Source organism: Phragmites australis, chromosome 24, assembly GCF_958298935.1.
Source record: "Phragmites australis chromosome 24, lpPhrAust1.1, whole genome shotgun sequence".
In the NCBI taxonomy this organism is placed as follows: Eukaryota; Viridiplantae; Streptophyta; class Magnoliopsida; order Poales; family Poaceae; genus Phragmites; species Phragmites australis.
The window spans coordinates 18528720-18593052 of NC_084944.1; the positions used below are offsets into that span (position 1 = coordinate 18528720).

Below are 64333 nucleotides of genomic sequence, written 5' to 3' on the forward strand. Positions count from 1 at the left end.
AAGTCAAGTTGAGCGCTCGCCCGTGGGACGGTGGTAAATCCAGATGGGTGACCCCAGCTTTATATCCGGGCCAAGCAGCCTTGTACGCCTGGGAGGTGAACCGAAACCAACGTGGTGTCACTCCATGGCATCCCTCATTAATCTCTGGGGTCCGGTGGCCCTATCCCGGTTGTTCCACCGACACATGGCAATATCCCATGGCAACACCTCATTTTCTTGCACGAACGTCTTGTCATGTTAATGACCTAGACTCCTTTAGGCGCATGCCAGTGGCGTGGGAACAAGACCCTAAACGAACCCACGCATTATCTAGTCAGAACGCGCCAGTGACACATCCACCGTCCTCAAACTTGCGAACGTGGGGATTCCCCGATCCCACACGTAATCCCCCATTCTGATAAACTCAAATGGCAAGAAGACCCATCACCAAAAAAGTCCAAAGAATCTAAATCGGCCTTGGCACGGACCCCAAAGCGCATCACCTCCACCGACGCCCCTCCGGCCTCGGGTCCCGATACCGCATACACCAACTCCAACAGGTTTCGGAGCGTGCATCCTCCACTAATACGTCTTTAGTCTTCAACTTCGGCTTTGACACCGGTTGCACCTCCGACCTCAGCATAACCCCAGGGCGTGTCACCACCACCAATGCATAATCAGCCTTGCGCTTCCCCATCAACGCCCACAGTTCCCATCGACAAACTCCTCAGGGACAGGAAATGGCATTCGGGCATTCTTGTTACAAACCCAGGTTGGAGTTGGTTTTCCTCTACATCCTCTCACCCCTCCGAACATCGAGGCCAGAGAATGAGGGGGTACTGTTGGGGGAAAATAAACCAGCCTGAGGATAATGATTGATGATCGCTATCAAAGGTCCCTCTGGAGCCTTCGGTCTCCGGACCCTCAACGGGGGACTGGCCCTCGGAGGTCGTGAACCCCTTCGGGCCACCTCTCCGGCACGTACGTGGCCCTCCGAAGACTTGAAGCTACAGCCAGTCCCTCCAAAGCCTTCGGCCTCCGGACTCTTAGCCGGAGGCCTTATCCACGGAGGCTGCGGACCCCTTCGGGCCACCCCTCTGGTGCCCATGCGGCCTTCCGAAGCCTAAAGATGCAGCCAGCCTCCGGAGATAAAATTAGGGAAGAAAGGACACCCCCTGCATCCAACCTAACGCGAGGTGATGGACAATTAATGCCGGTGCAAGTGGTGCATATCCTGACACCCCAGCACGATGAAAGTTGTCCTGACACCCCCGGCAAAGCGGCGCCGGGCCGTAATTGGCAACCAGCTCACACCTCAGGGGCAGGCACCACAATAGTTACCACGGTAGATATTTATCTTCTATGTAGGGTAAAAAGTAGTTATCCAGGATAAAGTCCAGTAATTTGGTCAGGTCCTAGATATTTGTACATCATGATAACTTATACACTAAGCTACATACCACCCTATAAATAGGGGGTTGTGGTCATCTGGGGAGGGAGAGGTCACAAGGAGAATGTTCAAGGCAACACACAGGACACAGAGGTGCCCAAGCGCTAAACCATCACACTGTGATACCCCCCAGACCAATCCATTTTTCTACCATCAATTCATTTGTTGTGTTCCTTCCTCTCGAACTTCGTCTCCAAGCTTGAGTTTCCTCCATAGAAGAAATTCTCATCGTACTTGCTGGGGCACGATGAACTCTTGCTCCAACAAAGGCAGGAGCTAGCAACTGCATATATCCGTATGCTTTTGCCTCCACTAACGGGATCACGGGAGCTTAGTGGCGACTGCCAAATGCCAAGAAACCTACAAGAAGAGGGCCAGCTCAGCTGCCTCTACTTAAAGATAGTCACTGAATGGAAAGTGAAACCTCAGCTGATCTGGTGGTGGCGATGTGGAGCGATGATGCTAACAAAAGAACAAATTAAAGAGGGAAAAGGTCTGTCACATTGGTCCTACTGCTTTCATAATAATACGGGTCAGCATATCTTGCGATGCTGTATGGGAAAAAGCCTACCGCAATCATCACAGCATGGTGCTCAGGAACATTGAGCTACAACACCTCGGCAAGGGCATGTGCCTGCATGCATGGCTTCGGGCATACAAGGCCGCAACTCCTAATGAGGCGCGGCTCCAGCTGAGCAAAAGGGATACCGCGGGGTTCTATCCCCAGCTCTAGAGACCATGCGGAGGTGGAGCAGCCACCCAGCTCCAGAGACCCGCGCGACTCCAATTTGCCTCGCCAACGTAGCCAGGCAGAGGGTTCCCACACGACTACGAAGGACCAAGCATCATTATAGCTCTGGAGCCTGTGCAAAGGTGGAGCAACCGCCCAGCCTCAGATCGCCTCGAGCTGCTCCAGAGTCTTTCTCTTGGACCGTAGATGCAAGGCCAGTTGTCTCCTCTCCAGATGCAACAAAATTAAAAGCCCACGATAATGACATAAATAAGCCCATCACAGTGGCACTAGCTCCGCACCTCATAGGCTATAGGCCTCGGTCGCGTGACGTACTGCCTTGATGGCCACGAGCCTTGACAAAAGCCCACGATGATGGCATAAATAAGCCCATTACAATGGCACTAGCTCTGCACCTCGTAGGTTACAGGCATCAGTCACATGGCGCACTACCTCGACGACCACGAGCCTTGACAAAATCCCACGACGATGGCATAAATAAGACCATCACAGTGGCACTAGCTTCGCACCTCATAGGCTACAGGCATTGGTCGCACGATGCACTGCCTCGACGGACATGAGCCTCAGCAAAAGCTCATGACGATGGAATAAATAAGCCCATCACAGTGGCATTAGCTCCGCACCTCGTAGGGTATAGGCCTCGATCGCGCGATGCACTTCCTCGGTGGCCACAAGCCTCAACAAAATCCCACAATGATGGTAAAAGTCCATTACAGTGGCACTAGCTCTGCACCTATAGCCTCAATCGAGCAAAGCCCACATCGATGGCATTAATAAGCCCATCACCATGGCACCACTCTGCCACCGTTAAGGTTGTATGCCTCCAATCCGTTGAGTGTAAATTCCTCTACCACCTCAAATGTAAGGTTGTATGCCTCCATCACGTCGAGTGTAAATTCTTCCACCACCTTGAAGGATGTATGCCATGGTAGCATTGAGGTTCAATCCCCACACCACAAAGGTCGCAGGCTTCGGTCGGGTTGAGTCGTAGTTCCAAGGGCCGTAGCCCTTGGACCAAGAGCCTCACAATGAAATCATTAGGGTGTTGTGTCATCGCTCCAGTCACCTCCAAGGGTCCCTACAGTCACGCCCTCCGCTCGCTCGTGACTGTAAGACACAAGGGGGTTTAGGGAATAATGATCTGCGTGATGCACACTGTGCGCAAGATGCGAAATGTGCCCTTTGCTCACTCACGGATGAAAAGCACGAGGGGGGCTAGAGAGTCAGGGAGTCAAAAGGCCTGGATGATCCCACACAAGTTGTAGGATCTCGCAAACTCTGTCAAAATACATTATTTTAAAAGCAATTATAGGACCAGTGTAGGAATCAAGATCCATCGGCAAGGCTTCGGACGGCCCTACCTCCATCGAGCATCACCGTGGCTAACGGCTGAGGGGGTCGCGGACTGCCTCCCTCAACCTACATCATCACCTTTGCCTTTAGCCTCTGTTGTGAGGCTCTGGAAGGCCCTGCCTCCATTGAGCCTCGCCACAACTAACCACTAAGAGGGTCGCAAACTGCCTCCCTCTGCCTCGCCACCGACTTTGGCTTCAGACAACCTGCCTCCATTGAGCCTCACCGTGACTACGTGCTGAGGGGGTTGCAAACTGCCTCCCTTAGCCTCGCCACTGACTTCAGCTCTGGATGGCTTGCCTCCATTCAGCCTCGCTATGACTACGTGCTGAGGGGGTTGCAAACTGCCACCCTCGGCCTCACCACCGAAGTCAGCTCCAGACGGCCCACCTCCGTCGAGCCTTGCCGCGTCTATATGCTGAGGAGGTCACGGCTGCCTCCCTCAGCCCCACCATAGACATCACCTTTGGCCTCTGCTGCGAGGCTGCGAATAGCCCTACCTCTGTCGAGCCTCACTGTAGATAACTATTGAGGGGGTCACAGATTGCCTCCCTCAGCCTGTGTTGTCACCACCACCACCACCATGGTGTTGCCTCCATCGAGCCTCAGCATGGCTAACCACTAAGGGGTCGTAGACTGCCTCCCTTAGCCTTCGTCGTTGCCTTCTCCTCTGGCCTCAGCCACGAGGCTTCGAATAGCCTTGCCTCCATTAAGACCCACCACGGCTAACCACTGAGGGGGTCGGGGATTGCCTCCGTCAGCCTACGTCATTGTCTTCGCCTCCAGCCTCTACCGCGAGGCTCCAAATGGCCTTGCCTCTGTTGAGCTTCACCGTGGCTAACCACTGAGAGGGTCACAGACTGCCTTCCTCAGCCTTCATCATCGCCTTCACCTCCGACCTCCATCATGAGGCTCTGGAAGGCCCTACCTCTGTTGAGCCTCACCGTGGCTAACCACTGAGGGGGTTGCAAACTATCTCCCTCAGCCTTGCCATCGAGTTTTCTCTAGACGGCCTGTCTCTGTCGAGCCTCGCTGCAACTATGTGTTAAGGGGATCGCAAATTTCCTCCCTCAACCTCACCGCCGACATCAACTCTGGACAACCCGCCTCTGTCGAGCCTCGCCACGTCTACGTGCTGAGGGGGTCACGGGCTACCTCCCTCAGCTCCGCCGTAGACATCACCTCTGGCCTATCTCTGTTGAGCCTCACCACAGCTAACTATTGAGGGGGTCGTAGACTGCCTCCCTCAGCCTACGTTGTTGCCTCCACCACTGCCACGGCACTGCCTCCATCGAGTCTCACCATGGCTAACTGAGAAACCAAGTTGAAATGTGTCTTGGTTCATATATGATGAGTGATTGACAATGGTGTTGATGTGGTTTGATGATTTTGAGATTGCATTGGTATGGTTATGTGTTGTAATTATGATCATGGCTAACAAAAGTTGCAGAGAAAATTTTAGTTGGCGTGTTTATCACTAGGCCAGGAAAATTGTACACGTCAGATGATCCGGCACTGACAAAAATGAACTTGCTGAATGATCCGGCGTTCATATGCAGTACACGCCGGAGCATTTCATTGAATAATCAAAAATTGAAGTACACATTGGATGGTCTGGCATTGGGCATCAGTGAACGCCGAAGCTTTTCTAGCATAGAGATTAAAAACTGGCTCTATCAGACTTGTACATGCCTGATGGTCCATCAATCGAGAGGATTTTAGGCTGCCTAGTCTGCTGAGTTTAACACGCTGGATGGTCCGGCGTTCAGGAGGAGTGCAATTTTTCAAAGATGTGTCATTTCTATATGGATTGTGATTTTGACTAACTTGTGATGAAGTTAAATGGTGTTAGAAATAAATGTTTGCATATTTCATGATGTGCAGGTGGTGGATACAATTTGATGGTCGATGGCGGAAAGATCAGGGATAAGTAGGGAGCTTGGTGCCAGACGATCGTAGGAGCCAGGTAGAGTCAAGGATGATCCTAGTTGTACATGTAGAGCTCAAGAAAAGCATGATATGGAGGATGAAGATGGTGTGTTGATAAAGTCAAGCGAAAGGGATGCTGGTGCAAGTTACAAGGCGGCCCGAGGGATCAGGAGCGGGAAAGACTTGCCGGGCGTCAAGATCACAAGACGGAGTATATGTTCTGTCATCGAGATGCTTACATAAGATTTATGCAAGTGGCTGTGAGTCATGCTTTGAGAAGTGTACAAGACGGTTTTTCAGTTTGGCCACAAAAATAGCGGGAGGATGGAGTGCACGTGGCATCATCACATAGCTTGCATTAAGGCGAAGCTAAGTTATGAAGGTGCCACGGCCATCCAATGGATGGAGAAAAATTTGAACAAAACTATCCTCGGTGGTAGGTGGGAGTGCATTGTAAGGGAATGACAGTTTAGGGACAGTATTGCTTAAGGTTTAAGCAAGCTCCCTAAATCTATAAATAGAGGGGTACAATTGTGTAGGAGGTTTGCCAGCCATTTGAGCCTTTAGAGATGAGTTTTAGAGGAGAGGAAAGGAGAGCTTAGCCTTTATAATAGGTGAGTTTTTTGTGAGAAAACATCTTGTAATCTGCCGAAAAGAGGGTTGTCCTCTGTAAAAAATGAAGAGATTATTTCTTTTGATACTTGTGTTCATCTCCTTCTAGTCTCCTTCTATTGGCACCCTTGTTTTGTTGCGAGTTTTTCTCTTTTTGGTTGTGTTTTTGTTTCGGTTGTTGAGTTGAAAATTTTCCACCTTGGAAAGCTGTTCTTCTTGTTATTAGAGGCATAAAATTTATATACATATGTATACAATTGGGTCTTGAATTCCCTTGCAGCTAAATCATCAACTTGGAGTCTTCTATCGGTGATCTTGTCTTAGTTTTGAAGGTTTCTTTCCTCAAGTTGCAATCTTTTTATGATGATGACTCTTGGATTGAGTTTCATTGGAACCTAAGGTTCATATGCAACCATGAGAGCTATGATTTCCTTTGTGTTCTTGATTGCAACTTATTTCTTTCTAGATTTTACTTCCATTTGAGTTTTTGAGGTGCATTGGGTGAAACAAAGGAGAAAGCCATCCGATTCGACAAAATTTGGTAAGACGCCTATTCAATCCCCCCCCCCTCTTGTTATCATTCTCGGTCCTACACTAACCGTTGAGGGGGTCATGGACTGCCTTGCTCAGCCTGCGCCGTCACCTTTGCCTCTGGCCTCCGCCGTGAGGTTCCAGACGGGCCTGCCTCTATCAAGCATCACCGCGGCTAACCGTTGAGGGGTTCACATACTGCCAACCTCAGCCTTGCTGTTGACTTCAACTCCAAACAGCCCGCCTCCATCGAGCCTTGCTACGTCTACATGCTGAGGGGGTCACGAGCTGCCTCCCTCAGCCCCGCCATCGACATCGACTCCGGCCACCACCGCAAGCTGCCTCCGTCGAACCTTGCCGCATCTACGTGCTGAGGGGGTCATGGACTGCCTCCCTCAGCCTACACCAACACCTTCATCTCCGGCCCTCACTGCAGCGCTTCAGACGGCTCTGCCTCCGTCGACCCTTGCCACGCCTACCTGCTGAGGGGGGTCAGGACATCGTCATCGTCACCTCCAACACGGACCCTCGGCGTGCGACCCCTGTGAGATTTGGAGCCTTCGCTCCTTGCCAAAGACGTCCGCGTTACAACGACAGGGAATGATCCAGGGTAGCCTGACTTCAAAAAAGGTTGAAGCTAGTTCTCTGTACATCCGCTCGCCCTTCGCGACCTCACAACTGGCGGACGAGGGGATACGTACTGTTGGTGAAAACGCTCTAGCCTTGAATTATGTAGATGATGCACAGTATCCTAGTCACCATGTCATATATAAATGGATGAAAGACTCAAAATATCTTCTTAGGCATATGATTGTAACATAATATCTTAGGAGCAAGGTGATACTTTTAATTTTCTCTTCCTATTCTTCCTATAAAATAAGTTCTCAAAAGGCAGGAGAGGAAGAGACAAAGGTCTCCGCCCATTACACCAACTCTGTTCTCTCACTCTCTTTAGCGAGCTCTCGGTTCATCCCTAAGCTGAGGAGGGTGCCGCCGTGTTCTGTTTTCGTGCCCCAACAGTTAGTGAAATCTACATATAGTTTTTGTGCTGCAAATATACCGTTAAATATATAATTTCATAGTTACACTGTTTTTCTAAGTACTTGGTGTTACACATCATATCTCACATGATTACTTTCCTTTTATGTTGTTAAAGACTTGATACACAAAACTACATTGCTGTGTAGCCTATTTTGTATTCTTCTAGTCCTGACCTTTGTAACACGGTAAGCACATCCACGAGAGATCCAGTACATTAAAGCGGAAAAGAAGGAGAAGTTAGCTACAGGGCACAAGAAATATAATGCCCGTCCCTCAGATGCTAGCGGTAGCGGATTCCTAACACCATGTAATGCTAGCTACTATCTTCAGACAATCTTAGTACTTAACAGAGTAATAAAAGGACGAGACGGTCTGATATGCCAGACAAGTACACTTGTACTCCATACATAGGAGGAAAATAAAGTGATGCAAAATTTGTTTCTTTTTTATGCCCATTCCAAAGCAACGAACCTGCTCTGCATCACCGCCTTCCTGGTTCAGGCAATTCGTCGAATTGAACACCTCACCTCTGCATGGTTTCATATATGGCCACCCACCCCCTGCACCTTTTGCTTCGTCGGCTGCCGCGGCTTGACGAAACCCGCACAGCCATCACCCGATGCTTCGGTGGCCTCCTAATTAGTGTATATTAGAAATGATGAAAGCCAAAGAAAAGGCACACCTGAACTTTGCAGTGCAACCAGGAAACAAAGGTAATTAGCTTTGTATATGATGACGGAAGGATATAAAATGGTACGTAGCTTCACGGAAACACATGCCATTTCTAGTAGCCCAAATTGCAGGTTGTTAGTCGTTCGAAAACAAATCACTGATTATGCTCCAATTAAACTCTGATATTAGACCGTGGAAGAACAAATGACTGATACTTCTGCACCTATAACAGCGTTCAGTCCCATGGTGACCACCCTTCAGCAGGTTATTCAACGTCAAAATAGTACACTTACTAATCAGCCAAAGATACACATTATGCTGCAATTGTATCTTCGATTCCATAGTTTGCGTATCTTTGGTGTTTTCCTTATCAGGTCTTGGAGGCAGAATGTTTCCAGGGTACGTCATCGGCATCCATTTTTTTTCTTAACCACGGGAGGAGACTTTCCCGGGCTATGATTTTTTTAGGTAGAGGTATCTAACTAGGCTGGCTAGATCACATTGAAATCAGATTCCTCAGGAAGGTATCCACTAGGAGCATATAGGTCCAAACCTAGGTGGGTGACTTTCTCGATAGAAGGCTCTACTAATTTAGTGTAGGAATGAGAATTGTGATTAGAAGGGTAAATAGGTGTCTCAATAAATTTCTTTCAAAATAGATAGTATTTTTTTATTTCTCACCCAATACATCTCAAAATGCTCAAGCGGAAGCAAAAGAATTAGAGAGACAAAGCAAGAAGACTAGTTCCATGACAACATAACTCCACGGATGAAATATGAACCACGTTCTATTCAAGACCATTCCATGTGTCTTTGCGCACAAAAACTCGCAACTTTCAAAAAACTAAAGAAGATGGACACCGGACAAGGTTATCCTCCAAGATGATAGTCTAGTGACAAGGGGACTCAAGACCCGCTCAAATACATGAGTATGTGAGTGTTTAAACCACCAGCATCAAGAAAAACAACTCTGCAAAGGTGAAAAATTGTAGCTTAAAGAAAAGATCGCCGGCAAGGAAACTCTTCAAATTGATGATCTAGAGGCAAGGGTACTCAAAACCCATGAGCATACACTCGTATGTGAGTTTTTATGCCTCTAGCAACAAGAAGAATGATCTCACAAGGTGCTAAAATTTCAGCCCAAAAACCAAAACGAAAATCAAAACCGAAAACCAAAAAACTTGCAAACTTGCATGGGAACCAATAGAGGGAAATTAGGAGGATAATTCAAGTATATGCAAAAATATAAACTTAATTACTCAAAGAGGTCAGCCCTATTTTAGACGGATTACAAAAATTTATCTCTCAGAACTCTCACATATTACATAGGCTAAGCACTCATCCATCTCTCCTCTAAAACCCTAGCTCTAATGCTCTCAAATGGGTGGCACAAGGGGGCTCAAGTGGCTGATTTAAAGCTCTCCTTAGCCCTACCCCTCTATTTATAGACCTAAAAAACTTGGCCCTTAAGTTTTCTAGCTTTTTCCCAAAATACTCCTCTCTTGTAGTGCACTCCTACCTACCACCGAGGGTATTTTGGTCCATTTTCTTCTCCATTCATTGGACGGCTGCGATGCCTTCACGACTTAGCTTTGCCTTGACGTAAGCTTCGCGATGGTGCCACATACTCCTCCAGTCTTTCCACGGTTTTGTGGCCAAACCGCGAAACCGCCTGCACGCTTCTCAAAGTGTGACTCACAGCCTTACTTACATGTTAAGTAAGTTCTTCGATGTCAACGCGTGTACTCCGTCATGCGATCCTAACCGCCGGCAAGTCTCTCCCGCTCCCGATTCTTTGGGCCGCCTTGTCACTTGCACCAGTATTCCCTTCGCTTGACTTTGTCAACACGCTGCCTCCATCCACCTTCAATGCTTTGCTTGACCTCCACGTGTTCAGCTAGGATCACCCTTGACTCCGCCCGACCTCCTTGATCGTCTGGCATCAAGCACTCTGCTTGGCCCCAATCATCCTATAGTGGACCGCCAAGTTGCATCCATCACCTGCACACCATGAAACAAGCAAACACATATCTCCAACTTCAATTACAATTAGTCCATAATCAATATGCTCAAATGAAATCTCAAATCAATTCAAATCACATCAAAGCTCATGCAAAACCGAAGATCATCAAACCAAATAAATGACAATGTCAATCACTCATCACAAGAAAACCAAGACATATTTCAACTTGGTTTCTCACTTAGCTATCACTCAGTTCTCACCACTATCCATGATTGGCATCTGTCCAGCACATTACTCTCTTACTTGATTCAACATGTGCAACTATGCATCGGTGAGGTATCTCTTTTTTTAGGAAAATTAGTGAGTTATCTTCCAAAAGAAAAGGTACTTTGTGTTTGGGAACGTGTATGCAAAATAAAAGTTTTACCATGTTCATCTAGGAAACTATATAAATAGAGAATCATGGATCGTTACCACTAGACACATATTGCAGTAAAATAAGAGTTGGAGAAGGTCGGTCCAACATCATGTGTGTCGGTGTAGAGAAAGTTGTTAATCTCATCATGAACTGAAAGTCTCCTCACGTCCTTATCACTGATTAGCACTGTAGCAATAGTAGCAGCGCCTCTACGATATCCATACGTCTAGGGGTGGAACGTCATGCACCGGTGTACTAGCACCGTACGCCTGACTAGGTATTTATGTGGAGGTCGCGTGGAGGTGGCGGCTTGGGTTTCAAGGTGGTGGAAAATTGGTGTCGCACACAACCCCCACGCCTCCACTTATATAGACCTCGCTAATGGGCTGCCATGTTGGAAGCCCATTAGTGTTCTAATCACCTACATATCCTTATCCGCAAAGCCCACATACAAATCCAATATGAATTAGTGATTGCCTCTAGTGTATATCACCAACAATATTCCATTGCACTAGACTCAATCATGCAAGTATCTTAATGTTCTGACCCGTTAACTATGTAACCCGTTAGGTTTATTGTAAGGGGTCATTACATGAAAACCCTTTTTCTAAACCTCGAGTCAAAATAGTGGTACCTAGTAGGATATATTAACTCCCGAATACACATAAAGATCATATCGACAGAACATTGATACACACATACACTGATCCCTTTGCCGCACAATACCAGTCAAGCTTAAGGTGATATTCGTGTCACTATTGTGATAGCTCAATCACTCATTCGTTCTTGTAGTGGATTATTAATTTGTGATTAAATCTTTAATTATATTGTCATGGTCATGTACTTTCCTAATCCAATCACATCGAGGGGCCTAGAGATATCTCTCTCATTATATAGGAGGGGCAAATTCACAAACGGATGGCACATAGAAACATAACGATCCCATCAATGTCTCGAGGTGGGTCAATCCAACACCATATTCTCTAACATATGTCCACATTATTGATTTGATATCTCCGTATCTATGATCCATGAAACATGATCATCAATCAATATATGTGCTAATCTATGAGTCAGTATTGTCCCACATAATGATATAAGACTAGGGATCATTTAGAATAATATCATAATAGAATAAAGAGTTTCACAAACAAGTCACATACTTGCTAATCAATATAAATGATAATTATCGAATGAACTGAATAACATATTATTCAAAAGTATATAAACTTAGATGTGATAAAATCCTACACTTGCATTAGAGTCAATCATGCAAGTATCTAATATCCATAGCTCTTGTGTGCCTCTCATGATTGGGCTGTGGGAGAGGCTTCGTCAGCGGATCAGTGAAATTTAGATCTATGTGCACCTTGCAAATCTTGACATCACCTTTATCAAAAATCTCTTAGGTGAGGTGATAGCACTAAAGTATGTGTTTGGACTTTTGGTGCGACCTAGGCTCCTTGGCTTGTATAATAGCTCCACTATTATCACAATAGAGATCCAATAGAAAGGATGCACAAGAGATCACACCTAACTCAAAAATAAACTTTTTGATCCAAATAGTCTCCTTTGAAACTTCAAAAGCTACAATGTACTCGGCCTCCATTGTGGAATGGGTAACCATCTCTTGCTTGGAATTTTTCTAGCTTACTGCCCCTTCATTGAGACAAAGCACAAAACCGTATTGTGAAATTTAATCATCTTTGCCAGTTTGGAGGCAAGCGTTAGTGTAACAACTTACAATGAGCTCTTCCTCAACTCCAAAGACCAGGAACATATCATTAGTCCTTCTAAAATGCTTGAGAAAACTCTTAACTACTACCCAGTGAGCTTCACTTGGGTTTGATTCGTACCTACTCGTAACACATAGAGTGTAGGAGACATCTAGGCATGTACAGATCATAGCATACATGATAGATCCAATAGCCGAAGCATATTAGATCACACTCATCTTGTCTTTCTTATTAGGTGTTGAGGGACACTAAGTCTTGCTAAGACTAATACCATATAATATTGGTAAGAAACCTTTCTTGGAATCCTGCATATTGAACTATTTAAATACCTTTTCAATATGTGTACTTTGGCTTAATCCAATTAGCCTTTTTATCTATCTCTATAGATCTTAATGCCTAGAATATAAGCTACCTCTCCTAGATCTTTCATTGAGAATTTTTTTTTAATGAAGACTTGACATCTTATAGAATTGGAATATCATTCTCAATCAATAATATAGCATCCACATATAAGAATAGAAATACAAGTACGCTCCTACTAGCCTTTTGTAAACACAAAACTCCTAGATGAAGCCAAACCATTTGATCACTTCATCAAAACGAAAGTTCCAACTCTGAGATGCTTGTTTTAATCCATAGATGGACTTCTGAAGCTTTCATATCTTCCTAGCATTTTTTGGATCGATAAAACTTTCATGTTGTGTCATGTAAACTTTTGCACTTAGGTTTCCATGAAGGAAAGCAATTTTAACATCCATCCGTCATATCTCATATTAGAAATATGAAGAAATTGCTAGAATGATCCAAATATAGTTTAGCATTATGACAGGCAAAAATGTTTCATCATAATAAATACCTTGAATTCGTTTCAAATCTTTCACCACCAATCTTGCCTTATAGATATAAATATTTCCATCCATATCTATATTTTTCTTGAAAACCCATTTACACACAATAGTTTTATACCATTGGGTGGATCAACCAAGTTCCAAACTTGAGTATCATATATTGATTCTATTTTGAATCTCATGGCTCTAAGCCATTTCTCAGAGTCTAGTCCCACCATTGCTTCTATATAGTTATTGGTCTCATCATTGTCCAATAATAATATGTCATGTTTCCCTATGGTTAGGAGCGTGAACCTTTCAATTGAATGACGCGCCCTTTCAGATCTATGTGGGGTTGGTGCCTCCATAACAGGTTCTACAACATCTTGTACATCCTATCGAGGTTTATAGGAGCTGAAACAGTTTTGGGTGTTTCCCAAATTTATTCGAGTTGCACCTTGCTCCCACTAACTTTCTTTGAGAGAAACTCTTTCTCTAGAAAACACAATTTCAGGCGACAAACACTTTGCCTTCTTCATGGTTATAGAAATGATATCTTTTGGTTTCCATAGGATACCCCCACACAAAAGCACTTATCAGATTTACGGGTGTGCTTATCAAACATCAAACATTTTACATAAGCCCCATAGACCCATATCTTAAGAAAAGACATTCTGGTATGCTTTCCAGTCCATATCTCATATGGCGTCTTCTCTGTAGCTTTAGATGGAACCCTGTTTAATGTGAACACAATAGTTTCTAGAATGTATCCACAGAAGGACAATGGAAGATCATATTGGCTCATTATAGACCGAACAATGTCTAACAAAGTACGGTTCCTCTGTTTGGATATCCCATTCTATTGAGGTATTCCAGGCGGAGTCAATTGTGAAACAATTCCACATTGCTTCAAATGATCGTCAAACTCATGGCTCAAATATTCACCTCCACGATCTGATAGCAGAAATTTGATTGTCTTGCCCTTTGATTTTGTACTTCATTCTAAAATTTCTTGAACTTTTGGAAGGATCCAGACTTATGCCTCATTAAGTAGATGTAACCATAACTACTAAAGTCATCAGAAAAAGTAATGAAGTACGGAAAACCACCTCTGTCTATAGAGCTCATTGGTCCATATACATCTATATATACAAGAGCCAACAAGTTATTAGCCATCTCACTATGACCAGTGAAAGATGTTTTAGTCATCTTGCCAAGTAAACAAGATTTACATATGTAAAATGATTCAGAATAAAATGAATCTAGAAGTCCATTTTTATTGAGCTTGTTCATGCACTTCTCATTTATATGACCTGAGCGACAATACCAAATAAAAGTAGGATTCAAATCATTAGGCCGAAGCCTCTTCACATTAATGTTATAGATTGGCTCATTTTCAAGATCTAGAATGTATAATCCATTCACTAATGGACAACGACCATAGCGAATGTCATTTAAATAAATTGAACAACACTTGTTCTTCATTATGACTTCAAAACAACCATCTACTTCCAAACATAAAGAAGAAATAATGTTTTTGCCCAAGGCAGGAACACGATAACAATTATTTAATTTGAAAACTAATCCTGAGAGTAATGACAAGGGGTAACTACCAACAGCCATCACAACAATCTTTGCTCCATTGCCGACACGAATATCCACATCGCCTCTTGCAAAATGTCTAGTCCTTATTAGTCCTTGTAATGATTTGCAATATGAATCATTAGGAGTATGAATCACTTTCCTTCTTTCTTTTTCTTGAGTTCTTTCAAATACAGCTTGTAGTTCCTCCACCAATGACTAGTCTTATGGTAGTGGTGACATGCATCAGCAGCAGCAGGACCAGCCTTAGACTTTTTTATAGGCTTAGGCTTTAAGCTTGAGATCTCATCTGAAGTTGTAGCATTGGCCTTGCGCTTTCTCCTCTTACTATCTTTTCAACCATCATCACATGATTGCCACTCTTTTTAATGCTCTCCTCTGTTGTTTTAAGCATCTCATGCAATTCAGTCATGCTTTTCTTCATGATATTCATATGAAAGTTCATGATGAATGGCTCAAAGCTTGTAGGGAACAATTGGAGAACCAAGCTTCTCCAGAATCTCAGTTTAATCAATCATCTTGATCACATGATGACTGACCAGACTACCTTCTGCTAGCCTATATACAAATAAGGACTTTGAGGTGTTAGAACTTTTAGCCCTAGCTTGGTTTTTAAACACGCCATAAGTCTCACAATCATATCATTAGCATTCGTATTCTCATATTACTTATGAAGCTCAGAGGTCATAGTGGCAAGCATGCGACCGTTAACATCAAGAGAGTCATTATAGTGCTCTCATAATCTCTGGTCAGCAGCGGTGGTAGTAGGAGGTAGATCATCAAGATAGGAAACCTCTAGAACATACTATTTTTTCTATTGCTTGAGAAAAGTTCTCATATTATGGTATTGATCAATAAAGTTCGTTCCACTAAGCTTTTCTTTCTCAAGAATCACTCGCAAGTTAAAACCGGAATTAGTGGTGAGTGCCATGATCTACAAGAAATAAATATGCAAAGTTCAACAGTATATTTATGTGAATCTCTCATTAAACAATTGAATAAAAGACACTCTCACAACATATAGTGGTTCAAGATTTATATTCATCTACGTCTTAGTGAGCTTTGACATCACTGCTAGATACCTAGTGACATAATTAAGACAATTTGCTAATCACATATATATGTGACTATTGTTTGTTGGGTGATATCCAATGCCCCGGCTCCTAACACTACGAGCCATACTATTCACATCATTCTCTACAAAAACAAGTTAAGCATTAAACTGATCCTACCGTGTCATATGAATATATTTATCATAACAATCTATGTGTGTATGCTATGCATCTGATTAATTGTATTAAGCTGATTTCATGCCATTCACAATGACTAAGTTTTCATAAGTTTACTTGAGGAGAATGTGACACACAACCTCGATCTATTGACTCCAAACTACTAGCGATGTGTGCTGTGAGCCCCAAATATAATTCTAGCCGGTAGGGATAAGTTGCGGTGCGTCCAAGAAGGACCATGAACTAATCTTGTGGCCATGTGACGCTATCAACTCATACATGTTCTAACCCCTATGACCGAATGATATAGTCAATCTGTGCACAAACCAATCTAAAAGTATGAATCGATCACAAGAATAATAATAGATCTAATCTACTACTACAACATATCACTATGCACATATGGTCCAGATCACTAAGTACACCTGAAGGCTTTGGTACCATTATTGGGGAACAGGTACACTATGCTAGCATAAAACAAAAGTTATATCACGTTCATCCAGGAAACCATGTGAGTAGAGGACCATGGATCGTTACCACTAGACGCGTAGTGTAGTGAAAGAAAAGTGGGAGAAGGTCGGTCCAACATCGTGCGTGTTGGTGTAGAGAACATAGTTGATCTTGTCACAACCTGAACATCTCATCCTTGTGTCCTTGTCATCGATCAACATCACAGCAACAGCAGCAACGCCTCTACGATATCCACACATCCATGGGTGGAACGTCGTACGCTGGTGTACTAGCACCGCTGAAAGGATCGGTGACATTCTAAGATGGGGTGATTTAAGACACTTAAAACTTAACCGGTTCCAAAAACTTCACAAGATAAACATATATCAATTTCTATCTAAATGTACTCTAGGGTCATCCAGTGTGTCTACTCTAACAAAAAGGTTTGCAATCTAGAGCCAATCCTAGCAAACTACTCTAGGAAGGTAAATATGCAAAGGATAGATTGCAAGAAGTAAATGCAGAAACATAAATAAGGTATAAAGAGCAAACTCGGCACAAGAGATTTTATCTCGTGATATTGATGGCATAAACTCCACCCCTAGTCCACGTTGGAGCAGCCACCTAGGTTATAGCTCCCAGACGGTGGTCACGGCCCTTGAGCCACTTAGACCTCAAGTATGTTGAGCCACCAAGCTACCAAGACAAGGTCTTACCACAAGCTTCTCTTCCGGTCACTTGTCGCTGTCTTCACATCAGAGCTTGAGCCACCAAAGGTAAGGGTCTCTACATCCCTAGACAAGAATCTTGTCGCCGCATCACATCAAGTCAGAGGGTTAACAAGCATGAGTCACCAAGACTCATGGTGCCAACGAGTCACCAAGACTCCAAGGCGTCAACGTACCACGTGGTATAAGCTAGGATCACTCCTTGATCCTCTCTATAGGCAGCAACAACTCTCTTTAAGCCTATTAGCACTAATCACTCTCTTTATAATTAATTACCTTAGATGATCACTTTAAACACTTTGGTAGCTTGGATATCTTCTCAAGTGTCTATGAGCTTCCCTGGACTCTAGGACACACATGACCGAGTAGGGTATTTATAGCCTCAAACCTGTGCACTAGCTGTTGCCCCAACGGTCACAAAAGACTGTGAACACTAGATGATCCGGCGTTAACAATAGTACAAACACCAGACCATCCAATGTGTATAGTAGTAGAAAACTAGCCGTTGGGACCCCACTCAAACACATTGTTAACACGGGGTATTTTGGTGTTAATTTGAACTCCATCACCGGATTATCCAGTATGTATACTTAAGCCGACCGAGCCATTTCTTCTACACTGTTCATTTTTCGATGTGTAGATCTTTAGGACACCGAACCATCTGTCGTGTACAACCACGCCAAACTAGCCGTTGAGACATTCTCCTGGAAAATGCTCCGCTGCAACCATTCGACGTGTACACCTCTAAGCACCAGACCATCTGACATGGAGATCTTCAGTCTTCAATAGGTCTATAGAGAAATGCTCCAATGTGTATATCCTCTTTGAGCACCAGACCATCCAATATGTACAAATCTTCTGCACCAAAATATTCCTCCTAAAAAATTCTCCGGTGTGAACATCTTGCTGAGCACTGACCATCCGATGTAGTCTTTATTTTCTCCTCTAAGGTGATAAATACTTTGGTTTGTATAACTTTCAGAGCTCCGAACCATCCGGTAAACTATCTTTTGTAATAACCGGATCATCCGGTGAGTATAATCTTATCTGAACTCATCCAATTTAATTTTTCTTGAGTTCGACTTCAATAACTTCTTCGTGTATAGCATCTATGAGACCTACTAAAATATATACTTGACAAATATATTAGTCCTATTGACTATGTTGTCATTAATCACCAAAATCACATACATACCCTAAAAGGGTCATGTTCGCTACAACCGCACGCCCAACTAGGGATTCGTGGGGAGGTCACGTGTAGGTGGCGGCTAGGGTTTCAGGGTGGTGGAAATTGGTGTTATCAAAACAAATAGGATAAATCTATGATACGCTATCGAATAACTGCCTAATCTATGATATATCATTCATTATGAGGATGACATATGGGATCTAGATCCACGTATCATTGACACAATAATAACATATAAAGAATATGACAAATTATTCAGTGGTAAATAGTGAAATCTCCCCAAACAAATAATGTTTCACCTCTCCATGAAAGCGTTTTTCCAGTCCACACGAATCAGGAAATAAATCGAACACTGCACTAACGAATAAATAAGTGTTACGCAACGTTTAAGAATTCATTATCCTAGATGCAAGCTTCCAACAGATGAGACATCACCGTGGGCATACATAAGTAACTAGGTAGGAATTTTGGTTTTCTTCAAAAAAAGGTTGGAATTTTAGCAGCCTGAAGACCCCTTGGCAGGTGATGTAGAAGTTTGTGCTTTCAAAAGAGAAATTGATGTAGATGTTTTTATCCTCCAACTCCAAGTCAACATAACTTAATTTATTCATGGAAACTGACATTTGTTTCCACAGGTTAGATCAGAAAACAAATTATGTCATATTGGCTCAATGATTGATTCCAATTTCCATGTCAAAGTCGTCCGTGATGGGGAGATCAATCTGACTAGGAAGCTCTTTTGTTCTGCACAGAACAACTGAGGACAAGTTGCATTGCCATGGGCATATATAACTAGATTGGAACATTAGCAGAACAGAGATCACATGGAAGGCCAACTTGTGCAGAAAGTGATGTAGAAGCTTTAGCCGCCAACTTTGAAACAACACTACTTGTGACTGGATCGTATCCATGGACACTGACCTTTTAGCTGCCAACCTTGAAACAACACAACTTGTGACTGGACCGTATCCATGGACACTAACCTTTTGGCCAAAGGTTAGAACAGAGGATATATTAAGATATTGGCTCAGTCTCCATAATTTATTCAGGTTACCGAATAAAGGCCGCCTCCTGTGATAGGGAGATCAATCTGAGAAGAGATCCTTCTTGTTTAAGTACCAAATACTCTGTACTCTACAATCCTTATGAAGTGCTGAGCGACAGTACAGCAATTACAGCACCGAATTGTCCAAACGAATCGGGCAACTCATTATTTCCATAGATACCTTACAACACCAATCAAATAAACCAAGTGCAAGCATATTTGGAAGACAAATGAAACAGCTACAAGAATCCATGACTTTGGGCTATTGGAAAATTTATGAGTCTCGGTTCCCATTTTTCACCAGCTTTGAGGCAACCAAAGTTTTTTTAGATAAATGAACGAATTCTGGCCTTTTACATCCTCCTATGCATAGAGTTTTTTTTTCATTATTACAAAGTCTCATCATGGATGACTGAAAGGATAAGAAGGTAAAGGAAAAAATATAAGGTCGACATAAGAATTATCTGTATATTCTATAATTAAACTTTCCTGACGAACATTTCTATGGCCATAACTTCAAAGCTTGACAAGCCTTTAAAAGTCTTCCCTTGATCTTCCCTTTGTAGCAATCTTCAGAACCATTACCCGTCTGAAAATTATCTGTATTAAAGATATATTAGGAGTATGATTGAACACGATATCATTTCGGCAGCATCATATTAATCAAAAGATGATAGCTACCCCCACTAAAATCTTGTTCTTAGTTTGCCCTAGGAAGATGGCCATGTGATCTGGGAAATGCAATTCCACATGACCTGCATCTTTCACGAAGACACTTCACCAGTGATATTTTCCAAGAATTCAAGGTATATAAGCTTGTAAATGAGAACTCATCTGTAGAAATTTTGCCCTCGCCACATATCAAACAATAATGTGTTTACTGTCTCTGCATATGAAATACAGCTGCGCCAAAAACTGCAGGAATCAATGCAAGATGGAAGGAAGTCGTTTTGCAACAGCTATCTTTTTGCACCGTCAAACAGGGAAAAAAGGGGCCAAAGATGGTGACATTGAAGAAAACCAAAGGTCCACACCCCTTCTTAACTAAGATGTGCTGACTGGCGACCCTGCAATATGCACTAACTGTCTCAATACAATGCACGGCACACTGCATATAAGTGCCCACCAAACTTCATCTCCCAAACAACTGCCCCACCTGCGAACGCAATCCCACAAAATGCAATCTTCATTAAGACCTCTGCTTGAGAAACTAAGTCGAAATGTGTCTTGATTTATATAATGAGCGATTGATAAGATTGTTGATTTGGTTTGTTGAGTTTTAGATTGTTTAAGTTTGGTTCACTTAAAGTTCAATTGATTCTAGAATCCGGAACTTTCGATCCAATCCGGAACTTTCGGGTCATGCGAAAACTAAACAGAGAGGGGTAACCTGGAGATCCATCTAGAACTTCCAGGTTTCACGATTTTCAGGGATTCGGTTTAAATTTGAATGTGCTTTGAACCAATTTGGGGTTTCTTTGAGCATTTTGATTATAGACTAACTGGAGTTAGAGTTAGAGATATGTGCTTGTTTATCTCATAGTGTGCATGTGATGAATGTAACTTGGTAGTCGATGATGGGATGATCGGGGCCAAGCGAGGTGCTTGGTGTCGGACGATCAAGGAGGCCAAGCGGAGTCAAAGGTGATCCTAGTTGTACACGTGGAGGTTAAGCGTGTAACACACTGAGTTTTAGTATTTTAGAAAAATAGCAAAATTCACTCCAAATTAAAACTTTTTCTAATTATTAAACTAGTACAAAATCAAGAAATATATATTTGATGTATATATACTCATATGTATATATTCAAATATATTATTTTGGCTAATTATTCCAAATTAATTTCTAAACTAATTGTTGCAATAAATTGAGAATATGCATTTTAGTTTATTGCTTTTATGGTTCTTGTGTCGCGATTCAAATTTGACTGTCTCTCAAATTTGAATATGTTTTAATTCCTTTCGGTAATTTCCGAATCGAAATCAATCCGTGCAAATCGATCTTCCAATCCAACTCAAATATTCTTTTTGAATCAATCTCAAATCCAAATCTTAAATTCAAATACTTCTATTTGAATTTAATCCCAAATATTTTAAAGCCAGTCTCATTCAAATCATCGTGAAATTTGTATCCGAATGCAATTCAAATCATTCGAGTTATATTCGAATACTTCCAACTTAATTGTTTCGCAATTTCAATTCAATTCGATTCAATCTGAATTCTCATTCCAAAGTCATTCGATCTCTAACTCAAATCCTTGTTCTAAATCAATTCGAATCCAAGTCATTCATTGATTTGTCATTCCAATTCAATTCAAATCATTCAATTTGAATCATTACAAATCCAACTACAATTTCAAGTCATTCATCGAATCATCATACATTCAATTTAATATTCAAACTCATTCCTTTGAACCGTTACAAATCCAGTTTACAAAAATTCAAATACATTCATTTGAATATTTCCAAATCCAATTACCAATTCAATTTGTTCAATTCGAATAATTAACAAACCCATCTCAAATTCAATTACATCAATTGAATTTAACATTCAAATGCTCTTTCTTAATCCTCCCTCTCCCTGATCTTTTCTCTGATGGTTATTGTTCATCCACCACAAAAGTCCTACTCTGCTCTGCACCGGCCACCTTCTCCCATGCCCTGCACTCCCTCTGATATTTTCACCGGGAAGCAAATTCCTTCTCTTCCCTCTCTGGTCTTCACATGTATAAGACCCCCCCTATACATACATACACACAGGCATACACACACGAGCACACACGCGCAAGCACATCACAGATTCACAACCTCTCTGCTCCTATTCGTGCTGCCCCTGCAAACACACAAGCATCCACCATAGAGCACACACACATGCACATCGCTACCGCACCGCTGCTCCACCGTGCTATCCAGCCGCTGTGCACATCATCCTGCTGCGGTCCCCACTTAGTCGACGTGCGCATTCATCGGCGAGCTTTGCCCGAGCATCCCCCCCCCCCCTGCAGTGCCCTGCTCGTGCCTCAAGCCACTGTGCACATGTAGCCACGTCGTCGCCATGCGTGTGTTGCAGTCCCGCTGCCCAAAAGCTTCACGGTCCGCACGCCATCCACCACAGTGAGCTCACTCCCCTCCTCTGTTCACTCCACCATCCTGACCTTCCCGCTGCTCGTGCGAACGCCGTGCAGCCATCCCGCACAGGCCATCACTTCGCCCTTCCCTCACCGCGCTGCTGCTCGGCCAAGGCCACTGCACCACTCGGCTGGCCCAGCCAGCCGGCTCACGCCGTCCCCTCGCGCCGCTCGGCTACACCGTTGCTCCACTGGGCCCCCAGCGCATGCCATCCGCGCTGCTCGACCACGCCGCCAGTGCACTCGCACCGCTGCTCACACGTGTGTCGTACCATGCCACTCGTGCTTGCACCGAGCGCCACGCCGCTCCACCATGCAACTGCCTTCCTCTCCGCCTAGCCGAGAAGCCTCGTCGCCGCCCAACGTTCCTCTCTCGCATCGCTAGATCTCACCCTGAATGGCCTCTCTCTCCCTGGCCACACCGTGGTCGAGCTGTTGTAGCCTCTTCTCCCTCGGCTGGCCACCCCCCCCCCCCCCTCTTCTTCGGCCTTCTCTCTCTCTGGCGGCATCCTCTCACCGGTCACCTCCTCATCCCAGCCGACGAGCCCACTCTCCCGTTATCCTCTCTGCTGTCCTCCTCATTCTGGCGCCCCTCTCCCCCTCTCTTTTCTCTGAGCCCCACTCGGTCGGTGAGATCTGCCTCCGAGCTCACTCCTCTAGCCACTCCCTCACTCCGGCCTCCATTCCATCTAGCCCTCTCTCACTCCCTTCGGTCTCCCTCCTCTCCACGTGAGCCACACGCGCGAGCTACTCACCCGACCGGCCTTATCCCTTGCTCAGGCTGGTGCGCGACCACAAAACCGGTCCACCATGGACCACACACCTGAGCCACCCCTCTAGTCCACAGCCGCAGACCGAGTCCATCAAATCTGGTGCACCGTGAACTCCCACGCAAAACATCCTTCGATTCACAGCCTCGTGGATCGAGTTCACAATACTCTTTTCCAACCTCCAGGATTTCCATTTTTGGCAAATCTTTCGAGCAACATAACTCCTCCGTTTCAACTCCGATTTTGGTGATTTTTTCACCGATATTCCTCTAAAATCATAATCGATCTCTCCGCTAAGACTTGTAATTTTTGGAGTTTGTTTAATTTTCTTGTTCAGTATTTATTTCATGCTGCGGCATTTAACTAGAGTTAGTTTAGTATTTTAATTTAGCTAATTAGATTAATGCAGAGTTTAATTTGAGTTAATAAATTACCTGCATGCTTTTATCATAGCTATAGTTTTTAGTTTAGTTAGGGTGGTGATTAAACAACACTAGGTAATTAAGTTTAATTCCTAGATAAACTTAGTTTAGTGCTACAGATTATAATATTAATCTCAACACTTAAGTATATATAATCGTCTAGAGTTGTACTTATGTATATATGTATACATGCTCACATGCATATAGACGTAAGTATCACACATACGTTTAGGTTAATACACGTGCACTCACCTACACGTAGAAGCCCTAACTGGCTTTCTGGCAGTTAGGCTACTAAACGCTCATCTAGTTATTTAATAACTTGGTTATGCTTTCTCATAAGTTCATAAAATAACTAGGTTAACAACTTTATCTAGCTTCACTAGATAACCTCGCTAGATTCTAGATGTCAATTTCGCTTAGCTTAGTGTTTCCGTCATTTTCTGCTAGGTTTAGCTTTCAGTGTTCTCTCAGTCGTTCTTTTTTCGCTTTGGTGTTTCCTTTGATTTTATTCTGGTGTTCATCTGTTTAGTTGTTGTGTGCTTTTCATTGTTAATATGCGTAGGCTCGAAGTCAAGGTTCTAAGCAAGATCGCGAGGAAGGAACTGAAGGTGAGGTCCGATGATGAAGAGCCTGGGATGCTCGAATGACAAGACCAATCATGAATTGACATTCATAAAGGCAAGTCCTAAATCCTTAATCATATTGAATCCATGTTTTCAATATAATGACATGATGAACTAAAAACATGGCAGTTATATTTGCATGTTATATAAAGATTTCTCTTTAAAATTATGTTATTATTTATAACCCATTTACTGAGCCATACTACAACCATTACCCGCAATACTCAAATGATAACCCTAGATTGCTCCCAATACCTGATATAATGATATTAGATGAACCCTTGCTAACTAGTATGCTTAGGGCTGGATACGCTGCTCTCTTCAGAAACATTTGATCTCTCCTAGGAGAATACTTAATCACTTTTTATTACGATCATATGCCTTGTAAATGACTGAAATGTGTTGAGGTGTTTGATGGTGTGAGTAATGAAAAATGGTGTTGGTGTTAAGAAAAACCATGAAAACCGCTTTGGCGGGGGTGAGCGGGGTTGTCCTATGAAAGTTGGAGGCTATCTCATGTGGGTATTCCTTTTGGGAAAGATGCTCTTGGGGGCTTGAGGTGATACTCAGTGTCAATGTTAAAGATACTTGCCTCGGCCATGTAAGGATTGAATCAATTGTGATCGTGCTTAGCCACCCTGTGCAACCACACGTCCTGAATGGGCAGGACTTGACCCACCTTGGAGGCTGTAGTGCAACGGGAGCCAGGAAAAGACTTGTGGAAATCAAAGTTGGCTGGTGATATTCTAATGGCCAAATTCGAACCATTTCAAGGAGTGTTGGAGCTTTAGGCCCCTGATCGGTGTATTCCCGTGGGTGGTGACCGTCTAGCAGCATGCTCGATGGGTACAGGAACTCGTTATGATTTGCTCCTCTGCTTACAACAGTTGAAGGCTGAGCATATCGTGTGGGTAAAGTTGTACAACCTCTGTAAAGTGTAAATCTATTCGAATAGCTGTGTCCACGGTCATGGACATGCAAAAGTTACAAACTCACAATGGTTAGTTTTGTGGTGTGCATACCCCTTTGGTGTGTGAATGGGCAGTGTTCCCATGTTTTGGAGAAAGTTGGTTGTATGCCATTGAATCTGGTTGGACTAGGTGTCAACCAGCTAAAAGATGGGAACTGTGGAGAACAGATAGCTTTCCCCCGGGGCTGACAACCTTCATCAATCAAACCTTGTTTTTGTTCAACTGGTTTAAACTAAGTGTTACACTTTCATTCACATTGCATATAAAACTGGCTTTGCGCCCAAACTATAGCCCTATAGCTTTTATCCTTGGTTACCTCCCTTATGCATCTACTCAACCCCCTTAAAGTAGTATTAGGACTTATTGAGTATCTCCCATGCTCAGCCTTGTTGCTTTCAGATTGTGAGATGGAGATCAACCTCAACCCAGATGAAGTTAAAGGTCGCGTCTGCGCCCGAGTTGTCTGTAGCATTGGGTTGCGCTGTTGTTTCGCTCCACTCCGGCTATAGGCTCTTTTGCCTGGCTAGTCTGTTGTGGATCCTCGTCCACAAGACCATCTTTTATCCTTTTCAGGTAATTATTTTACTTTATTTTATTCGAAGTATATATTTGATATCATTCTAGAGAATTTTGTGTGTATTAGCTACTTGATTCAGGGACTGATACAGGCGGCACAGGGGAACCCGAGGTCGGGATCCTGGCAAAGCGAATCATGGAAGATGGATGGAGATGGCGTGTTAACAAAGTCAAGCAAAGGGGATGCTGGTGCAAGTGACAAGATGGCTCAAGGGATCGGGAGCGAGAGAAACTTGTCGGTGACCAATATCGCAAGATGAGGTACACGCGTCAATATCAGAGCGCTTCCTTAAGGTGTAAGAAAGTGGCGAGTAACGCTTTGAGAAGCGTGCAAAGGGTTTCATGGTTTGGCCTCAAAACCGTGGGGGGACTAGAGGAGTACGTGGCACCGTCATGAAGCTTGTGTCGAGGCAAAGCTAAGTCGTGAAGGCGTCGTGGTCATCCGATGGATCAAGAGCAAAATGGACGATAATACCCTCGTGGTAGGTAGGAGAGAATTGGAATGTGGTAGGTAGGAGGGGCACTTTGGGAACAAGAAAATTTGGCTTCTAAGGAGTCTCCCTATGCCTATAAATAGAGGGGTAAGGCTAGACGAGAGGGTGAACTAGCCACTTGAGCCCCTTGTGCCTATTATTTGTGAGCTTTGTGCTAGGGTTTTATAGGAAAGGAGGATGAGGGCTTAGCCTATGTATTAAGTGAGAGTTTTTTAGAGGAAAATATTTGTAACCTATCTAAAATAGGCTGAGCTCTGCTAGTAATGAAGTTTATTTTCCTTCTCTTGCTTGAATTCACCTCCTTCTAGTTTCTCTCTATTGGTTCCCTTGCGAGTTTACAAGTTTGTCGTCCTTCGGTTGTGATTTTCATTTTCGTGCTTAAGCTGAAATTTCCCACCTTGTTGGAGTAGTTCTTCTCGTTGCTAGAGACATAAAATTTGCATGGAAATGTACGTGATTAGGTATTGAATTCCCTTGCCTCTTATCTATCAACTTAGAGACTTTCTTCACCTGGTGTTAATCTTTTTGATATTTGGGTGTTTCTTCTCAAGATCCAAGCTTTGTGTGCGGATGAGTCATGGATTGGTATGCTGTGGAACCTAATATTCGATTCCAATCATGAGACACACCATTGATAGGATTTTTAAGTTTGGATTTTGAATTTTCGCAGCATTGTTCTATTCAACCCGGAACATCCGGATTGGAGTCTCAAACCGAGACAAAGAACGCCAACCCGAAGTTCATTGGGAGATTCCGGACACTCGGAATATCTGAATTACACCCATAACTTCCGAATTAGGGTGCTGAGTTTCTGATGCATTCTTGTTCACTTTTTGATGATTCTTTCTTGAGGTGCGTTGGGTGAAAATAGGAGAAGGCCATCAAAGAAATTTGTTGAGGCACGTATTCACCCCCTCTAGTCGCTATTCTAGGTCCGATGATTAGTATCAGAGCCGGTTTGATCGCCTGTTGACCTTAGCTGGCTTTGTGATTCGTAGGCGATAATAGAGAGAAGTGGGAAGATTCTGCTGCTTGATGGCCGTGATTTTTCGTATTGGAAGGTGCACATGGAGGCTTATCTTCTAAGCCAAGGAAGTGCAATATGGAAAATAGTTGATTCCAACTATGAGATCTCCATTGCTCACACGACTCAGGTTCAAATTGAACAGTATGAGGCCAACTACAATGCCAAAAATATTTTGTTCACGATCCTGAGTCGAAATGAGTTTGGCAGTGTTTAGCACCTCTGTACTGCCCATGAGATTTGAACTACCCTTAGTGTCTTTCATGAGGGTACCAACCAAATCAAGGCTAGGCGTCAAAACACATACAACCAAGAATATCAAATATTTGTGCAAGGGTCCGATGAATCCTTGGATGCTATGTTTGCTAGATTTGATGGAATAGTTAGCAACCTTAGATCCACTGGTGTTTTGCCCTATTCTGACCATGAGAGAGTGATCAAACTTCTCTATACTCTTGACCGTAGCATATGGGAAGTTAAGATCTCGAGCATTAAAGAGTCATCCAATTATGTCACATTAACTTGCGATGAACTCTTCAGTAAGCTCAAGTCCACCAAGATAGCCAAGGGGAATAGGTCTCAAAAACCCTCTGTCTCAGAATATGGTGTTGGTTTTCGGACCTAGTGGTGGTAATCAGGTTGGAGTTCACTGAATGGATTTGATATGTATTCCTTGGTTTCTATCACAGAAGAGCATGTGGATGCACTTGATGATGAGGACCTTGCGCTCATTGTGAAGATGTTCACCCACTTCTAAAACAACAGAATTGACCGGAGGAGAGGGGGCTCACGTGCTTGTTTTGAGTGTGATGATACCACTCACTTCAAGGTGGATTGCCCCAAACTCAAGAAGAGGTAAGACTACAACCACGACCACGATAAGCACAAGAAGAAGAACAAGAAGCCCTTCTTCAAGAAGAATCATGACAAGATGGCCAAGAAGGCAACTTCAAGGGCGTTCTTGGTGGCTCTTAGTGATATTGATACCTTGAATGATGCTCTTGTTAGCTAGGATAGATTACTTAAGAAAATTATGTGTGAGTTGAAGGAGCTTAAGCCTAAGTATGAGTCTGTGTCTACTGAACTTGCATTGCTTAGGTCTAGGCCTAATGAGGAGGAGTGTGAGAGTTCTTTGGTGGTTATGGCTGAACTTGCTGAGCTTCAGTATGTGCATGTTCAAGTCACCAATCGGCTTGAGAGTGCTGAGAAGAAGATCTTTGAGGAGGATTCTAGGTCTACTCTTTTAGGTTCTTGCAAAAATTATCCTTTGCTTGCAAAGGATGTTGAACTGAAAGACAAGCGCCTTAAGGAGCTAGAATCTAGATTGGTGAGTACTGGGTGTTCAAAGGATGTGCAGCCGAACTATTCCGTCTGCATAGTCTTTCAGGACAAGCTCAACTAGGTTAGAAGGAAAGTTTAGAAACTCTTGACTGAGAATGAGTATCTCCTTTCTCTAGTGGAGAAGTGCTCAGAGGACAAGAGAAAAATGAATTTGATCTTGGTCAAGACCAAGATGTGTGCTAATAAGGCAGGTTTGGCTCTTAAGTTGGGTTTTGAGAGGGTGGCTTACAATGGAGATGGCAAGACTATTTTCACTTCACCTACTACCCTAGAAGTCAAAAAGTCCAAAATCAATGTCACACCACAACCCACAAAGAAGAAACCCACACCACAACTCAAGAGAGCTCCACAGTCTAAGATGAGAGCCCTTATGAGAGAGTCCAGAGTGATCGGCAATCGAGTTCCCGAGAGACGCTACCACTGCACCTACTACTAGAGAGAGGGTCACTTTATTGAGTTTTACTTTCACCGTAGGAGAGATGAGTGGCGTGACTGAGAGTGGATACTCGGGATATGTACCACCCTTCTCTTGGTGTACATAAGCCTTTTCTTCACTCTTACTCATGAGTTTCTGGCGCTCTTCCGTTTTCTCCTAGAGATGGTGCCCGGTGTGGATTTTACCATGACTCATATGGTTTTGGTACACGTATAAGAGGTTTTGAGTCCCAGCGTTTTGGCGGACCACGCATTCCACATCATGATTCTCTCCCCCAGCGTGCTAGTGTTGATTTGTATACACCTGCTTTTACCTCTGCTCCTCAAGTGTCTCAGTGTTGGAATCCTATGAAGTTTCTTGCTCACCCTAGCACTGAGCACTCGAGCATGTCTTACTTGATGTAGGTGGCAGGTCGAAGCCTAGAGAACAAGTGGCTCATCAACTCCGGTTGTTCGCATCATATGACTGGAGATGCATCATGGTTCTCCAGCCTCACCCTGATGAAACAACACGAGTACATTACTTTCGGGGATGATAGAAAAGGTAAAGTGAAGGATAAAGGTACGATAAGGGTGAGTGAGAATTTCACTCTCAAGGATGTGGCCTTGGTGGAGCATCTGGGATACAATTTACTTTCTGTATCTTAGTTGTTGGATGAGGACTTGGAAATGAGCTTCAAGCGCAATACTTCTCGAGTTCTTGATTCTACCTTCTTCTAAGCTTTGGATGTGACATAGAAGGCAAGGGCACATGAGCTTTAATTTGCTTTCTCATTTGAGAACCCTAGGCTTGATCTGAGCATTTCCCAAGCTTAAGTTTAAGAAGAACCTTGTTTGTGCTCCTTATCGGCATGGCAAGATGGTTACCGCTCCTCACCCACCAGTTAATCTGGTGATAACTGAACGACCAAAAGAACTTCTCCATACGGATACTATTGGTCCCTCTCGGATTCATTCGGCGGGTGGAAAGTGGTATGTACTTGTCATTATTGATGATTACTCTCGCTACTCTTGGGTCTTCTTTCTTGCAAGCAAAGATGAAGTGTTCTCGCACTTTCAGAGCTTAGCTTTGAGATTGTTCAAGGAACTCCTTGGTGCATTGAAAGCAATTCATAGTGATAATGACACCAAGTTCAAGAACTATCTTTTTTATGCTTTCTGTGTGTGTTGATCTTCTCACAAACAGTCTAGTGTTGCCCAGTTAACTGCTAAAGCTTTTTTCTTGAACTGACAGAAGAGCTACCTATCATTATATTAAGAAGGAGGGAAAAGAACAAATAAAATAGTACACAAGAACCCACACCCCACGAGCACAGGATCTAAGAATACATAAATAAAAGAACGACCTATACACCAATAGACTTAAACCAACAAGTGGCTCAGCTCACTAGCACCAACAGAGCACCAAAAAGCGGACTCCTCATGGATCTTATGGAGTAACTGTGGAACATTATGGGTCCTTCCCTCAAACACACACTCATTGCGATGTTTCCAAAGGATCCAAGCCACCAACATGACCACAGAATGGAAGCCTTTGCGTCTACGGGTCTCCACTACCATGGTCGCCTCAAACCACCAGCTCTGGAAGGAGATAGAACTTTGGCTCAAAAGCGTTGCCCGAACTAAACCAATTGGGTGCAAGACCTCCACCCAAACCTGTCGAGCGAAAACACATCCAACAAGAAGATGTGTGATGGTCTCATCCATCTAATCACTAAGTGGACACTTGGACAGAGGAGGCAAACCCCAGCACACAAGGCGATCAGCAGCCCAACACCGATTGTGGCACGCCAATCAGATGAAAAATTTTGCTCAAGGAGGCGCCCAAGATTGCCCTAGCCGCTGCCAAGGCTCAAACTCAACACTGCCATGAAAAAAGGCCCTGTAGGCCAATCTAGAAGAGAACAAACCCGAGGCCGAGGCATACCAGAGGTGCAAGTCTTCCACATCATCATGTATCCAAGTATTGTTGTGAAGAGCTTGTCTGATAGTCCTTCCCTTGGTGGTGCGTCTAGATACGAAAGCATGAGTATGAGGTGCTAGATCCTCTAGAGATTGACCTAACAAGCAGCGATCACTCCAGAACTTAGTGTTGTTGCCATGACCAACCACTGTTGTGATCATGATGGAGAACATCACCGAGGCATTTCTTGGCACAGAAGAGCTGAAGAGAGCCCAAGAACGGGCTGGATCAGTTTTCTGAATCCAAAGGCACTTCAAGCATAGTGCCTAGCTGAGAATTACAAGATTGTGAATGACCAACCCTCCCAACTCCTTAGGCCTACAAACCTTCGACCAAGCTAGTAGACAGTGTCCACCTTTGACGTCCTTGCGCCCTTTCCATAAAAAAGCTTGTCTTCTTTTATCTACGACCTTGATCACCCACCATGGAACATCAAGCGCCATAAGGTGGTAGATGAGGATGGCCGTGAGAACTACTTTAACTAAAATTGCTCTACTGGCTAGGTGAATTAGAGCAGCCTTCCAGTCAGATAGTTGGTCGGCCACTTTGTCCACCAAAAGCAAGAAAGTAGCCTTTGCCAACTTCTTGATCAAGAGGGGTAACCCAAGATAAGTGCAAGGGAACTCAGCATAGGTACAAGGCATAGCATCCCTCACAATGTCGATGTTAGCCGGAGCACATTGAATTGGTGTAGCAGAACACTTGTGAATGTTGGTCTTTAGGCCAGAAATTGCACCAAAATGGGCTAAAATTTGCTTGACCATCTCAAGATCCTCATAGGTAGGTCTCAAGAATAGAACCACATCATCAGCATACAGAGAGACATAGTGGCTGACCCGTCTAGAAGGGAGTGGTTGCAGCAATCCCTCATCGACTGCCTTAGCAATAACTGAGTTCAAAACATCCATGACCAAGATGAAGAGCATTAGAGAGAGGGGATCCCCTTGCAATAGTTCTCTTCTATGAATGATACTGTCCTCGGGATCACCATTATGGAGAATATGAGTGGTCGATGAGGAGAGCAGGTTGTAGAGCATGTTCCACCAACGCACTCCGAACCCTAAATGATGCAGAATTTCTAGCAAAAAACTCCACGAAAACAAGTCAAACGCTTTAGAAATATCCAATTTAAGTAACAAACGAGGCTCCTTCTGTTGGTGTAGGAACCGGGTTGTACCTTGCACTAAAAGGAAATTGTCTTGTATGCTTCAACCTTGAATAAACGCACTTTGATTGTGTGAGACCAGTGAGGATAGCTTTGAAGCAAGACTATTAGCCATGATTTTTGCCACAAGTTTAGCGAAACTGTGAATGAGGCTTATAGGTCGATAATCCTTCACTTCTTGGACATCTCTTTTCTTCGGAAGCAACGTTAAATAAGCTATGTTTAAGAGGACCAATTTTCTAGAATCCCCCTCTGGAGAGCAGCCACTACTTCGACAATGTCATCCTTAATTATATGCCAACAAGACCGATAGAAAGACCCAGAAAAACTATTAGGGCCGGGGGCTTTGTCCCTTGGAATAGACTTTATAGTATCCCAAAGGTCATCCTCTGTGATAGGATCATCTAAAGCCAAAAGGTCCTAGGCAGGCTGATAGAACGATGAGAGGTTGAAAGTTTTAGCACGTTCCTCAACCATCCCAAGCAGTGCATTGTAGAAATCCAGCACCGCCTAGTGTTTCTCGTGCTGACCTATCATCACATGATCTCCAACCCGTAGCCTTGATATGAAGTTCTTTCTTTTCCGGTGGCAAGCGTGTGAGAAGGAGGTGTTGACATCCCCCTCCTTGAGCTAGCAGATACGCGAACAGAGACGGGCAATCGTTCATTCGAGAGAGGCAAGGCCAAGGCTTCTTAAGCTCACGATGAAGCCAAGGCCAACTGCTGAAGCTAAATATATTGCTGCCGCTAGCTGTTGTTCTCAGATTTTGTGGATAGTTGCTACCTTGAGGGACTATGGGTTAGATTTTAGGAGTGTGCCACTTTTGTGTAATAACACCAGTGCCATAAGCTTACCTAATAATCTAGTCTAACACTCTAGAACAAAGCACATATATGTGAGATTTCACTTCTTGAGAGACTACAATGAGAAGGGAGACATTGTTTTGAGATATATGGATACCTAAAACCAGCTTACCGATATCTTTACCAAGCCTCTAGATGCAAGAAGGTTTACTTTTCTGAGAAGAGAGTTTGGTGTGTGTTATCCCTATGGCATTGTGTGGGGGGTGCCTTTGTACATACTCTATCTTATTTTTGTTGCATTTGCATTGCATCTCATTTTGTAAGATAATCATGGTAGTTGAGCTTTGACTTGTATGTCTTTAGCATTTTCAATTTCTAGACTTGAATTTGGACTAAGTTGAGTGGTTGTGCGAAGCAAGCTTTTAATCTTAGGCTCTTTTTGATGCTTTGACATAAACATTTTAAGCAAGCTAGCTTTTCTTAAGATGAAATTTGAAAATTTTATGAATCATGTAGACTATGAAATACTACATTCTTGATCACCATATTCGTAATTACTTATGCTTAGTCAATGCTTGTGTTAAGTCTAGTTTGATGAATATCTTACTCTAGGCTTCTTGGTTCAAGATAGTGGATTGGGGAACATTGCATTATGTTTTCTGTATTTATTAAATGTTAGCTCTTGATAGAACCTTGAGGGAATATGTGTTCCTTATGTCGCAAAGACACTACTTGACTTGAACTTGTGAAAACTTGATAATTTATGGAAAATTTAATAATATTGAAAAATCAAGTTTCTTGTGCTTAAATGTGATCCAATACAATTGTCTTAAAGCCTCAAGGTGTTTGCCATACCCAGTCACGTGACACTTCGCTTGGATAAGAGGCAACTTGAGAATGAATTAAAAGAAATGTGCTTAATTGCTAAATTCTTAATCACTTGATCTAACTAAGTCTTGGTTTCATATGTGAGCGTTTGCAAAGCCTACTGTCATGAATGCTTGTTTGCCTAGTTTGAGATTGAAGTTGGCTAGTTCTTAATACTTGTATTGCCTCTGCACAAGTAGATGCTTATGTGCTGATCGCTTTTAACATGGTTCGGCTATATGAAATTAAATGCGCCAACCAATTCTTTGGGTTTAGCTTATCTAGCTTTATGCTCTTGTGTCACTATCTCTTTTTGAGCCTTTGTGCGATTGTGACCTCCATCTTCTATTTTCCGTAGCCCTTTGCCATTTCTAGCGTTTGCAAGTTCTTTGTGGTATACTTGTGAAAGCTCATTAGGATTGCATGTTCATGTATTGCATAATGATTTGTCCTTGATGTTTGCATTGCCAAAGGAGGAGATATGGCTTCATAAAGGAAAATGGGGAGAAATGAAAATATGCACCAAATCACAAAAAAAATATTGCATAAATGGAAAATGTGCATTCATCAAGGGGGCATTTCTCTAGTAGAAAAATAATTTGTACAGACGATTCAGAAACCCCATGCGGGACACTTTTTTGAACCGTCTGTGGAAAGGAGTCTTTACAAATTATTTGTACAGACAGCTCATTATTGGAACAGTCTGTACAAATGATTTGTACAGACGGCTCGTTATTGGAACCGTCTGTACTAAGTTTTCTAGAGCTAAAAAATATAAAAAAATATTTTTTTCTACCCACACCAGCCCCTATATTATTATGTAGGCATGATCGCAAGTCACATAATTTTTCACGCGAAATACCATGAGTGCATTTTCTAGGAGTCGAACCCATAACCTCTAACCTCGCGTGAACCTTCCTTACCGTCTCACCTGTCGTTCATTACTGACCATTCTATGAAAAATAATATGTATAATATATACACTCAAAACAAGTGGGACACTATTAGTACAGACGGTTCTAGTTTAGAACCGTCTGTACTGTTCTTTCTTATACAGACGGTTCTAATTTGGAACCGTCTGTACTATTACTGCTAATAGTACAGACGGTTCTAATTTGGAACCATCTGTAAAAAAGTATAGTACAAACAATTCTAAACTAGAATCGTCTGTACTATTAGTACAGATGGTTGTAGTTTGTAACCGTCTGTATTGTACCATCCCGCTTTGCTGCAAGTGCTCGTTACCATTTTCTCAGACGGTTCTAGTTTAGAGCCGACTGTGGTACCCTTTGTACAGGCGGCTCTATAGATCCGTCTGTACAAGGGCGTCCCACTAAATGGATTGTGTAGTAGTGTTTGTTTTTTAGTTTTTGAGTTATTATTGCTCTTTTGAGGTTTTAGCTTGTATTTACCTCTCTTCGGCCTTATGCAACGTTTGTTATGTCAAGTGATGTGTTTTTGCTCTTTCATGAGTTTTTGGTCACTTGAATGAGCTTATCTTGTTTTAACTTCTTCGAACTAAAATTTTTGTGCTTTGGGGTGTTATCAATGCACTCATCAAGACCTCTACTTGAGAAATTAAGTTGAAATGTGCCTTGGTTATATATGATGAGTGATTGACAAGGTTGTCGATTTGGTTTGTCGAGTTTCAGATTGTTTAAGCTTGGTTTGCTTGAAGTTCAATTGATTCTAGAATCTGGAACTTCTGGTCCAACCTGGAACTTTTGGTTCATGTGAAACCCAGACATAGAGGGGTTACCCAGAGGTCCATCTAGAACTTCCGGGTGCCACGATTTTCGGGGATTCAGTCTCATTTTGGAATATGCTTTGAACCAATTTGGGGTTTCTTTTGAGCATTTTGATTATGTACTAACTGGAGTTGGAGTTGAAAATATGTTTTTTGTTTGTCTCATGGTGTGCAAGTATTGGATACAACTTGGGGGTCGACGGTAGGATGATCGAGGACAAGTGGGGTGCTTGGTGATGGATGATAAAAGAGGCCGGGCGGAGTCAGGGGTGATCTTAGTTGTACACGTGGAGTTGAAGCGAAGCATGGAAAATGGATGGAGATGGCATGTTGACAAAGTCAAATAAAAGGGATACCGGTGCAAGTGACAAGGTAGTCCGAGGGATCAGGAGCAGGAGAGACTTGTCGGTGGTCAGGATCGGAAGACGAAGTACACACGTCGACATCATAGCGCTTGCTTAAGGTGTATGCAAGTGACGAGTCATGCTTTGAGAAGTATGCAGAGGGTTTCACGGTTTGGTCTCGAAACCGTGGGAGGACTGGAGGAGTATGTGGCACCATCGTGAAGCTTGCGTTGAGGTGAAGCTAAGTCATGAAGATGACACGGTAATTCAATGGATGAAGAGAAAAATAAACGATAATGCCTTCGGTGGTAGCTAGAAGAGCATTGAAAGGTGATAGGTAGGAGGGGCACTTTAGGAATAAGGAAACTTGGCTTCTAAGAGTCTCCCTAGGCCTATAAATAGAGAGGTAAGGCTAGAGGAGAGGGTGAACCAGCCACTTAAGCCCCTTGTGCCTATCATTTGAGAGCTTTGTGTTAGGGTTTTATAGGAGAGGAAGATGAAGGCTTAGGCTATGTATTAAGTGGGAGTTTTTGAGAGAAAAATCTTTGTAATCTGCCTAAAATATGGCTGACCTTTTCTAGTAATGAAGTTTATTTTTCTTCTCTTGCTTGAATTCACCTCCTTCTAGTTTGTCTCTATTGGTTCACTTGCGAGTTTGCAAGTTTTTCGTCTTTTGGTTGTGATTTTCGTTTTCGTGCTTAAGCTGAAATTTCCCACCTTGTTGGAGTAGTTCTTCTCGTTGCTAGAGACATAAAATTCACGTAGAAACGTACATAATTAGGTATTGAACTCCCTTGCCTCTTATCTATTAACTTGGAGACTTTCTTCACCCGGTGTTCATCTTTTTGATATTTGGGTGTTTCTTCTTAAGATCCAAGCTTGATGTGGGGATGAGTCATGGATTGGTATACTGTGAAACCTAATATTCGATTCTAAACATGAGACCCACCATTGATAGGATTTTCAAGTTTGAATTTTGAATTTTCGAAGTGTTGTTCTGTTCAACCCGAAACTTTCAGATTGAGTCTCAAACCGAGGCAGAGAACATCAACCCGGAGTTCATCTGGAGATTCTGGATACTTGGAATATTCAAATTGTACCTGAAATTTCTGGATTGGGGTTCTAAGTTTCTGTTGCGTTCTTGTTCCACTTTGTAGTGATTCTTTCTTAAAATGTATTGGATGAAAATAGGAGAAAATCATAAAAAAAATTATTGATATGCCTATTCACTCCCCCTCTACTAGACATTTTTGTCCTACACTGCTCTACCTCCACCTACTGATTTTGCCATGCCTTCTCTCGCAAGCATATGCAGTACATCATGGGGATATACCACTGAGATCTCAGAAGATGGCTCTCCTCCAGTGGAAATCTACTCTTGATAGCTTGCCGCCGTTGATGAGCTCGTGGCAGGACCACACCAGCCCGTGCAATTGGACTGGCATCACGTGTACATCCCTTCGAAATTTAACCCATTTAAATTATTTGTATCTGTTTGGTAGTGAACTGTCTGAGCCTATACCCCCAGTACTAGGCAAGCTCATCAACCTGCAAGAACTTGCTCTTAGCTGAAATAAACTTTCCGCTGCAATCCCTGTCTCTTTAGCCAATCTCACTAAGATTACCTCACTTGTTCTATATATATGTGAATCAAATTACAGGTTCTATTCCTCCGGAACTAGGCAAGCTCGTCAACTTGCAAGGTCTTGATCTCAGCAGTAACAAGCTAACTGCTGCAATTCCTGTCTCTTTATCCAATCTCACTAAATTGACTGAACTTGGTCTCGGTAAAAATCAAATCACAGGTCCCATACCCCTAGAACTAGGTCTCCTATCAAATCTCCAGTTTCTGTACCTGTTTACCAACCAACTCTCTGGTTTTATTCCTGCCAGCTTAGGAAACCTTACCAACCTCCAACATTTGTCTTTGGAAGATAATCAACTTTCTGGCTCAATACGAGAAACTTTTGGCAACCTAAAAAACATCCAATATCTGCTACTCTACACTAACCAATTATCAGGTTCCCTTCCTCATGGGTTTGAAAATTTCACAAGCATAGTTCAACTTGACCTAAGTAACAATTCCCTTTCAGGACCTTTGCCTTCAAATATATGTACAGGTGGCAAACTCGAATTATTCATGGCCCCTTTAAACATGTTTGATGGCCCTATTCCAAAGAGCTTGAAGGCATGTACAACCTTGGTTAGACTTAGACTTGATGGGAACAAGCTAACAGGAGATATATCTGAACAATTTGGTGTTTATCCACAACTCGTGAAGATAAGCTTAACGTCCAATAGGCTCTCTGATCAGATCTCACCAAATTCTAGTGCCTGTCCCCAACTAGAGGTATTGTATTTAGCAGAAATTTTTTTGACCGGCCCAATACCTCCATCTCTTTCGAAATTGTCAAACTTGGTAGAAATAAAACTCAACTCAAATCAGCTAAGTGGTGAGATTTCACTAGAAATCAGCAACTTAACAAATCTGTATAGCATGAATTTATCTTTGAATCAGTTATCCGGATCCATACCAGCCCAGTTGGGAAAGCTGAGAAATTTAGGTTACCTTGATATATCTGGTAACAATTTAAGTGGATCCATACCTGACCAATTGGGAGACTGCATCATGTTACAATCCTTGAAGGTCAACAACAAAAACTTCAACGGCAACTTGCCTGGAGCACTCGGAAATTTGGCAAACCTACAGATCTTGTTAGATGTTAGTAACAACAAACTCAATGGTGCCTTGCCACAACAACTTGGAAAGTTGCAGATGCTGGAATTTCTTAACCTGTCCCACAATCAGTTGAGTGGAAGCATTCCACCCTCTTTCACAAGCATGATGAGACAAACAACACTTGATGTGTCCTACAACAACTTGGAAGGACCAATCCCAGCAGGACATCTACTTCAAAATGCATCAGTGAACTGTTTTCTTCACAATAATGGTCTGTGTGGTAATCTCTCTGGCTTGCCACCTTGTTATTCAATTCAATTATCTGGTCACCAGAAACGAAGGCTACTTAGATTGCTACTGCCAATTGTTCTTGTTTTGGGTTTCACCATTCTTGCTATAACTGTAATCGTTACAATACTCGCTAATAACAAAACAAAGCCACCAGAAAATGCTACTACCAATGGAAGAGACATGCTGTCTGTTTGGAATTTTGATGGAAGACTAGCATTTGAGGATATCATGAGGGCAACTGAAAATTTCGACGACAAGTACATCATTGGAACAGGAGGATATGGCAAAGTGTACAAAGCACAACTTCAAGATGGTTAGCTAGTTGCAGTGAAGAAGCTTCACTCCACTGAATATGAGGTGAACGATAAGATTTCGTAGTGAAATGGAGATCTTACCACAAATCCGACAATGAAGCATTGTTAAACTGTATGGATTCTGCTCCCAGGGTATAAGTTTCTCGTCTATGATTACATTGAGCGGGGAAGCCTCCATATGACCTTACAAAACGAGGAACTAGCCAAGGAATTTGATTGGCAGAAGAGAACTGCTCTTGTAGAAGACGTAGCTCAAGCGATAGCTTATTTGTATTATGAGTGTAACCCGCCTATAATCCATCGAGATATCACAAGAAACAACATCTTGCTCGATACAACTTTCAAGGCTTATGTCTCAGATTTCGGCACAGCAAGGATTTTGAAACCTGATTCATCAAACTGGAGCACGCTAGCTGGGACATATGGTTATATAGCTCCTGGTATATGTTTTTATTCTCAAACTAGAATTATAATTGTATATGTACACTTATTCCTAATTTGAGTGTTTCGTTATTGTGCAGAGCTATCCTACACCTCTGGTGTGGTTGTGCTAGAGATGGTGATGGGGAGGCATCCAGAAGATCTTTTACATCACCTTGCATCATCAAGGGAGCAGCATATGCATCTTAAGGAAATCCTGGACCAACGACCTGCAGCACCAACAAAAACAGAAGAGAAAGACATAGTTCTCCTCATGAAGGCGGCATTTTCTTGCCTGCAATCTTCTCCACAAGCAAGGCCAACAATGCAGGAGGCATACCAGAACTATGCAGGAGGCACTTACCCATCGTCAGTCTTCTAGTTCCTTCCCTAGACATTTCAGTGAAATTACACTAGATGAGCTCCAGGATGCATAATCATGGTACCAAGGCTCAGTCCTCTCATGTATCAGCATAAGTAGTGTTCTAGTACATATAATGTTACGCTAAACCAGAATCAGTGATAAGACGTCGTTTCTAGATGCTGCCTGTACTACTGGTAAACACCAGAAGAATAGCTTAACTATTTGCTGAAATGATTAAAATCAAGGAAACAAATGTATCAATATCATCATTCACTGCAAAAATTATGCAAATGAAAGGAACTATTATGTATGAGCTCAATACAACCGGCGTGCCAAGAGACAGGGAGGTGCGGCTAGCCTCTGCGCAGGAGGCGCCAACTATGCCCGCAACAGAGGATCAGGATTGATCTCTATCTCTTTAGTTTATGTTTGAGTCAGTTTGGTTCAATAAGATTAGCATGCTATGAGTTCAGGAGTTTTTTAGCATTAAGATTGACTTAGTTCAGACTTGGGGAGATTGGAGTCGTGGAGTCCAGCCGGCTATGTAAGCCCCACCTGTTGTATCCCTTTTGGCAAGCAATGAAGAAACAGTTTACCCTCTCATTTCCTTTCTCTAATTTTTCATCTCCTGCTGCTAGGCACCGGCCTCAGCATCTCCTAACCCAACCAGGGGCAGGAAACTGGTGAAGGAACAACCGGAGACCTCCCACGGCTATCCAACAGATAAATATAGTTACCGTTAAGCATTCCTTCAGTGTGCACCTATGGTCTGTCTTTTTATTTTTCAACAATATGTAGTCTTGTAAGGAAATCGATAGTCCTTATCAATTTTGTAAACATCACAAATGAGTTACAATCTATCATCACAAAAGTAGGATAATCATCAACAGAAGGCAATTCATTTCTCCTATTAAACACCTAGTCAGGGGCACAGCTGCCTTTGTTCAAGGGGGCTTAGTAACTGGTAGTAGTACATCAATTCAGCTTATGCCTATTTGTGCTTAATTTGTTCCTTGGTGGTATGAGGAGAGATGCAAGGTTTACAAAATTGAGGAATCTTGATTAGCTTGCTTGTTGAAACAAAGAAGCGTCATCATTATAAATTTGTCAACTTGCTCCTGAACGTTGTGCTAAACCTTTAGCATTGGACAATTATGCATCCCCCTCACCCCCCCCCCCCCCTCCCAAAAAAAATCCCAAAAATCCTAGCTGTGTCACTGCTATTTCGTCTGTAGGAACATAAAATCGGTCAACCCAGACCTTAACATCCTCTGCTATTAATCCTAAGAATTGACAAAAAAATATATATTACTTACAATTTACATGCTAGCGTACCATGGAAATCTCCTCATAAGGCACATACCATGGAAATATGCTAAGTTTCAGGACTCTGTTTGTTGTACAAGTACGCTTGTAGTGGTACCATCCAATAAATATCACTTACTACAATGGAATTCCAAGCTCTGAAGCCCTAGCAATTCATATAAAGAAAATGAGCATAGCTAGAAATATTACCATTGTACATAGAAAGGTAAATGCAAGCCTCGGCCAAATTCCGAAAAGAAAAACCCTAGGTCAGCTGTTCAATTTCAACATAGAACAGAGAACTCTAGTTAGTTGCTCAGTTTTTCCAATTTGCACTCAAGCACCCACAAGCAGTTAATATTTGAGTGGGAATTGACATTACGAACACATTCTACCATCATCTTACCCTAATGGCTCGTACAAAGGCATTGAGTGATTATTCATTGAAAATGTAAAGGAATTCAGTTGGAAACACCAAAATAGTCCCTTCTATTGATGCAATTCCAAGGTATTCTTTAAACAAGTGCCACTCCAAATTATTTGCTATTTCCTTAGTTTTAATTATCTCCCTTCTTTTCCCATTTTCCCCCAACCTGATGTGAATGGATGATTTCCATATTTATAACTAGCCGCATGACACTGCTTACTGCCACTGCCTCCTTGCACCACGCAGTGGCTGCTTCTTGAGAACTAGCCAGCATTAACGTCTGGGGATGACTTCTGTTTCTGCTGCTTAAGTGCCATTCATACTGGCTTATCAGTGTTTACCTTTACTTCATTGGTGCTTGTCGAACCATGCCTCCATGCTGGCTTCATACGCACACCAAACCTACGCTTTGGCCGAGTACCAAGTACCAACCGCACTGAGTTGTGACCATTTGGTGACACCAGCAAGAAGCCACAAAGAAGGTCAACTGGCAAAACCATACATTCATGTCAGCAAAACAGAAGAAACAACAAACAATAGATGTGACAGCTTTTTGTGTAGGACAATGGAGTAATTTTTTATTTATATGTACAAGTAACTACAGACAATACGAAAGTAGAGCGACCACAGTTCCAAATGCATTAGAAAAAGGGTTAACATGACCGTATAATGCACCAGCAGATAAATAAGTCCTATGCGATCTTACTGTGAGTCGTTCCATTACAAGAATACTAGATGGAAGAGACTCATATATTTGAATCAAAATCCATCAGGAGCACCTTTCATCCGGTTCCAGTTCAGGAACGAGCAGGGAGGAGAAGATATTATGGATACTGAACGACAGCATGCAGACAAGATTAATCCAATTTAACTTTGTTAGATTTGCTTACTGCCCAAAAAGTGCTCTCAGAAAGATAGAGAAAGCTATATATATGAGTTTTATACATGCATTACACATGTAGTCTCATCTCCCAATCAAATGTTTCAATCTTCGAACCACCACATTGTCGCCTTAAACAACGCATGCAACATTGTTCAAGATTATGCAATCAACAGCTGTAATCCTGTTTTTTCTGCTTGTTCCATGCCTTCTTGAATTGCAAGCATATACAACTTGGCAAGAAGGCATATCATTGAGTCAACAAGCAGCCCTCCTTCACTGGAAGTTTCCACTCCAGAGTTCCTCGGTACAGATGAGCTCTTGGTAGCAACATACCATCACGTGCAATTGGACTGGCAACATGTCTTAATCAATATCAACCATTATTCATTTGTAATTCACTCTACCATTATCATCAGTCCATCGTCTTCTTTGGCATTCCCTTTTTGTATAACCTTTTAAAATTAAACAAACATAATGGGAAATCAGCTATCCATTAAATGTAAAGAACCAAAATACACAGAACTATTGTAAAAGATGTTGCAGCAACAACAGAACGCCTGAATATTTAGACTGTTTACAACCTTTGACAGCCCAGTTACCTGGTTTGACAATCTAAGGCTCGGCGCCTCACCGACATGTGGATCATGGGACCCAATGTCAGTGAGACAATGAAGTGGCAAATCCTTACACGAGCTTGAATGGAGTGGAAAATTCTTAATTTTCCCTTACCTTGCTCAGCCTGCACATTCTCTTTGCCTCAAGAAGCAAGAAATGATAAGAAAGTTCCTCACGCATCCTCTTTACCAACAAAATCCGACACAATGCACCCTATACAACTTGAAAACTTGTTAATCCAATCTATACAGTTCCTTTTCATTTTCAGCTCTTAAGTGTCTAATCCATTAATTTATGCCCAGTGCCAGTAAGAAAAACCAAGGTGAGCTAAAGATAATCCCTTGATGTCCTACAGAAGGGAAAATATGACTAGTCATTAACAGGACATGATAGCTCAATTCTTTGCTGGTATGTTTTATAAACTAACTCTAGGATAAACTGGATAGATATAACATGCAGAAATTGGCATAAAAGAGCTAACTTGTAAATTCAGTGGCATTGTCGGCTAAAGGTGGTCATATCTAGCTCAATCCTTTAGTGAAGACCATACTTATATAACTCTACAACGAGGCCTAACCAATTTTATGCAAAATCTGTTCTATTTTAATTGACCTCCCTGGCCTACACTAGATAAGCACTTACTAAATTTGGTTGTACAATGTGAGCAAACATACCAATCCAGCAGAACCAAATTCTCCTCCCAACCATTTGTCCATGTTTGAGCCTCCAAGAACCAAAATAATCAGAGCCCTTGCAGCTCTGATTAGAAGCTAAGGCATCCAAGCAGCCATCCAGACAATATGAGATCAATCAAATAGATTGCAATTAACAAGAAAGCTAAATTTATCTCCAATCCTTTGTTCGATACTTTCAATTCACACAAAAATTCCAACTATACATATAGCAATTATATCACTCCCTTTAGCCCCCAACGTTTTAGCTGTATACATACATACAGGAGGAACAAGAACAAGACCATGGTCACGCCGCGGCGGCAGTGCCTTCCGCTTCCTTCCCTTTCTTGGCCACCGCCTCCTCCTCCTCCTTGTCTTCATCGTCCTCCAGATCGGCGACCAGGGCCTCGAGCACGACGGACTTAGGGTTGACCATGGGCGGTCCCTTCTCCCTGCCCTCGAGCTCGTCGAGATCGAAGGTGATGAGCCTGTCCCAGTTGCCGCCCTCGAAGAGCACCCCGACCTTGCCGTCAGTAACGCGCTGCACGATACCGCAGTACATGTGGTAGCCGTTGCTGGGATTCTTGACGAGCACTACCATGCCGGGAAGGAACAACGGCAGCTCCGGCGGCCGCGGCGGCGCCGCAGTGGCGAGCACAGTGGATGCCCGCTGGGACTCGGGTTTCTTGGGGGGAGGTGGCGGGTTCTTGGCGACGAAGTCCTTGAGGCCGACCTCGCCGCCGGGGAAGCCGCCGGTGAGGCCCATCATCTCCTTCTCGAATGCGTCCGCGTCCACCCCCGGCGGCGCCTCCGTTGGCGAAGGCTCTGTGGCCAGAGAAGGGGAGGGCGCGGGCGAGGATGTGGTGAAGGTGGGGGAGGAAGCGAGTTCTCTGCGGATGCCGACCTCGCCGTTGCAGAGGCCGCGGCCGCCGAGGAGGTCGGCGACGCGGAAGGAGGCGGAGGCGAGGGTGAGAGTGCGGGTGCTGGGGCAGCGGCGAGGGGCAGAGGAAGGAGGGGGTGGTGGGCGGCGCCATTGGAGGAGAGGAGTGCGTGCGTAGCACAGCAGGAGAGGATGTGTGGAGGTGGAAGGCGGAAAGGGAATGAAGCGCCATGCTCGCTCCCTGCCACGTGGCGTCCCTCCTATGTTTTGCGTAGCAGCCCAGGCGAAGTGACGAGCTGACGTGGATGTGTTGTTTTTCCTTTCTTTGTGATGGCTTTTCTTTTTCTTTCTGAACAGAAAAAACTCTATGCCTACATACAGCAAATAATGGATGCATTTGATTGTCATAGCATGTACTGAGTTAGATGATAAAAAACCATATATATAGTAGAAATAGTAATCTTTATATATACTGATTGATTGTTCATCCGGAATCTCCACGTTAATTCGTGGATAAAAACCTAGAAATTTTCACATTAATAAAAAAACTAGAAATTCTCAAGTAGATAAGCTGGTGCAATGGATTCACCATGTTGCGCAAAAAGAAAAATGGCCCGAAAAATGGCCTTGGGCCAGATCTGGAATTGAGAGGATCTCGGCCCAAGACAGGTTCGCATGTTTGAATTGGTTTGATATTATTCATGGAGCACAGATTTGAATTATGAATGGGATTCAAATTCAAATTTTCAACCAAAGATCCAGTAAAATCAGAACCAATTTGCAGCATGAACCAGTTTGTGTATGGTTTGACTTTTGAAAATAAACTCAATTTTGGAGTGATCATACAAATTGTACTGTGGTTGTAATTTATAAAAAAAATAGTGATTTTTGTTTTTCTATCAAATGCGCAAAATATAGAGTGTTACGGCACACCAATTGGCAGCTTTATGTTTCAGAGGATTGACCGCTGATGATCCATGTTACCATTATAATCTGCATTTTGAGTTTATGAATCCATATCATACTACAAAAAGGTTAAAAGTTGTAAATGTACTCTACTTCATGTATCGGAAACTCTACAATGCGACCTGTCGTGCACAATGCACGACCCTGATGTCACCGCAGATGGGCGGTGGCGGTGGCGGAGCAGCGAGATGGCGATGGCGCTGCCGGCCGCGGGAAGGTAGGAAGGCGGTGGGCAGGGTCAAGGTGGGAGTGTCACACCGACTAGAGATTAGGGGAGGGCGGGGTTAAGGAGGCGACGTGTGGGCGATGAGCAGCGTAGCGAGGTGACAGGGATGCTACTGGCCGTCGATAGTGGCAAGGGAGGCAAAGGCACGATGGGTAGCCACGGCACCAAGGATGAGGGGGTGGAACAGCGGGGCGGGGCTGTGATTGAGGAAGGCCCTAGAGAAGACGAGTTGATGAGAGGAAGACGAAGTCGTGAGAGGAAGAAGAGAGGGGTCACACAATTCGTTGTAGGGCAACCAATCACGCTATAACATTGTCCCTTATGTATGTTCACATAACCTGGGTGTTAGAATGCCTAAAACAGGTAGAATGGGGTTGGATTTCATAGATCCTCATATATGGCCAGCTGTTGTAACCGCACCATATATCAGAAATTAACTATGACACACATATACGTACATAGATACACACTATATATATGTATATATATATATGTGTGTGTGTGTCTATATATCTATATATATATATATATATATATATATATATATATATATATATATATATATATATATATATATATATATATATATATCAACTGTCAAACCTATGTTTGAGATGGTGTCGTGATCGTGGTTACCCATATATAACTATTAAGGTTTAGTTTATTTTTGTTATAGATTGTCACAATTTGGATTATGTGGGAAAAAAAAAACTTTTTCCCATCAGATTGTAAATTGCAGGATTTTATAGTACAACTTAGCTTGTGAATTGTGAGAATCAGTTTTTAGATTGGAGCCATTTGTTTTTGCTTTTACTTTTGGAGTTATAATTCATAATATGAATAAAAAAACAAATTAGGCTTAAGGCCTAAGCCTCACTGAGGAATAAACAGCAAGAAATATCACACAAAAGATACTTGTACTAGCAGGCTTTGGAAATACCATAATTTCATGCTAGATTTTTTTTTTTTTTTTTTGGTCTTGTCATTGTCCAAACAACACATATGATTGGAGGGAGTATCATTCAGCTTGATGGGACTGTTCTATTGTAAACATCGGATTTTTCAAACAAAATGGTTAATGAGCTAATAGATGTCTAACACAGGATTGACTTCAAGGCATGTTTTAGATATGTTTTATTTAAGGTTTATTTGTCTACATCACAAGTGTTCACTGTGTTACCAACAAATAGCTCCCTAAGATACAATAAAACCACATCGTCTGCATGTGCGTTTGTGAAGACGGACATGGATGCTCTTCAAACATTTTAGGCCGTCAATTACTAAATTGTGATACTCTTGCATAGGCACATATACTAGCGATCTGAGTGAGAGTGTTTTGCGGTATAGCCATGCGTTGTTGGTTTCTTCTTTCTTGCCATGAATAATATAGAATTGTGTCATATTTATACTTTATCAACTCCATCTCTAAAGACTCTTCATAAATCACTAATAGACAATAGTTCATTATTAAGAGACACAACGCTTTATGAATCATCAAAGGGCATGATGATTCATCAACCATCGTGATGATTCAATATTTAGCACATGCGTAAATTGTTATCACGGCGTCCAAAATAATAACCGCTAACAGGTGGTTACAAATGTAGAGACAATACACATGCAATATTAAATACAAATGGTTATTAGCATGGTCTATTAGACTATTTTTTATGATGGAATTTTTCCCTCACATGTGATAAAACAAATAAAAAATAAGTAATGGAATTTGTACCTAAAATAATTTACTTTATTTTGAAAATCTCCAACAAGATGGATATCAGTTCGTGACAATTGAATTAAAGATCCTCACATATGTAGCGCAGATATAAAGTTCTTCCTTTTCCATGTCGCAATCTATAATGAGGGCTGGCATGCAAATGGCTACCGTACATACGTACGCACACAGAAATTTTCATTCCTGATTTTCTTTACAAACATGGGATTAATAATCAATTTACTCAAATTTTCTTTGCGCTTTGGGCTCTATTTATTTTAGCTTTGGATGATGGATTATGATTTTAAAAACTAAAGCTGAAACAAATAGATCGCTTTTTATAAGTGATCCCTACAATTCAACCCCTTTGTGGCTATAATCTATCTCCTATTAACTTTTGTGGATAGTGAAAATAGAGAATATTAGCGTATGTTTGTTTTAACTAGGAATTTTAAAAAGCTACTTTTAAAAGGTAAAACTAAAACAAACAAATAAATTGTACAATATGTTTTTCAAAATTTAACTCTATTTTCTACCACACTCTATAAGCCATCCCTCATCAGCTTTTTACATATTATAACTATAAATAAAAGAAAGATGACTACCAAACTTAAAGTAATTACCAATTAATACTATTACTATTTTTGAACCGTTATTTATAAGAACAGCGCACCAAACCAATGGAGGGGTCGGAACCCCTCGCACCAGACAGATGAATCATCGCTGCGTTGTGTTGAGAGAGATCGGATGACATGGCCAACGCGGTGGCAAAACGTGAACCCGGTGCTGGCCCAAGAAGCCCGACGTAAGTATTGTTTGCCGAATTGTAATTTTTGCTCCCCTCGGAATTCGGTGTCTTTGGCCGATTTTTGTTTGGTTGTTGCAGTTTCTGTACCCTGAAATTGCCTATCTGATATGACCTTGGACTCATACAGGATACAAGAGTTCAAGGATCCCTCGATTTGTCCAATGCCATTGACATGCTCCTCCTCGTGGGGAGGTGGCTATAATCTGAGAATAAAAGATGACGTGCATTGAAACCGTACCGTCTCTGCTTCCAGATACAAGTCTTGTGCACAGCGAAAACGAAGCTTGCTTTGGCGACACAAATCATAGGTAACCATTTTTTTCCTTTAATTTCTTTAGGGCAAACTAGTGAATAGGTGCAAATATACAAACAATTATTATAGTTCGTCTGATTCTTATTTAAAGGCTACGATTGATCCCTCCATCTCACCAGTAGATGGGTGTCAGGGGATGATCTTCGGAGTGTATCGTATGACAGGCGCGTTGATCGGCGTTTCTTTATGGTGAGATGGGATGGACATAAGAAAATAAGGATTTATCCAAGTTCAAGCATCTCGTGGAATAATAGCTTTATATCCTGTGTATTTTCTTATAGATTGAATGAACTTGTTACAGAATATCCTATCCTTTACACGTCGGGTACTCCATTATATAACAGGAGAAAAAGAGTACATACAAATAGATCGTGTTAAACCATACAATAGATCTACTCCTGACGAAACCAACTACTCTTAGGTCATTATTACAGGAATATGCACGTTCATCCTGCTCTAGTCACCCTTCAGGCCCTACCACGTCCATGGAGCGCTATCACGTTCGCTTGCGAGACCGTTCCGTAACTATAAATGCTACGGGACGGGTCACTCTAACTTTACGTCTGCCCACGACCATACTTGCCGAAAAGAGGTACTCGAGGAAGAACAAACTTAAATAGACAGTATTTAATGTGATTTAACTGGTTAGGTGAGTACATGCCCTATGACCAGCAGAGGCCGGTCACAGGGTCTTCTCCCTCAATCAGGGGGCTGGTCGACTGAGCTTCACCCTGATCGTGGGGTGAAGCCGTGGTCTCGAGGATGCCAACCATCGGCTGATATTTGGTAGTATAGGGCTCGTCTGGTGGGACACTCCTTATCTATTACACCGATAAGAGGTTATTTCACCATAAATGTTGGCATCCATCAAAGGAAGTGTAAAACTTAAACAATATTTTTATGTGTTAAAACTACCCACGCCATTTTTTATATATTAAAAATATATGCTATCGACAATATATATATTTAGTCATATAGTTTGACTTTCTAGGACATTGCTCCTTTTAATCAAAGAAAGTATGATTGACCAAAGCGACGGCCAGGTCATTTTTTTTATATTGAGACTTGTACGTGGTTAATCTGAAGCATCTTTGTTGCAAATAGGTAAAGAAGTGTAAATGTGCAAATCTTGAATGTCGTCCGTCTGATCTCTATCCGAAGGTTATGGTGGATCTTACTAGTGGAAAAGTTGGTTTGTAGAAAATCTCCACGCGATCACGAAATATCGTGAAACAACCCCTTATCGGTGTAATAGGTAAGAGGTGCCCCATCAGGCGGGCCCATATTTTCTGTGTTAAAACTACCCACGCCATTTTTTATATATTAAAAATATATGCTATCGATAATATATATATTTAGTCATATAGTTTGACTGTCTAGGAAATTGCTCCTTTTAATCAAAGAAATTTTGATTGACCAAAGCGACGGTCAGGTCATTTTTTTATATTTAGACTTGTACTTGGTTAATCTGGGGAATCTTTGGTGCAAACAAGTAAATAAGTGTAAACGTGCACATATCGAATGTCGTCCGTCTGATCTCTATCCGAACGTTGTGGTTGATCCTACTAGTGGAAGAGTTGATTAGCATAAAATCTTTGTGTGATCACGAAATGTCGTGAAATAACCCCTTGTCGATGTAATAGGTAAGAGATGCCCCATCGGGCGGGCCCATGCTACCAAATGTCAGCCGACAGTTGGCGCCCTCGAGACCACAGCTTCACCCCATGACCAGGGCGGGGCTCAGTTGACCAGCCCCTGGTAGACGGAGAAGACCATGCGACCAGCCTATTGGTCACATGGCGGATACGCACCAAACTAGTCAAATCGCATTAAATATCATCCACTCAAGTTTTTTTCTTACCTAGGCACCTCCTTTCAGCAAGCATGGTCGTGGGCAGACGTAAAGTTGGAGTGACCCGTCCTACAGCATTTATTGCTACAGGACGATCTCGTAGGCGAACGTGACAACGCTCGACGGACGTGACATCCTGCAGGGCGACCAGAGAAGGATGGGCATGCATACCCCCCGTAATGATGGTCTAGGAGTAGTTGTCTTCATTAGGAGTAGGTATGTTGTATGGCTTGGCATGTTCCAATTGTATGTACTCTTTTCCCCTGTTATATAAAGGGGAAGGACCTGGCTTGTAAAGAGGAGGACATTATGTAACAAGTTCATCCAATCTATAAGAAAATACACATGATTATCCCACATTATACGTAGGGCTATTATCCCATAGGAGGCCTGAACCTGGATAAAACCCCATGTTCTAGTGTCCATCCGATCCCACCATAAAGAAACGCCGATCAACGCGCTCGTTGTCCGATACACCCTGGATTCATTATCAGGGATCATCCCCTAACACCCGGTGGGGCATCCACTTACCTATTACACCGATAGTAGCCCGTAAGCCCCCTCACGAATATGGCGGACTAAGTGGTTCGCCATAGTGGCTCGTGGTTGAGTCTAGTTGTGCCACTTGGGCCCCAAGTGAGTCCATGTTCGCCTTGGGGAGTGGTCGACTCAAGAAACCGCATCCTGAGGGGAGGTTAAACGTTCAAAGAGAGGGTGAGAGAGAGAATCATGGAGGGAAAATGAAATGGTGCTGGACCCAGAAGAATTTTGATTCCCCAAGCACAACCTCTCGAAATTCAAAAGGACCAGATCCCACGGCGGTTGAGATACTACGGCGGCCCTTTAAATTGGAGCGCAGAGGTTCCTCACGAACCTTTCCATCATCTCCCTTAGCCTCTAAGCGTCCGCACCTAGAGCCCCTCATCTCTACCTCCGTTCTTGCCACCAAAGCATCTTTCTCCGTCGTTCGATGGCTCACACCAACAGCGAGCCTGCCTTCCCCAAATCCAAGTGTGATACGGTGAGGCTGAAGCAAATGCACGATGCCGGCCTTCTCACTCACCCGCTCTGGGTATCTCTCTGGGGAGAGCGCACCCGCTCCTCGCTCGGGGGACATCATAATGTTTGTCTCTTTCTTCTTGGCTGGTCTCGTACCAGCCTTCTCTGAGTTCTTCGACATCGACCACCTCTATCTCAACCCCAATTCCATTGTCATGCTGAGCATATTTGCTCATCTATGTGAGAACTTCGTCGGGGTTGAACCATGCCTAGACATCTTTCGGTTCTTCTACGCATGCCGGTTGGTGACCGGACCGGCCATCGGAAGCTGCAGGTTCCATCTTCACGATGGCGTCGCAGACTCCTACATCAAAGTGGGCCTCAAGTTGTCGCGATCGTGCTGGAGGGAGGAGTGGTTCCACCTCATGACAGACAACTCCTTGGGCATCCTTAGCGTGCCGAGCGCATCGGCGCAGGTCATGGACAACTGGGGGAGAAGCCCTACAACTACTCCAGAGCTGCTAACCCTCGCCAAACGGATCGGCCAGCTCCGTGAGGTCGGGCTGACAGGGTCGGACGTCGTCCATGACTTCATCTAGCGTCGGTTATGCCCCTTGTAGAGGCGAGCACATCTTGCATTCCAGTATGCTAGGCCATACAACATCACTCAAGAGAGCTTGTCAGGTAATGCCGCAGCCATTTCCCTGGTGTTTTCATACCGATGAAGCCATCTCACATCTCCCATTTTATCCAGATCTTACCGATGAGGCCGTTGACTCGCGGGTTTGAAACCTAATGTTGGCTACCCCAAGGAAAGACGGTCCTTCGACCGACACCCCTCCGCTGTGCGATCTTCCTTCATCAAAAAAAGCACAGCTTAGGAGGGTAAGTTTGGTATTTCTAAAATTCTTGCCCGCAAGTCTTCTCCTAGGTTAAGGTTTCATGGTTTGCGTCACTGCAGGGTCTTCTTGATGTCTATGTCTTGCGCCCAATAATCGGTGAATTCCTAGATGTCCCTAAGGCCGCCTCATGGAGAGAGGCTCACCAAGACACCCATCATAGTACCCAATCGACCACTGCCTCGCTTAGTGTTGGCCTTGCTGACAACCAATCTGGTCGTGGTATAGACCCATCTGGTTGCGGCGATGACCAGGTTGCTCAGAGTCAGCCACTGACCACAGGTGAACGTTATGCGAGTAGTGCCAGTTAGCAGAGGAGTGACCAGTCTCACACAAAGCCAGCAGGGGCGCCCAGGCTAATGTTTGTCAAGCCTTCGGGTAACGGGGAAGAGGTCGACAGCGGATCCAACTTCCCCAGAAGTGTCTAAACGTGTCCGTGGGACACCAACCTCCCCTCCGCCTATTCTCAGCAGCTTCACGAGGACGCGCGTTGTGCTCACCGCTCCATTCATGTGGTAAGCTATCTGGTTAGGCGTAGATACTTTGTGTTCTTTCCTTGACTCCGCAATTTGCTGTCGTTGTAGGTCTTTGACCCCCTCAATAACACCGGGTACAACTCCTCTACCGCCCTAGTTGGACGCCTCAACCCTCGGGACACCCACGACTTCGCCATCGGGGTTGCTTGTTGTGGCGTCCACACCTGTCGAGCCATCTGCAGCATTTCCTACAGCACCTTCTTCTACCTCTGACTCATTCACCTTGGTCATGAACCTCTCTGCCTCCATCAGCAAACTGAACACAGAGAAAGAGGCGGCAGACCACACATGTGTTGAGCTAGAGAAGCTGGTGGCCGACGAGAAGGAGGCGAGGCATGCACTTTAGCAAGAGAAGGCTACCCTCATCACCCGAAGTGCCAAACAATTGGAGGATGAGCAGATGACCCACGGTTTTGTAAGGAACGCCTTCCTAGCAATGCGGGGGGGCCCTGGGGAGCGTCGGGCTGAAAGTCACCAGGCCAATGGAAGAAGCCACGTAGGGCTGGGCCTACGTCATTAGCATCTTAGCATAGAAGTTCACCCAGCTCTCGGGAATCCTAGCAGCGAGGACCATGGAGGGCGTGGTGAAGGCGGCAAAAGCCTCGGCGGAGTACGTTCTCCAGTGCTACCGTTACCGCAACCTAAACTTCAACCTTGAGGTTGTTCGGGAGAGGGTTGTGTCTGCTGCTCGTGAAGCCGAGGTGAGGCTGTAGGCGGAGTGCCAAGGGCCGGTGGAGTATGTAGGGTCTCTCTTCCGGGTGGTGGCCACCGAAGAGTAAATGACGCCCCGTAACTTAGGCTTATATCATATTTGAATGAAGTTTTTCATTTCTTTGATAGGCTTGTGTTGTTGTTGTGGTCGTAAAGCTCTTGCATTAACTGGCGCTCTTACTTTCTCTTGGCCCCCGACAACCTCCATCGACTACTCCATTGGCCAGCATAGTTGGGAATCAGTGACCGAGTGTGAACTTATGTTCGCGATCGAGCTAGAGACCTTGTAGAGAGATCTTCTAGGTGTGCTAGCCTTGCCATAGACTAAGGCACGTGTAGTCTTAAGCTAGCGAAGTAAGACTCGACCAGCTGACTCTTGTGTATTTTACAACCTGTTTCTTCAACCAACTTGCCAGGAGGAGCTGTTGGCAGCGCAAAGGGACATGGAACAGATGATAGGGGAAAATGACCAGTGGTAGGCATATTTCTACGATTGCCATAGTCAAACATTTTCTTCCTTTGACTCGCTACTTCAGTCCACCGGCGTTCAAGTTCATCCAACTCATGGGAACACCGGGACTGGTCATATCGACTGGCACTTGGTGGCCTCCGAGAAGGCAGGTGAATTCGAGTAGAGGCTTTGTGAGACCGTTGGCGACCACCTTTTTTAGGTCAGAGTAAACGGCACCTGCCTTGCTCTTACCTGCGTCAGCGAGCATTACCTTGACCTTGACCTTGCTCTGGCAATCTCTGAAGGCTTCGCTGGTGCCCAGAAGATCACGATGGAGCTTCATGACCTGGCTGACTCATTTCTAATCGCAGCTCGATCTCTTTTTTGGACCGTCTGGTTCAAACCTCTGAGAAGCATCTCCGGATCCTAGGGACATTGAACAAATTGTTAGAACCAGCCCCCGAGCGTTACCCGAGTGGTCATTTTGTAACCTAAGGACTTGCTCCTAAACAGATTTTCCCTATGCTCATGTGGTGAGTAGGCTTTGATTGTCCATTACTCCTAGAGGGGTCCAAGGTTTTTCGTACCGCTTGCTAGTTAGGTTTGTGGTGCACATGACAGCTTTTACCAAGACAAGCTATTTGGTGGTGACTAGCGCTCGACCCGAATTGGGACTTGTGACCTCTTGGCCATTTTCCTTCAGCCTCCCACATCTCTGACATTGCGCAAGCAGCAATTTTCTCCCCCCCCCCCCCCTAAAGTAATTTGCTACTCACAATATGCGCAAACGGGTAAAATAATCCAGGAGCGTAAAATAATCTATGGGCGTAAAATGGAACACAAATCCAACATTACTCTAGCCCTTGACTATCTGGTGGCAAAAGGGTTACCGACCAGACGGTCTAACCTTTAAATCGAAAAGACTTACAAGCCGAGGGTGGTCCGCTCTCACTACGTAAGAAATCAGCAAAGGAGACCACATTAGTGATGACTGCTCAATACACGTCACTAATGTCCTATTAGTGACGGGTCCAATAAGGATGCGTCACTAATGTCCCTTCTAATCAGGACCAGATATAGACCTGTCACTAATAAATGGTCATTAGTGACAGGTCATGATATGATTCGTCACTAATGATAGTAATGACGGGTCAAGTTGTGATATGTCACTAATAACTAGGTCATTAGTGACGGGTCGTCCTAGGCCAGTTATTAGTGATGGGTTAAGTTGTGACTCGTCACTAATAACAAGGTCATCAGTGACGGGTCGTCCTGGGCAAGTTATTAATGACGGGTCAAGTTGTAACCCGTCACTAATGATAAGGTCATTAGTAATAGGTCGTCATAGGCTAGCCATTAGTGACGGGTCATCATAGGCCCGTCACTAATGATAAGGTCATCAATGACAGGTCGTCATAGGCCCGTCACTAATGATAAGGTCATCAGTGATGGGTCGTCATAGGCCAGTCATTGGTGACGGGTCATCCTAGGCTAGTTATTAGTGACGGGTATAACAATTTGATCCGTCACTAATGATCCACTCATTAGTGAGAGGTCGTCCTATACTAGTCATTAGTGATGGATCAACATGTAATTCGTCACTAATGAACAACTCCAGTCACAAATGATGGTATTTGCAAATATTTTTTATTTTTATTTAATTTTTCTCTTTTTTTCTCACCTCAATAGCACTAGAATAGGAACCATTATACATTTGTGCTTAAGTCTGATGTAAGTTGTGGCAGCTATGGACACAAACGCACGTTCCGAAAATAGTGTAGAAACTTTCAGGGGTGAGAACTCAATCTTCCAAGCCATTTTTGGCCTAAAAAAATCTCTGAACCCAACAAAGTCGCTAAGAAATGGATGTAACTTTTTTTTATATGTTCGTAGAGTCAAAAAAACATCGAAATTGGAGTTTGTATACAAAAGTTATGCTCATTTTACCGAATGCACTCCGGGTCACCTATCAAATTATAACCCTCGATGAAATTTGACAAAATTAGTCATTAGTGATGGGCTATGGTTATTACGTGTCACTAATGACCTTCGATAAAGAAGGTTAAAAGAATAAAATATCCATTTTCTATCACAACTACGTGATAGCAGAGGTGGTAACGTGGCTACACATGCGAGGAAGAAGTCGCGGGTTCGATTCCCATGGAACGCAAACTTGAAAACAATGTGAAAAAAGTTTTGCTTGTGAGGCATATGTGATGGGGCTGTGTTGGGATGGCTCAGGTGAAAAAATATTTTTTTGACTTTTTGTGTCCAAAAAATACGAAAAATATTCATAGATTACAACCCATCACTAATGTTCAGTTAATAGTGATGGGTCATGGTTACGACCCGTCACTAATTACTGAACATTAGTGATGGGTCATCACCTGTTATTAATGATATGTCATTAGTGACGCGATAAGATTGATGAGTACTGGACCCATCACTAATGCCAGTTATCACCCGTCACTAACGAATTTTTTCACGTAGTGTCTTGTCCGAGAGATCTTACATAATAGAAAAAATGGGCTCATGCTTGAGCAGCCTTACACATAGAACTTAATGCAACCGGTATATATTCCATGAATTATATAATTCCCGGCCGTCCTTCATGGCTAGTTTGATCGCACAAGTTAGGTAACCTCGACCACTATGCAGGGTTCTTACCACTTGAGAGAGAGCTTGTTCCAGCCTGCCTTACTCTAGATTTTCCTTAGGACGAGGTCGCCTACAACCAAAGGATCGCTCCCGCACCCTGTGGTCGTGGTCATGCCTAAGGCTTTTGTAGTATCGGGTTGCTCAAATTAGAGTGCGATCGCGAAACTCTTTGATCAGATTTATGTAATCCTCCCATCGAACTACCCGGTCTTCATCCGAGTAGCTAGTTACTCTAGGAGACTGGAGAGCAATCTCAAAGGGAAGCATTGCTTTAGCACCAAAAACCTAGAAGATTGGAGTTTCGATCATGGCTCTGCTGGAGGTCGTTCGTAGCGACCAGAGTACTGTAGGGAGTTCATCCACCCAACATCTCGAATAGCTCTAAAGCCAATCGAAAAGTTGAATTTTGACCCCTTGCAGTATCATTCCATTTGTCCTTTTGACCCGACCATTGCTCTAGGGGAGTGCCACCAACGCGTAGCATACTTTGGTCCCGATCTCTTTGCAGTAGTCTTTAAAAGTGTACTGATGAACTAAGTCCTGTTGTGCGTAATTGTATGGTTTGGAATGCCAAACCACACTACCAACTCTCGTGTGAACTTAATCACTGTCGCGGTGGTGATCTTCCTGAACGGCTCGATCTCAATCTACTTAGTGAATTTGTCAGCTATCACGAACAGGAATTCGAAACCGTTAGAGGCCTTAGAGAATGGCCCCACAATATTGAGCCCCCAAATAGCGAAAGACCAAGAGAGTTGGATGGTTTGCAATGCTTGGGTTGGTAGGTTGGTCTATCGACCATGGTACTAACACGGTTCGCACTGTTTCACTAGCTCGCAAGCATCCTGGAGGGTCGTGGGCCAATAGAATCTTTGCCAAAACACTTTTTCAACCAGAGTACGGTATGAAGTGTGGCTACCACATATGCCTCTGTGGATATCAGAGAGCAGGGCACTCTCCTTTTCCTGAGTGATGTATTTTAGTAAAAGGCCATTACTCCCCCTACGATAGAGGTGTCCCTTTACCGGGGAGGATCTGTGGGCTTACCGTGTGACCTTTTCTACTAACGCATCATCGTCAGGGATCGCTCGATTCTGAATGTATGCCAAGATCTGATCCATCCAGGTCGTACCTAAATCAAGTTGGACGACCATATTATAGCCACCTGAGGGCTGCACCAAAGGAGGCGTTGCCTCCAAAGGTGTTACCTCGGTGCTCTGTTTTCGAGCGGAGCATCCCCTTCACCTTAGCCTGAGACCGCGGTAGATGGTCGTATGAGTCTTTCTTCAAAGACCCTGACCGCGACAAGTGTGCGAGAAGAAGCTACATTGGTTAGCTCATAGACGAGGAAGTTGTCCCTGCACAGGACATGCTTAACCTCAAAACCGATAAAACGTCGCTCCAGCTTTCTCACTTCAGTGAGGTATACCACCATTGTTCGGTCCGAGCACTAAAACTCCTTTTGCACTTGGTTTATGACCAGTAGCGAGTCTCCTTTTGCTAGCAGGCATTTTATACCGAGTGCGGATGATACTCTCATTCCGGACAAGAGACCCTCATATTCTACAATATTGTTAGTGGTAGGAAAATATAATTGAACTACGTACCTAAGGGTGTCGCCAGTCAGTGAGGTCAAGACCACTCTAGCCCCTGCTCCCTTCAGCATGAATGACCCATCGAAGTGCATGATTGAGTGCTCTTTCGCATCTGGCTGTTGTTCCTGTTTCGGCTCTAAGGACGACCACTCAGCTACAAAATCGACAAGCGCCTGAGACGTCATAGCGGTTCAATGGACAAATTGAATATCAAACTCTCCGAGCTCTACTGCCCACTTCGCTATTCTCCTTGCTACATCCGTATTGTGGAGGACTCTCTAATCGAGAGTGGGGAGACTACCTTGATTTTGTGGACCTAAAAGTAGTGACTGAGCTTACGAGAGGTCATCACTGTGTCGTACATTAGCTTCTGGACCTGCGGGTACCGAGCCTTCATGTCGTGTAGGACTTCGTTAATGTAGTAGACTAGTCGCTGAAGACCTTCACGCTCGACGATCAGGACAGCGCTCGCAACTTGCGGGGTAGCTGCAACATAGAGCAAGAGCTCCTTGTCCGATCAAGGAACAGTTAGTATAGGAGGGGAAGAGATGTAACTTTTGAGATCTCATAAAGCCGCCTCCACTTCTGGTGTCCACAGGAAACAACCATTTTTCTTCAGTAGCTTGAAAAGCAAGAGCCCATTCTCTCCCATCCTTGAGATGAACCTGCTCAGTGTTACCATGCACCCATCAGCTTCTAGACTTCCTTCAACCTGGTCGGGGACCTCATCTAGTTGATGGCCTTGATCTTTTCTGGGTTTGCTTCTATCCCTTAGCTGGACACAAGGAAACTGAGGAAGTTCTCTGATGGGACTCCGAACATGCACTTCTTTGAGTTCAGCTTCTTGCGATACTTTCGGAGGTTGTTGAACGTCTTTTGGATGTCCGCAATTACGGTGTCCTTGGTTTTGCTTTTTACAACTATGTCATCAACAAAGGCCTCAATATTTCTACCGAGTTGTGGTCTAAAGATGAGCTAAATGCATCGTTGGTAAGTAGCACCATCACTTTTTAAGCCAAAAGGAATCTTTACATAGCAAAAGACCCCAAAAGGTGTTACAAAACCTACTAGGCTACTACCTAGGGGCTCGACATCATAGGACCTTTCCCTAAGGCCCCTAGCTGTTTTGAATTCATGTTTGTGGCAGTCGACAAGTTCACTAAGTGGATCGAAGTCGAGCCTATCAGAAAAATCACCTCCGTAGTGGCGATTAAGTTCATATGAAGGTTAGTAGTGCGGTTTGGCAGTCCAAAACCGCATAATTACGGACAACGGGACTTAGTTCGTCAGTAACGTTTTCAGAGACTACTACGAAGAGATCGGGACCAAAGTTTGCTACGCGTCGGTTGCACACCCCCAAAGCAACGGATAGGTCGAAAGGGCAAATGTGATGATACCACGAGGGGTCAAAACCTGGGTCTTTAATTAGCTTAAGAGCTATTCGAGACACTGAGTGGATGAACTCCTTATAGTACTCTGGTCGCTGTGAACGATCCCCAGTAGGGCTAAGGCCGAGACTCCCTTCTTCTTGGTTTTTGGCGCTAAGGCAATACTCCCCTCCGAGATCGCCCTCCAATCTCCTCGAGTGACCAACTACTCAAACGACGACCAGGTGGGGTGACGGGATGATGATATAAACCTGATCGAAGAGTTCCACGATAGGTCTGTCACAGGGTTTGGCACGGTCTATTTATTTGTGCATCTTTGCCCCTGGTATATAAAGGGATCAAGACTTTGTTTGTAGAGGACATTCTGTAATAAGTTCACCTAATTCATAAGACAATACATATGACGTATGGCAATTATCACGTGGGAGATCTGAACCTGGATAAATCTTGGTGTTCTTAGTCTAGGTTGATACACAAATATAGGAAATGCTGATCAACGCACCCGTTGTCCAATATACCCAGGATTATTATCAGGGATCATCCCCCGACACCAACATTTATTGGTCAGTATACCATGTTGTTAACTTTAAATAGTTACATGCCACTTTTTACAGTTCACCTAGATTTCCTAACCACGTGGGTAGCTACCCTATTCCCAACCGTAGGATCATTCTTTGATATTCGCACTCGGTTACTACGTTTATGGCTATATACACTACTACAGAAAGGGTCATCATGCCCCCCTTTCACTGTCGGTTTATAAGCTGAACCGACAGATCTAACCGTGAGCTGTTGAGAATCAGCAGTAATACTTCACAACCGGTTCAAAATACAAACTGGCAGTGATATCAACTATCATAGCCGGTTCAAAAGCTTAATGACAGAGCAATATTAAGCTAATACGAACTGACAGTGATAATCCTTATCTCCACCAGCATTTTTCAAACCGGTAGTGATAAGATTATCGCTTCCGGTCTATATGCTCACCGACAGAGCAATAATTTAGCAAATATGAACTGATAGTCCTAATTATTATTTCTGTTAGTTTGTATTCCAAACCGATAATAATAATGCTTCTATAAATCCCAAGCTCATCTCCCTCAGTCCGCTCCCCATCTCACTTCACTCCAAATCTCTAAAAGCCGCTCCTGAGGGGTAGTGGTAGTTGAAGTGGTGCGATAGTCACCATCGCCACTTCGGCTACCTCTACCCCTTGGGCCCATCTTCCACGTCCTCCGAGCCTAAGCCACCTCGTGACTTTCCTCGTTTCCCTGAGCCTGTCACCGACCTCGCCATCTACCGAGCCCGTCACCAACCTCACCATCTACCGAACCCTAGCCATCTCGTGGCCGCCTTTGTTTCCCCAAGCCCTCGTCGTCTACCGAGCAGTTCACCAACCTCGCTACCAAGCCCGTCGCCAACCTCGCCGTCTCCCCAACTAAACGAGTGTCAAGTTGAGTGTTCAAGATAGACTATGGCAATAGGGATACCTAAATGAGTGATGAAAAATATATTTACTTCAAGATGATTGTATTTTCGTCATTCATTTAGATGTACTATTACCACTCAGATAGCGTAAGATATAAAACGGATGGCACAAGGCGGTTATAGCAAGAGCTCTTCGACGTATGGTGTAATACTACAAGCCTATATCTTAAGCTGAAGAGCTCCTGATAAAATAGTTTTGCAACATCTATTACTATTTGTTATTGCGGTTTCAACATGACTATAGTTTCAAATTAGGATTAAACTTGAGCGCGGATATTTCATCATTTATATAGATATAAAATACTCTACCACGAACATTTCGGTATGCGGTAGAGAGTCTAAGTTTAAAACTTAGGCAGATCTTCGTGCTGAAGAGTTTAAGGTAGAGTTTTTTTACACATATGAATAGTTGAATTATCACTGTCAGTTCTCAGATTGAATCGGTAATAATATTTATTATAATTATCGGTTTATAAATTATTAGTGATAATTTAATTATTATTACCGCTAATTTATTGGATGTTCTGCGGTAGGGAGACAGGGCTAACCGTACCAACGCTAAGGGCAAATGCAACGCCGGCACCCATAAACGTTAGCCTCACCAGATTGCAGACAACGTTGATTCGGATCGGATAGTCTGAAGCCACCAGCCACCCAACGCTAGCCACACCACCCTTTTGCTTCCCAGGCCTACCACTCTCTCCATCCCCGTACACGTCGCTTTCATGTCAAGTTTCTCACTTTTCCCGTCCGACTCTCTTCCTCGTTATTCTAGAATTACATAATGAAGAGGTTCAAGTCATTGACAGTTTATATATGCATCTTGATGAGAAATTGAGAGGCTAGGATGAACCAAACCTTTATTGATTAGGTAATTAGTTTTGTCTCGATTCATGTCCTTATCTGGTTTGTTGTACCGTTAAGAATGAAGTCGAAGTATCTTCTCAAATATATCTTTTATGTTGTACTTTTGTTATATATTGACGTGTCACCTTGTACGCGAAAGCATAGCTCTGCCACTAGCTGAACGTGTTTCTGCAATTAAGGAACGCATTAGTTGATGGGTTGGCATTGTTTGTTTTAGCGGATTCCTGAGTTGGTGGTAGTTAGCTAATCGGTGAACGACACATCAAAATTTTAGCTATTTGACTGCGGCGTGTGTACATTTTTGAAGCTGCGAGGGTTGGTAGCCGATTTTACCTGCATTGTCATTGGCTCATGCAGGTGCCTTTATCGGTGATTAAGTTATTTTCAAGGTAAAAAAATGCTAGCCGAAGTAACATTTTTTGACATCGATGGCGCACCCAACCTGTGTCGTCACGCTGGGGACGAGCGACAATCGGCAGAGGGACAGATCTGACGGTCGTGGGCTGGCTGCGCCTGTGCGCCCTTCTCAAGCAAGCAAGGGAATAAGTTGATAATAGTTTTAATAATATTTTAATAATCTTTATTAATTATGTTTAACATTTTTATAATATATTCTAGAAAATCTTACATTGTTCTGAAAAATTCCTAATCGTATAGTTTCACCTGTAGTTAATCTTTTTGTCATGTTTTAGTCTTTCGAAAGCCGTAATTTATCAACCGTAACTCCGATTTGACATGTTCTTTTACCAAAAATTTTAGAAAAAACCTAATATATTGAGTGATGATGTTTGATTGTGTGTTATTTTGTTCCTTTTAAATTTTGGTGTCTATTTATTGTCTTTGCGCTTAGTTTCATAAGTATATGCCAATATTCCGAAAGAGCTAGAAAGACTTCATGATCAAGATTTTGAAGATCCAACTGAGTACAGTGAAAGTAAGTTGTGTTTTTGGCCATATTGGTCCTAGTTTTTCAAATATTTTGTTTTACAAACATGCATGCTAATAGTATTGTCGGGGATCTCAAGTTAGGCTTTATCCTAGTTTTCTTTAACATCATTATCGCTATGGTTATGGTTTTAGTTATGGAAGAGTAAGTCATGCTTAGCTTTGCTTTGGGATGGTGATAATGATAATGGCTTGACATAATATGATAATTGTCTTATGTAACTATGATAAAATATGATGATCTAATTTTTGTGGTAACATAGACTTAGAATTTGAGCAAGTGGTTTGGATAAGACGGGACATGTTGTATGGCTGGGTTTGGTAGTCTTGCTCAAATCTAACGTGGAGAGGTTAACAGTACAATCACAAGTCTGATATGAGATTAATCTAGCCGATTAATTTGGTTTACTCTTAACATGGTTTAGACTATTTGGTTATATAGAATGGAAGGGTATACTTCATTGGTTTCGGTATGGCGCAAGAGGGGGCTTCCGTTGTTAAGGTGCATTCACGTGATGGTGAAACCTAAAGGTTATGCACATGCTGAGAGGGGCTTTATAAAGGTTTTGCAATGGATTTATAGCGCATACCTCATAAGTGTGTAAGTATTATCTGTCGACTTACAAGTGCTCGACAAAAAAGGATGACATGTCTTCTAGGCGAAGTGTGCAAACTCTGTAGAGTGTAAAACTAGATATTCAGTCGTGCTCACGGTCAAGAAAGTTAAGAAAAAACTCACATGATTAGAACTTGATGATTTGGTTAGTTGGTCAATTACGGTGGTGGGGAAACTGTGATTATGGTGTTGATTTTGGTCAACCTTGGTGGTTAGAACCACGGTTGATGTATTAGAAGGTTGGTTAAGTCAAGATGACTTGAGGTG

At 43.2% G+C, this 64333-nt stretch overlaps 1 long non-coding RNA gene and 2 pseudogenes across 1 annotated transcript; 2 read left to right on the forward strand and 1 right to left on the reverse strand.

The window, feature by feature from the left end:
* The first annotated feature begins 25876 nt into the window (after positions 1-25876).
* Positions 25877-26774, forward strand: LOC133906887 (uncharacterized). The gene is made up of 2 exons (XR_009907866.1): positions 25877-25995; positions 26091-26774. It is a non-coding gene; the product is annotated as an uncharacterized LOC133906887 (long non-coding RNA).
* Positions 26775-37343: 10569 nt separating this feature from the next.
* On the forward strand, positions 37344-40918 carry LOC133906886 (MDIS1-interacting receptor like kinase 2-like; annotated as a pseudogene).
* Positions 40919-44295: 3377 nt separating this feature from the next.
* Positions 44296-45282, reverse strand: LOC133906895 (NAD(P)H-quinone oxidoreductase subunit S, chloroplastic-like; annotated as a pseudogene).
* Between the last annotated feature and the right edge of the window lie 19051 nt (positions 45283-64333).